This window comes from Rana temporaria (assembly GCF_905171775.1).
Source record: "Rana temporaria chromosome 1 unlocalized genomic scaffold, aRanTem1.1 chr1d, whole genome shotgun sequence".
Classification (NCBI taxonomy): Eukaryota; Metazoa; Chordata; class Amphibia; order Anura; family Ranidae; genus Rana; species Rana temporaria.
The window spans coordinates 369374-435748 of record NW_024404402.1 but is presented as its reverse complement, the minus strand read 5'-3'; the positions used below and the strand labels follow the sequence as shown (position 1 = coordinate 435748).

General features: G+C 48.3%; 2 protein-coding genes across 2 annotated transcripts; both read left to right on the top strand.

Moving 5' to 3' along the window:
* The first annotated feature begins 20562 nt into the window (after positions 1 to 20562).
* On the top strand, positions 20563 to 25110 carry LOC120921523 (pre-mRNA cleavage complex 2 protein Pcf11-like). Its single transcript, XM_040334012.1, has 2 exons — positions 20563 to 20619; positions 24301 to 25110. The coding sequence occupies exons 1-2, from the start codon at positions 20570 to 20572 to the stop codon at positions 25034 to 25036; spliced, it is 786 nt and encodes a 261-aa protein (XP_040189946.1). The 5' UTR covers positions 20563 to 20569; the 3' UTR covers positions 25037 to 25110.
* A 46-nt stretch (positions 25111 to 25156) lies between these two features.
* Positions 25157 to 54426, top strand: LOC120921522 (E3 ubiquitin-protein ligase RNF12-B-like). The gene is made up of 3 exons (XM_040334010.1): positions 25157 to 26964; positions 47716 to 48013; positions 52885 to 54426. Exons 1-3 carry the CDS (start codon positions 25410 to 25412, stop codon positions 52889 to 52891), a joined length of 1860 nt encoding a protein of 619 aa, XP_040189944.1. The 5' UTR covers positions 25157 to 25409; the 3' UTR covers positions 52892 to 54426.
* The last annotated feature ends 11949 nt before the right edge of the window (positions 54427 to 66375 follow it).

The following is a 66375-nucleotide window of genomic DNA, read 5'->3' as shown; positions in this document are numbered from 1 at the left end:
AGGAGAAGGTTGGGGTTTGTTGGTGACATTATTAGAAGGACGGAGAGGAGAAGGTTGGGGGTTTGTTGGTGACATTATTAGAAGGACGGAGAGGAGAAGGTTGGGGGTTTGTTGGTGACATTATTAGAAGGATGGAGAGGAGAAGGTTGGGGGTTTGTTGGTGACATTATTAGAAGGATGGAGAGGAGAAGGTTGGGGTTTGTTGGTGACATTATTAGAAGGACGGAGAGGAGAAGGTTGGGGTTTGTTGGTGACATTATTAGAAGGATGGAGAGGAGAAGGTTGGGGTTTGTTGGTGACATTATTAGAAGGATGGAGAGGAGAAGGTTGGGGTTTGTTGGTGACATTATTAGAAGGACGGAGAGGAGAAGGTTGGGTTTGTTGGTGACATTATTAGAAGGACGGAGAGGAGAAGGTTGGGGTTTGTTGGTGACATTATTAGAAGGACGGAGAGGAGAAGGTTGGGGGTTTGTTGGTGACATTATTAGAAGGACGGAGAGGAGAAGGTTGGGGGTTTGTTGGTGACATTATTATAAGGATGGAGAGGAGAAGGTTGGGGGTTGTTGGTGACATTATTAGAAGGATGGAGAGGAGAAGGTTGGGGTTTGTTGGTGACATTATTAGAAGGACGGAGAGGAGAACGTTGGGTTTGTTGGTGACATTATTAGAAGGATGGAGAGGAGAAGGTTGGGGTTTGTTGGTGACATTATTAGAAGGACGGAGAGGAGAAGGTTGGGGGTTTGTTGGTGAGATTATTAGAAGGACGGAGAGGAGAAGGTTGGGGGTTTGTTGGTGACATTATTAGAAGGATGGAGAGGAGAAGGTTGGGGTTTGTTGGTGACATTATTAGAAGGATGGAGAGGAGAAGGTTGGGGTTTGTTGGTGACATTATTAGAAGGATGGAGAGGAGAAGGTTGGGGTTTGTTGGTGACATTATTAGAAGGATGGAGAGGAGAAGGTTGGGGGTTTGTTGGTGACATTATTAGAAGGATGGAGAGGAGAAGGTTGGGGTTTGTTGGTGACATTATTAGAAGGACGGAGAGGAGAAGGTTGGGTTTGTTGGTGACATTATTAGAAGGATGGAGAGGAGAAGGTTGGGGGTTTGTTGGTGACATTATTAGAAGGACGAAGAGGAGAAGGTTGGGGTTTGTTGGTGACATTATTAGAAGGATGGAGAGGAGAAGGTTGGGGGTTTGTTGGTGACATTATTAGAAGGATGGAGAGGAGAAGGTTGGGGTTTGTTGGTGACATTATTAGAAGGACGGAGAGGAGAAGGTTGGGGTTTGTTGGTGACATTATTAGAAGGATGGAGAGGAGAAGGTTGGGGTTTGTTGGTGACATTATTAGAAGGACGGAGAGGAGAAGGTTGGGGGTTTGTTGGTGACATTATTAGAAGGACGGAGAGGAGAAGGTTGGGGTTTGTTGGTGACATTATTAGAAGGACGGAGAGGAGAAGGTTGGGGTTTGTTGGTGACATTATTAGAAGGACGGAGAGGAGAAGGTTGGGGTTGTTGGTGACATTATTAGAAGGACGGAGAGGAGAAGGTTGGGGGTTTGTTGGTGACATTATTAGAAGGATGGAGAGGAGAAGGTTGGGGGTTTGTTGGTGACATTATTTGGACGGAGAGGAGAAGGTTGGGGTTTGTTGGTGACATTATTAGAAGGACGGAGAGGAGAAGGTTGGGGGTTTGTTGGTGACATTATTAGAAGGACGGAGAGGAGAAGGTTGGGGGTTGTTGGTGACATTATTAGAAGGATGGAGAGGAGAAGGTTGGGGGTTTGTTGGTGACATTATTAGAAGGACGGAGAGGAGAAGGTTGGGGGTTTGTTGGTGACATTATTAGAAGGATGGAGAGGAGAAGGTTGGGGGTTTGTTGGTGACATTATTAGAAGGACGGAGAGGAGAAGGTTGGGGGTTGTTGGTGACATTATTAGAAGGACGGAGAGGAGAAGGTTGGGGGTTTGTTGGTGACATTATTAGAAGGACAGAGAGGAGAAGGTTGGGGGTTGTTGGTGACATTATTAGAAGGATGGAGAGGAGAAGGTTGGGTTTGTTGGTGACATTATTAGAAGGATGGAGAGGAGAAGGTTGGGGTTTGTTGGTGACATTATTAGAAGGATGGAGAGGAGAAGGTTGGGGTTTGTTGGTGACATTATTAGAAGGACGGAGAGGAGAAGGTTGGGGTTTGTTGGTGACATTATTAGAAGGACGGAGAGGAGAAGGTTGGGGTTTGTTGGTGACATTATTGGAAGGATGGAGAGGAGAAGGTTGGGGTTTGTTGGTGACATTATTAGAAGGACGGAGAGGAGAAGGTTGGGGTTTGTTGGTGACATTATTAGAAGGACGGAGAGGAGAAGGTTGGGGTTTGTTGGTGACATTATTAGAAGGACGGAGAGGAGAAGGTTGGGGTTTGTTGGTGACATTATTAGAAGGATGGAGAGGAGAAGGTTGGGGGTTTGTTGGTGACATTATTAGAAGGATGGAGAGGAGAAGGTTGGGTTTGTTGGTGACATTATTAGAAGGACGGAGAGGAGAAGGTTGGGGTTTTGTTGGTGACATTATTAGAAGGACGGAGAGGAGATGGTTGGGGTTTGTTGGTGACATTATTAGAAGGACGGAGAGGAGAAGGTTGGGGCTTTGTTGGTGACATTATTAGAAGGACGGAGAGGAGAAGGTTGGGTTTGTTGGTGACATTATTAGAAGGATGGAGAGGAGAATGTTGGGGGTTTGTTGGTGACATTATTAGAAGGACGGAGAGGAGAAGGTTGGGGGTTTGTTGGTGACATTATTAGAAGGATGGAGAGGAGAAGGTTGGGGGTTTGTTGGTGACATTATTAGAAGGATGGAGAGGAGAAGGTTGGGGTTTGTTGGTGACATTATTAGAAGGATGGAGAGGAGAAGGTTGGGTTTGTTGGTGACATTATTAGAAGGATGGAGAGGAGAAGGTTGGGGTTTGTTGGTGACATTATTAGAAGGATGGAGAGGAGAAGGTTGGGGTTTGTTGGTGACATTATTAGAAGGACGGAGAGGAGAAGGTTGGGGGTTTGTTGGTGACATTATTAGAAGGACGGAGAGGAGAAGGTTGGGGGTTTGTTGGTGACATTATTAGAAGGACGGAGAGGAGAAGGTTGGGGGTTGTTGGTGACATTATTAGAAGGACGGAGAGGAGAAGGTTGGGGGGTTTGTTGGTGACATTATTAGAAGGACGGAGAGGAGAAGGTTGGGGGTTTGTTGGTGACATTATTAGAAGGATGGAGAGGAGAAGGTTGGGGGTTGTTGGTGACATTATTAGAAGGATGGAGAGGAGAAGGTTGGGGGTTGTTGGTGACATTATTAGAAGGACGGAGAGGAGAAGGTTGGGGGTTTGTTGGTGACATTATTAGAAGGACGGAGAGGAGAAGGTTGGGGTTTGTTGGTGACATTATTAGAAGGACGGAGAGGAGAAGGTTGGGTTTGTTGGTGACATTATTGGAAGGATGGAGTGGAGAAGGTTGGGGTTTGTTGGTGACATTATTAGAAGGATGGAGAGGAGAAGGTTGGGGTTTGTTGGTGACATTATTAGAAGGACGGAGAGGAGAAGGTTGGGTTTGTTGGTGACATTATTAGAAGGACGGAGAGGAGAAGGTTGGGGTTTGTTGGTGACATTATTAGAAGGATGGAGAGGAGAAGGTTGGGGTTTGTTGGTGACATTATTAGAAGGACGGAGAGGAGAAGGTTGGGGTTTGTTGGTGACATTATTAGAAGGACGGAGAGGAGAAGGTTGGGGTTTGTTGGTGACATTATTAGAAGGACGGAGAGGAGAAGGTTTGGGGTTTGTTGGTGACATTATTAGAAGGACGGAGAGGAGAAGGTTGGGGGTTGTTGGTGACATTATTATAAGGATGGAGAGGAGAAGGTTGGGGGTTTGTTGGTGACATTATTAGAAGGACGGAGAGGAGAAGGTTGGGGGTTTTGTTGGTGACATTATTAGAAGGACGGAGAGGAGAAGGTTGGGGGTTTGTTGGTGACATTATTAGAAGGACGGAGAGGAGAAGGTTGGGGGTTGTTGGTGACATTATTAGAAGATCGGAGAGGAGAAGGTTGGGGGTTTGTTGGTGACATTATTAGAAGGACAGAGAGGAGAAGGTTGGGGGTTGTTGGTGACATTATTAGAAGGATGGAGAGGAGAAGGTTGGGTTGTTGGTGACATTATTAGAAGGATGGAGAGGAGAAGGTTGGGGTTTGTTGGTGACATTATTAGAAGGACGGAGAGGAGAAGGTTGGGGGTTTGTTGGTGACATTATTAGAAGGATGGAGAGGAGAAGGTTGGGGTTTGTTGGTGACATAATTAGAAGGATGGAGAGGAGAAGGTTGGGGTTTGTTGGTGACATTATTAGAAGGACGTAGAGGAGAAGGTTGGGGGTTTGTTGGTGACATTATTAGAAGGATGGAGAGGAGAAGGTTGGGGGTTGTTAGTGACATTATTAGAAGGACGGAGAGGAGAAGGTTGGGGGTTTGTTGGTGACATTATTAGAAGGATGGAGAGGAGAAGGTTGGGGGTTTGTTGGTGACATTATTAGAAGGATGGAGAGGAGAAGGTTGGGGTTTGTTGGTGACATTATTAGAAGGATGGAGAGGAGAAGGTTGGGTTTGTTGGTGACATTATTAGAAGGACGGAGAGGAGAAGGTTGGGGTTTGTTGGTGACATTATTAGAAGGACGGAGAGGAGAAGGTTGGGGTTTGTTGGTGACATTATTAGAAGGATGGAGAGGAGAAGGTTGGGGTTTGTTGGTGACATTATTAGAAGGACGGAGAGGAGAAGGTTGGGGTTTGTTGGTGACATTATTAGAAGGACGGAGAGGAGAAGGTTGGGGTTTGTTGGTGACATTATTAGAAGGACGGAGAGGAGAAGGTTGGGGTTTGTTGGTGACATTATTAGAAGGATGGAGAGGAGAAGGTTGGGGGTTTGTTGGTGACATTATTAGAAGGATGGAGAGGAGAAGGTTGGGGTTTGTTGGTGACATTATTAGAAGGACGGAGAGGAGAAGGTTGGGGTTTGTTGGTGACATTATTAGAAGGACGGAGAGGAGAAGGTTGGGGTTTGTTGGTGACATTATTAGAAGGACGGAGAGGAGAAGGTTGGGGCTTTGTTGGTGACATTATTAGAAGGACGGAGAGGAGAAGGTTGGGGTTTGTTGGTGACATTATTAGAAGGATGGAGAGGAGAAGGTTGGGGGTTTGTTGGTGACATTATTAGAAGGACGGAGAGGAGAAGGTTGGGGGTTTGTTGGTGACATTATTAGAAGGATGGAGAGGAGAAGGTTGGGGGTTTGTTGGTGACATTATTAGAAGGATGGAGAGGAGAAGGTTGGGGTTTGTTGGTGACATTATTAGAAGGATGGAGAGGAGAAGGTTGGGTTTGTTGGTGACATTATTAGAAGGATGGAGAGGAGAAGGTTGGGGTTTGTTGGTGACATTATTAGAAGGATGGAGAGGAGAAGGTTGGGGTTTGTTGGTGACATTATTAGAAGGACGGAGAGGAGAAGGTTGGGGGTTTGTTGGTGACATTATTAGAAGGACGGAGAGGAGAAGGTTGGGGGTTTGTTGGTGACATTATTAGAAGGACGGAGAGGAGAAGGTTGGGGGTTTGTTGGTGACATTATTAGAAGGACGGAGAGGAGAAGGTTGGGGTTTGTTGGTGACATTATTAGAAGGATGGAGAGGAGAAGGTTGGGGGTTTGTTGGTGACATTATTAGAAGGACGGAGAGGAGAAGGTTGGGGGTTTGTTGGTGACATTATTAGAAGGACGGAGAGGAGAAGGTTGGGGTTTGTTGGTGACATTATTAGAAGGACGGAGAGGAGAAGGTTGGGGTTTGTTGGTGACATTATTAGAAGGATGGAGAGGAGAAGGTTGGGGTTTGTTGGTGACATTATTAGAAGGATGGAGAGGAGAAGGTTGGGGTTTGTTGGTGACATTATTAGAAGGACGGAGAGGAGAAGGTTGGGGTTTGTTGGTGACATTATTAGAAGGACGGAGAGGAGAAGGTTGGGGTTTGTTGGTGACATTATTAGAAGGATGGAGAGGAGAAGGTTGGGGTTTGTTGGTGACATTATTAGAAGGACGGAGAGGAGAAGGTTGGGGTTTGTTGGTGACATTATTAGAAGGACGGAGAGGAGAAGGTTGGGGTTTGTTGGTGACATTATTAGAAGGACGGAGAGGAGAAGGTTGGGGTTTGTTGGTGACATTATTAGAAGGACGGAGAGGAGAAGGTTGGGGTTTGTTGGTGACATTATTAGAAGGACGGAGAGGAGAAGGTTGGGGGTTTGTTGGTGACATTATTAGAAGGACGGAGAGGAGAAGGTTGGGGGTTGTTGGTGACATTATTAGAAGGACGGAGAGGAGAAGGTTGGGGGTTGTTGGTGACATTATTAGAAGGATGGAGAGGAGAAGGTTGGGGTTTGTTGGTGACATTATTAGAAGGACGGAGAGGAGAAGGTTGGGGTTTGTTGGTGACATTATTAGAAGGATGGAGAGGAGAAGGTTGGGGTTTGTTGGTGACATTATTAGAAGGACGGAGAGGAGAAGGTTGGGGTTTGTTGGTGACATTATTAGAAGGACGGAGAGGAGAAGGTTGGGGTTTGTTGGTGACATTATTAGAAGGATGGAGAGGAGAAGGTTGGGGTTTGTTGGTGACATTATTAGAAGGATGGAGAGGAGAAGGTTGGGGGTTTGTTGGTGACATTATTAGAAGGATGGAGAGGAGAAGGTTGGGGTTTGTTGGTGACATTATTAGAAGGATGGAGAGGAGAAGGTTGGGGTTTGTTGGTGACATTATTAGAAGGATGGAGAGGAGAAGGTTGGGGTTTGTTGGTGACATTATTAGAAGGACGGAGAGGAGAAGGTTGGGGTTTGTTGGTGACATTATTAGAAGGATGGAGAGGAGAAGGTTGGGGTTTGTTGGTGACATTATTAGAAGGACGGAGAGGAGAAGGTTGGGGTTTGTTGGTGACATTATTAGAAGGACGGAGAGGAGAAGGTTGGGGGTTTGTTGGTGACATTATTAGAAGGATGGAGAGGAGAAGGTTGGGGTTTGTTGGTGACATTATTAGAAGGACGGAGAGGAGAAGGTTGGGGTTTGTTGGTGACATTATTAGAAGGATGGAGAGGAGAAGGTTGGGGTTTGTTGGTGACATTATTAGAAGGACGGAGAGGAGAAGGTTGGGGGTTTGTTGGTGACATTATTAGAAGGACGGAGAGGAGAAGGTTGGGGTTTGTTGGTGACATTATTAGAAGGACGGAGAGGAGAAGGTTGGGGGTTTGTTGGTGACATTATTAGAAGGATGGAGAGGAGAAGGTTGGGGTTTGTTGGTGACATTATTAGAAGGATGGAGAGGAGAAGGTTGGGGTTTGTTGGTGACATTATTAGAAGGACGGAGAGGAGAAGGTTGGGGGTTTGTTGGTGACATTATTAGAAGGATGGAGAGGAGAAGGTTGGGGGTTTGTTGGTGACATTATTAGAAGGACGGAGAGGAGAAGGTTGGGGTTTGTTGGTGACATTATTAGAAGGATGGAGAGGAGAAGGTTGGGGGTTTGTTGGTGACATTATTAGAAGGATGGAGAGGAGAAGGTTGGGGTTTGTTGGTGACATTATTAGAAGGATGGAGAGGAGAAGGTTGGGGTTTGTTGGTGACATTATTAGAAGGATGGAGAGGAGAAGGTTGGGTTTGTTGGTGACATTATTAGAAGGACGGAGAGGAGAAGGTTGGGGTTTGTTGGTGACATTATTAGAAGGACGGAGAGGAGAAGGTTGGGGTTTGTTGGTGACATTATTAGAAGGACGGAGAGGAGAAGGTTGGGGTTTGTTGGTGACATTATTAGAAGGACGGAGAGGAGAAGGTTGGGGTTTGTTGGTGACATTATTAGAAGGATGGAGAGGAGAAGGTTGGGGGTTTGTTGGTGACATTATTAGAAGGACGGAGAGGAGAAGGTTGGGGGTTTGTTGGTGACATTATTAGAAGGATGGAGAGGAGAAGGTTGGGGGTTTGTTGGTGACATTATTAGAAGGACGGAGAGGAGAAGGTTGGGGTTTGTTGGTGACATTATTAGAAGGATGGAGAGGAGAAGGTTGGGGTTTGTTGGTGACATTATTAGAAGGACGGAGAGGAGAAGGTTGGGGTTTGTTGGTGACATTATTAGAAGGACGGAGAGGAGAAGGTTGGGGTTTGTTGGTGACATTATTAGAAGGACGGAGAGGAGAAGGTTGGGGTTTGTTGGTGACATTATTAGAAGGATGGAGAGGAGAAGGTTGGGGTTTGTTGGTGACATTATTAGAAGGACGGAGAGGAGAAGGTTGGGGTTTGTTGGTGACATTATTAGAAGGACGGAGAGGAGAAGGTTGGGGGTTTGTTGGTGACATTATTAGAAGGACGGAGAGGAGAAGGTTGGGGTTTGTTGGTGACATTATTAGAAGGACGGAGAGGAGAAGGTTGGGGTTTGTTGGTGACATTATTAGAAGGACGGAGAGGAGAAGGTTGGGGTTTGTTGGTGACATTATTAGAAGGATGGAGAGGAGAAGGTTGGGGTTTGTTGGTGACATTATTAGAAGGACGGAGAGGAGAAGGTTGGGGTTTGTTGGTGACATTATTAGAAGGACGGAGAGGAGAAGGTTGGGGGTTTGTTGGTGACATTATTAGAAGGACGGAGAGGAGAAGGTTGGGGTTTGTTGGTGACATTATTAGAAGGATGGAGAGGAGAAGGTTGGGTTTGTTGGTGACATTATTAGAAGGACGGAGAGGAGAAGGTTGGGGTTTGTTGGTGACATTATTAGAAGGACGGAGAGGAGAAGGTTGGGGGTTTGTTGGTGACATTATTAGAAGGACGGAGAGGAGAAGGTTGGGGGTTTGTTGGTGACATTATTAGAAGGACGGAGAGGAGAAGGTTGGGGTTTGTTGGTGACATTATTAGAAGGACGGAGAGGAGAAGGTTGGGGTTTGTTGGTGACATTATTAGAAGGATGGAGAGGAGAAGGTTGGGGTTTGTTGGTGACATTATTAGAAGGATGGAGAGGAGAAGGTTGGGGTTTGTTGGTGACATTATTAGAAGGACGGAGAGGAGAAGGTTGGGGTTGTTGGTGACATTATTAGAAGGACGGAGAGGAGAAGGTTGGGGTTTGTTGGTGACATTATTAGGAAGGATGGAGAGGAGAAGGTTGGGTTTGTTGGTGACATTATTAGAAGGACGGAGAGGAGAAGGTTGGGGTTTGTTGGTGACATTATTAGAAGGACGGAGAGGAGAAGGTTGGGTTTGTTGGTGACATTATTAGAAGGATGGAGAGGAGAAGGTTGGGGGTTTGTTGGTGACATTATTAGAAGGACGGAGAGGAGAAGGTTGGGGTGTGTTGGTGACATTATTAGAAGGACGGAGAGGAGAAGGTTGGGGTTTGTTGGTGACATTATTAGAAGGACGGAGAGGAGAAGGTTGGGGGTTTGTTGGTGACATTATTAGAAGGATGGAGAGGAGAAGGTTGGGGGTTTGTTGGTGACATTATTAGAAGGACGGAGAGGAGAAGGTTGGGGGTTGTTGGTGACATTATTTGGACGGAGAGGAGAAGGTTGGGTTTGTTGGTGACATTATTAGAAGGATGGAGAGGAGAAGGTTGGGGTTTGTTGGTGACATTATTAGAAGGACGGAGAGGAGAAGGTTGGGTTTGTTGGTGACATTATTAGAAGGACGGAGAGGAGAAGGTTGGGGGTTGTTGGTGACATTATTAGAAGGATGGAGAGGAGAAGGTTGGGTTGTTGGTGACATTATTAGAAGGATGGAGAGGAGAAGGTTGGGGTTTGTTGGTGACATTATTAGAAGGACGGAGAGGAGAAGGTTGGGGGTTTGTTGGTGACATTATTAGAAGGATGGAGAGGAGAAGGTTGGGGTTTGTTGGTGACATTATTAGAAGGATGGAGAGGAGAAGGTTGGGGTTTGTTGGTGACATTATTAGAAGGACGGAGAGGAGAAGGTTGGGGGTTTGTTGGTGACATTATTAGAAGGATGGAGAGGAGAAGGTTGGGGGTTGTTGGTGACATTATTAGAAGGACGGAGAGGAGAAGGTTGGGGGTTTGTTGGTGACATTATTAGAAGGATGGAGAGGAGAAGGTTGGGGGTTTGTTGGTGACATTATTAGAAGGATGGAGAGGAGAAGGTTGGGGTTTGTTGGTGACATTATTAGAAGGATGGAGAGGAGAAGGTTGGGGTTTGTTGGTGACATTATTAGAAGGATGGAGAGGAGAAGGTTGGGTTTGTTGGTGACATTATTAGAAGGACGGAGAGGAGAAGGTTGGGGTTTGTTGGTGACATTATTAGAAGGAAGGAGAGGAGAAGGTTGGGGTTTGTTGGTGACATTATTGGAAGGATGGAGAGGAGAAGGTTGGGTTTGTTGGTGACATTATTAGAAGGACGGAGAGGAGAAGGTTGGGGTTTGTTGGTGACATTATTAGAAGGACGGAGAGGAGAAGGTTGGGGTTTGTTGGTGACATTATTGGAAGGATGGAGAGGAGAAGGTTGGGTTTGTTGGTGACATTATTAGAAGGACGGAGAGGAGAAGGTTGGGGGTTGTTGGTGACATTATTAGAAGGATGGAGAGGAGAAGGTTGGGGTTTGTTGGTGACATTATTAGAAGGACGGAGAGGAGAAGGTTGGGTTTGTTGGTGACATTATTAGAAGGATGGAGAGGAGAAGGTTGGGGTTTGTTGGTGACATTATTAGAAGGACGGAGAGGAAAAGGTTGGGGGTTTGTTGGTGAGATTATTAGAAGGACGGAGAGGAGAAGGTTGGGGGTTTGTTGGTGACATTATTAGAAGGATGGAGAGGAGAAGGTTGGGGTTTGTTGGTGACATTATTAGAAGGATGGAGAGGAGAAGGTTGGGGGTTTGTTGGTGACATTATTAGAAGGATGGAGAGGAGAAGGTTGGGGTTTGTTGGTGACATTATTAGAAGGATGGAGAGGAGAAGGTTGGGGGTTTGTTGGTGACATTATTAGAAGGATGGAGAGGAGAAGGTTGGGGTTTGTTGGTGACATTATTAGAAGGACGGAGAGGAGAATGTTGGGTTTGTTGGTGACATTATTAGAAGGATGGAGAGGAGAAGGTTGGGGGTTTGTTGGTGACATTATTAGAAGGACGGAGAGGAGAAGGTTGGGGTTTGTTGGTGACATTATTAGAAGGATGGAGAGGAGAAGGTTGGGGGTTTGTTGGTGACATTATTAGAAGGATGGAGAGGAGAAGGTTGGGGTTTGTTGGTGACATTATTAGAAGGACGGAGAGGAGAAGGTTGGGGGTTTGTTGGTGAGATTATTAGAAGGATGGAGAGGAGAAGGTTGGGGGGTTTGTTGGTGACATTATTAGAAGGACGGAGAGGAGAAGGTTGGGGGTTTGTTGGTGACATTATTAGAAGGACGGAGAGGAGAAGGTTGGGGTTTGTTGGTGACATTATTAGAAGGACGGAGAGGAGAAGGTTGGGGTTTGTTGGTGACATTATTAGAAGGACGGAGAGGAGAAGGTTGGGGGTTTGTTGGTGACATTATTAGAAGGATGGAGAGGAGAAGGTTGGGGGTTGTTGGTGACATTATTAGAAGGACGGAGAGGAGAAGGTTGGGGGTTTGTTGGTGACATTATTAGAAGGATGGAGAGGAGAAGGTTGGGGGTTTGTTGGTGACATTATTAGAAGGATGGAGAGGAGAAGGTTGGGGTTTGTTGGTGACATTATTAGAAGGATGGAGAGGAGAAGGTTGGGGTTTGTTGGTGACATTATTAGAAGGATGGAGAGGAGAAGGTTGGGTTTGTTGGTGACATTATTAGAAGGACGGAGAGGAGAAGGTTGGGGTTTGTTGGTGACATTATTAGAAGGACGGAGAGGAGAAGGTTGGGGTTTGTTGGTGACATTATTAGAAGGACGGAGAGGAGAAGGTTGGGGTTTGTTGGTGACATTATTAGAAAGACGGAGAGGAGAAGGTTGGGTTTGTTGGTGACATTATTAGAAGGACGGAGAGGAGAAGGTTGGGGGTTTGTTGGTGACATTATTAGAAGGACGGAGAGGAGAAGGTTGGGGGTTGTTGGTGACATTATTAGAAGGACGGAGAGGAGAAGGTTGGGGGTTTGTTGGTGACATTATTAGAAGGATGGAGAGGAGAAGGTTGGGGGTTTGTTGGTGACATTATTTGGACGGAGAGGAGAAGGTTGGGGGTTGTTGGTGACATTATTAGAAGGACGGAGAGGAGAAGGTTGGGTTTGTTGGTGACATTATTAGAAGGACGGAGAGGAGAAGGTTGGGGTTTGTTAGTGACATTATTAGAAGGACGGAGAGGAGAAGGTTGGGTTTGTTGGTGACATTATTAGAAGGACGGAGAGGAGAAGGTTGGGGGTTTGTTGGTGACATTATTAGAAGGATGGAGAGGAGAAGGTTGGGGTTTGTTGGTGACATTATTAGAAGGACGGAGAGGAGAAGGTTGGGTTTGTTGGTGACATTATTAGAAGGATGGAGAGGAGAAGGTTGGGGGGTTTGTTGGTGACATTATTAGAAGGATGGAGAGGAGAAGGTTGGGGGTTTGTTGGTGACATTATTAGAAGGATGGAGAGGAGAAGGTTGGGGGTTTGTTGGTGACATTATTTGGACGGAGAGGAGAAGGTTGGGGGTTGTTGGTGACATTATTAGAAGGATGGAGAGGAGAAGGTTGGGTTTGTTGGTGACATTATTAGAAGGACGGAGAGGAGAAGGTTGGGGTTTGTTGGTGACATTATTGGAACGATGGAGAGGAGAAGGTTGGGTTTGTTGGTGACATTATTAGAAGGATGGAGAGGAGAAGGTTGGGGTTTGTTGGTGACATTATTAGAAGGACGGAGAGGAGAAGGTTGGGGTTTGTTGGTGACATTATTAGAAGGACGGAGAGGAGAAGGTTGGGGGTTTGTTGGTGACATTATTAGAAGGATGGAGAGGAGAAGGTTGGGGGTTGTTGGTGACATTATTAGAAGGATGGAGAGGAGAAGGTTGGGGGTTTGTTGGTGACATTATTAGAAGGACGGAGAGGAGAAGGTTGGGGGTTTGTTGGTGACATTATTAGAAGGACGGAGAGGAGAAGGTTGGGGTTTGTTGGTGACATTATTAGAAGGACGGAGAGGAGAAGGTTGGGGTTTGTTGGTGACATTATTGGAAGGATGGAGTGGAGAAGGTTGGGGTTTGTTGGTGACATTATTAGAAGGATGGAGAGGAGAAGGTTGGGGTTTGTTGGTGACATTATTAGAAGGACGGAGAGGAGAAGGTTGGGTTTGTTGGTGACATTATTAGAAGGACGGAGAGGAGAAGGTTGGGGTTTGTTGGTGACATTATTAGAAGGATGGAGAGGAGAAGGTTGGGGTTTGTTGGTGACATTATTAGAAGGATGGAGATGAGAAGGTTGGGGGTTTGTTGGTGACATTATTAGAAGGATGGAGAGGAGAAGGTTGGGGTTTGTTGGTGACATTATTAGAAGGATGGAGAGGAGAAGGTTGGGGGTTTGTTGGTGACATTATTAGAAGGATGGAGAGGAGAAGGTTGGGGTTTGTTGGTGACATTATTAGAAGGACGGAGAGGAGAAGGTTGGGGTGTGTTGGTGACATTATTAGAAGGATGGAGAGGAGAAGGTTGGGGTTTGTTGGTGACATTATTAGAAGGATGGAGAGGAGAAGGTTGGGGTTTGTTGGTGACATTATTAGAAGGACGGAGAGGAGAAGGTTGGGGTTTGTTGGTGACATTATTAGAAAGACGGAGAGGAGAAGGTTGGGGTTTGTTGGTGACATTATTAGAAGGACGGAGAGGAGAAGGTTGGGGGTTTGTTGGTGACATTATTAGAAGGACGGAGAGGAGAAGGTTGGGGGTTGTTGGTGACATTATTATAAGGATGGAGAGGAGAAAGTTGGGGGTTTGTTGGTGACATTATTAGAAGGACGGAGAGGAGAAGGTTGGGGGTTTTGTTGGTGACATTATTAGAAGGACGGAGAGGAGAAGGTTGGGGGTTTGTTGGTGACATTATTAGAAGGACGGAGAGGAGAAGGTTGGGGGTTTGTTGGTGACATTATTAGAAGGACGGAGAGGAGAAGGTTGGGGGTTTGTTGGTGCCATTATTAGAAGGATGGAGAGGAGAAGGTTGGGGGTTTGTTGGTGACATTATTAGAAGGATGGAGAGGAGAAGGTTGGGGTTTGTTGGTGACATTATTAGAAGGACGGAGAGGAGAAGGTTGGGTTTGTTGGTGACATTATTAGAAGGATGGAGAGGAGAAGGTTGGGGTTTGTTGGTGACATTATTAGAAGGACGGAGAGGAGAAGGTTGGGGGTTTGTTGGTGAGATTATTAGAAGGACGGAGAGGAGAAGGTTGGGGTTTGTTGGTGACATTATTAGAAGGACGGAGAGGAGAAGGTTGGGGGTTTGTTGGTGACATTATTAGAAGGATGGAGAGCAGAAGGTTGGGGGTTGTTGGTGACATTATTATAAGGATGGAGAGGAGAAGGTTGGGGGTTGTTGGTGACATTATTAGAAGGACGGAGAGGAGAAGGTTGGGGTTTGTTGGTGACATTATTAGAAAGACGGAGAGGAGAAGGTTGGGGTTTGTTGGTGACATTATTAGAAGGACGGAGAGGAGAAGGTTGGGGGTTTGTTGGTGAGATTATTAGAAGGATGGAGAGGAGAAGGTTGGGGGGTTTGTTGGTGACATTATTATAAGGATGGAGAGGAGAAGGTTGGGGGTTTTGTTGGTGACATTATTAGAAGGATGGAGAGGAGAAGGTTGGGGGGTTTGTTGGTGACATTATTATAAGGATGGAGAGGAGAAGGTTGGGGGTTTTGTTGGTGACATTATTAGAAGGACGGAGAGGAGAAGGTTGGGGGTTTGTTGGTGACATTATTAGAAGGACGGAGAGGAGAAGGTTGGGGGTTTGTTGGTGACATTATTAGAAGGACGGAGAGGAGAAGGTTGGGGGTTTGTTGGTGACATTATTAGAAGGACGGAGAGGAGAAGGTTGGGGGTTTTGTTGGTGACATTATTAGAAGGACGGAGAGGAGAAGGTTGGGGGTTTGTTGGTGACATTATTAGAAGGATGGAGAGGAGAAGATTGGGTTTGTTGGTGACATTATTAGAAGGACGGAGAGGAGAAGGTTGGGGTTTTGTTGGTGACATTATTAGAAGGACGGAGAGGAGAAGGTTGGGGGTTGTTGGTGACATTATTAGAAGGACGGAGAGGAGAAGGTTGGGGGTTTGTTGGTGACATTATTAGAAGGATGGAGAGGAGAAGGTTGGGTTTGATAAGCCTATCACGCCTCCAACAAATCTTTTACCCCTTCCATCAGCTCATTCCCCCCAGTTATAACCCTCTGTGCCACTTGCCCCACCCTATTAGATTGTCAGCTCTTCTGAGCGCTCCTAACCCGCTTGCATTTTATGGTATTGTAACTGTAATGTTTCTCTTTGGTATTGTACAGCGCTGCATATCCTGTTGGCGCCATATAAATCCTGTATAATATTAATAATAATCAGCACAAAATATTCCCAGAGGATTCTGGGGGTTCAGAGATGAGGCAGATTATTATGGGAACCCCAAGTTCCCAATCCAGTTGTACAATGGCACACACCCCCTAAAATCCCACCGCTGCCACCCGATGTCTAGAATGCAAGCCCATGGCGGCTGCCTGACCAAGGCGAGGACATTGATTGGTGTAGAAGGGAATGAGGGCAGAACGTGGGGCAGGTAACTCCATCTGTAATACACTTGTCACAACCTGCAATACCTCAGCCCACCACCAGAGAGACCCACACACACAAGCAGATCAAAATCCTACATACAATCCGGAGGGTTGGGGAGCAGGCCAGCAATCGGCATCCTAACCAGCGGCACCAAATGTTATGGCTGATTGGTGTGTATAGAGGGGGAGGGGTATATATATATATATGCATATATACCACTATTGGAGTTAATGGTATTCAGTGTAGTGTGTATAGCCTCATGCGCTCCACCCTGGCAGCTGGTGTGTGTTGTGCTGAAAGGACCTCGCCCCTCGTCCCCGGGTGAACGCTCCTCGCCCCTCGGTGAACGCCCCTCGCCCGGCTCACGTCTGTCACCTGGCTTCACTTATAGTAGCTGGAAGCAGAGAGAAATGTGAGATGTCGGATTACTGCGACACGGGGGACTCCGCTCCGCCAGCAGCCCAGAAATTAACCCCGAATCACACAATCACAGGGGCCACAGCCCACCGTATCCAATTTCTAATGTTTTCTGGAATAAAGTTCTCTCTTCACAGAACACAATTCCGTCAGCAGGGCCAAAAAAAAATTATTTATTCTGTCTTCCATTAGAGACAGAAAATTTGCCCCCCAACTTCCGTTATTGTCAGAGAATTGGTCCCCATCAAAGCCAGACAATTGGCCCCCATGTTCCATAAATGCCAGACAATTGGCCCCCATGTTCCATAAATGCCAGACAATTGGCCCCCATGTTCCATAAATGCCAGACAACTGGCCCTCATGTTCCATAAATGCCAGACAATTGGCCCCCATGTTCCATAAATGCCAGACAATTGGCCCCCATGTTCCATAAATACCAGACAATTGGCCCCCATGTTCCATAAATGCCAGACAACTGGCCCTCATGTTCCATAAATGCCAGACAATTGGCCCCCATGTTCCATAAATGCCAGACAACTGGCCCTCATGTTCCATAAATACCAGACAATTGGCCCCCATGTTCCATAAATGCCAGACAACTGGCCCTCATGTTCCCATTAATGTCAGAGAACTGGCCCCCATGTTCCATCATACACAGCAGTTTCCCTTACAGAGCTCCTTCATACACAGCAGTTTCCCTACAGGGCCCCCATCATACACAGCATATTCCCTACGGGGCCCTATCATACACATTAGTTTCCCTATGGGGCCCATCATACACAGTAATTTCCCTACGGGGGCCCATCATACACAGCAATTTCCCTATGGGGCCCCATCATACACATTAGTTTCCCTATGGGGCCCATCATACACAGCAATTTCCCTATGGGGCCCCATCATACACATTAGTTTCCCTATGGCCCCATCATACACATTAGATTCCCTACGGGTCCCCATCATACACAGCAGTTTCTCCTATGGGCCCATCATACACATTAGTTTCCCTATGGGGCTCATCATACACAGCAGTTTCCATATGGGGCCCCATCATACACATTAGTTTCCCTATGGGGCCCATCATACACAGCAGTTTCCCTATGGGGCCCCATCATACACATTAGTTTCCCTATGGGGCCCTTCATACACAGCAGTTTCCCTACAGGGCCCCCATCATACACAGAATATTCCCTACGGGGCCCTATCATACACATTAGTTTCCCTATGGGGCCCTTCATACACAGCAGTTTCCCTACAGGGCCCCCATCATACACAGAATATTCCCTACGGGGCCCTATCATACACATTAGTTTCCCTATGGGGCCCATCATACACAGTAATTTCCCTACGGGGGCCCATCATACACAGCAATTTCCCTATGGGGCCCCATCATACACATTAGTTTCCCTATGGGGCCCATCATACACAGCAGTTTCCCTACGGGGCCCCATCATACACATTAGGTTCCCTACGGGGCCTAGGGTGACCACATTTCCAAAATGCCATTCAGGGACACACCCCGTCTTTCACCTTCCCCAAAAAAAGATGAGGGGGGGGGGCGCGGGGAAATGTAGTCTCGGGGGTTGATGGGGAATTTGCTGGGTGAATGTGCCACTTGCCACCATATGCAGTGTCGCTCGCCAGCCATAGCCTGCCATCAGATGCAGTGCTGCTGTCACTCCCCCTCTGCATGAGCCACGTGCGTAGAAGGAAAGGAGTGACATCACTATCTGGAGAGTGAAGACCACACCAGTCCCTACTGCTTGTCGCTGGGTGCTGGAGAAGGAGGAGGTGCCGAGGTGGGTGGGGACAGCATCGCTGCACTAGGCGCAGGCCTCGGTCCTGGTCTCACTGTCTGAGAGTAAATTGTCACTGGTTGCAAGATGCCAGGCAGAACCAGTTCCGGAAATGTAGTTATTAGTTAGTAGGGGGTGGCTATGTCCTCTATTTCATTCCGGGACATTGTATTGTCCCAGAATGAGGTTGCCCGGGACCCGGGACAGACATGTCAATTGCGGGACAGTCCCGGGCAATCCGGGACACGTGGGCACCCTAACGGGGCCCCATCATACACAGCAGTTTCTCCTATGGGCCCATCATACACAGCAGTTTCTCCTATGGGCCCATCATACACATTAGTTTCCCTATGGGGCCCATCATACACATTAGTTTCCCTATGGGGCTCATCATACACAGCAGTTTCCCTATGGGGCCCCATCATACAAAGCAGTTTTCCTATGGGGCCCCATCATACACATTAGGTTTCCTACGGGGCCCCATCATACACAGTAGTTTCTCCTATGGGCCCATCATACACAGCAGTTTCCCTATGGGGCCCCATCATACACAGCAGTTTCCCTATGGGGCCCCATCATACACAGCAGTTTCCCTATGGGGCCCCATCATACACAGCAGTTTCCCTACGGGCCCCTGGTTGGAGCTCCATGATGGTCTCCTCAGCATTCTGGTAGATAAATCTGATCTGAATGATTCTTCATACCAGGAATGGAATAATGATGGAACTTTCTCTCCTCCTCACAGAGGGAACTTCCAGGGTCAGAAGCCGTTTATGGTGGGGGCCCCGTGTTCGGCCTGCCCGGAAACACATACCTGTAAGGAGTCTCTGTGTGGAGGTAAGTACTGCCGGTCATACAATGCTACAAATGAAATCCAACAATTTTGATACCATTCAGATAAATCCACTTCATGTATCAATCCCTAAAACAAGAATCCAGACCAGTGATGACCAGACCGGTGATGACCAGACCGGTGATGACCAGACTAGTGATGACCAGACCAGTGATGACCAGACCGGTGATGACCAGACCAGTGATGACCAGACCAGTGATGACCAGACTGGTGATGACCAGACCAGTGATGACCAGACCGGTGATGACCAGATTGGTGATGACCAGACTAGTGATGACCAGATTGGTGATGACCAGACTAGTGATGGCCAGACTAGTGATGGCCAGACTAGTGATGACCAGACCAGTGATGACCAGACCAGTGATGACCAGACCGGTGATGACCAGACCGGTGATGACCAGACCGGTGATGACCAGACCAGTGATGACCAGACCAGTGATGACCAGACCAGTGATGACCAGACCGGTGATGACCAGACCGGTGATGACCAGACCGGTGATGACCAGACTAGTGATGACCAGCCCAGTGATGACCAGCCCAGTGATGACCAGACCGGCGATGACCAGACTAGCGATGACCAGATTGGTGATGACCAGACTGGTGATGACCAGACTAGTGATGACCAGACTAGTGATGACCAGACCGGTGATGACCAGACTGGTGATGACCAGACTAGTGATGACCAGACTGGTGATGACCAGACTAGTGATGGCCAGACTAGTGATGACCAGCCCAGTGATGACCAGACCGGCGATGACCAGACTAGCGATGACCAGATTGGTGATGACCAGACTGGTGATGACCAGACTAGTGATGACCAGACCAGTGATGGCCAGACTAGTGATGGCCAGACTAGTGATGGCCAGACTAGTGATGACCAGCCCAGTGATGACCAGCCCAGTGATGACCAGACTAGTGATGACCAGACTAGTGATGACCAGACCAGTGATGACCAGACCAGTGATGACCAGACCAATCAAAGTTCGATTTGCTGGACATTTTTCAAGCACAATCCTATAAATAGCATTCTTGGGGCGAGACTTAAAGTGGTTGTAAGGTCAGAAGATGTATTCTACGCATGAAGATAAAAAGCTCTCTGTGTGCCCCACCCCCTAATACTTACATGAGCCCAATCACTGTCTAGTCTCAGCTGTCTGGGGTGTCCACACAGGGCACAGATGGCCATAGGGAAGTATGAGGGTCCACACAGGGCACAGATGGCCATATGGAAGTATGAGGGTCCACACAGGGCACAGATGGCCATATGGAAGTATGAGGGTCCACACAGGGCACAGATGGCCATATGGAAGTATGAGGGTCCACACAGGGCACAGATGGCCATATGGAAGTATGAGGGTCCACACAGGGCACAGATGGTCATAGGGAAGTATGAGGGTCCACACAGGGCACAGATGGCCATAGGGAAGTATGAGGGTCCACACAGGGCACAGATGGCCATAGGGAAGTATGAGGGTCCACACAGGGCACAGATGGCCATATGGAAGTATGAGGGTCCACACAGGGCACAGATGGCCATATGGAAGTATGAGGGTCCACACAGGGCACAGATGGCCATAGGGAAGTATGAGGGTTCACACAGGGCACAGATGGCCATAGGGAAGTATGAGGGTCCACACAGGGCACAGATGGCCATAGGGAAGTATGAGGGTCCACACAGGGCACAGATGGCCATAGGGAAGTATGAGGGTCCACACAGGGCACAGATGGCCATAGGGAAGTATGAGGGTTGACACAGGGCACAGATGGTCATAGGGAAGTATGAGGGTCCACACAGGGCACAGATGGCCATAGGGAAGTGTGATACATTTGCCTATATGTCTCAGTTTAATTCTCCCTGCTTGCCCTGTGTGATTCAGTCCTGGCTAACAGGTTATTGACGTGCTAATGTCCCCTCACTATTTCTAAAGGTTAATTGATCTATTGTGTTGTGTGAAGGAGATCTGTGTTTAAGTGGCTTGTGTTAATTATTCTGATTGCTTCATTGTGGTAATTATCTCTCTATATGCAGGGTCGAGCTGTCTAGTTAATGTATTCAGTACAACTAGTACTCAGCGTCACTGATGTCATTGTCTAAAGGAAATGTGTTTTCAGACTCGGCTCCGTCGTGTCTGCCTAATCATCTGTATGGAAGCCCCAGTGTGAGGGGGGCGGAGATTTGTCATTGTAACAGTTTTGGAAATGACATATAAGCTCTGTGTTATACCATTAAAGTGTGTCTTGTTCTAGCAGTAAGCCTGGACTCATGTGTGGCTTAATGGGCGATCTCAGGAATATTCCTCCTAGTGGAATATTGGGTGATGTTCTTATGGAAGAAGGGAATGTTTGACGGGGATATCATACCAATACCGTCACAAATGGTTGGCAGCAGCGGGATTTTCCCTTCTACTCTCCTTTACACCCGGATTCCAAGCAGACACTGGAAGAACTACTGGAAGTTCGTGGAAGGATTGCTAGCAACAAAACCAAGCGGGTCATCATAGCAGAATCAATGGAGCTAGACCAGGAGAACGGGATTGCAGCAACGCCAGCAGTACAAGAGATGGAGACACCAGTGATTCAGGAAGAGGAATCGCCAGCCAACAAGCTAATGAGAGAGAAGCTAGCATGGTTCGGCCCGAACCCAACGCCGGATGTGGTGCTGAAAGTGATGGACCTGTTAGCGAAGGAGGCTAAACAAATAAGAGACGCAGAACTACAGAAGGATAAACAAATAAGAGACGCAGAACTACAGAAGGATAAACAAATAAGAGACGCAGAACTACAGAAGGATAAACAAATAAGAGACGCAGAACTACAGGAGGATAAAGAAATAAGAGACGCAGAGCTACAGGAGGATAAACAAATAAGAGACGCAGAACTACAGGAGGATAAACAAATAAGAGACGCAGAGCTACAGGAGGATAAACAAATAAGAGACGCAGAGCTACAGGAGGATAAACAAATAAGAGACGCAGAACTACAGGAGGCTAAACAAATAAGAGACGCAGAACTACAGAAGGATAAACAAATAAGAGACGCAGAACTACAGAAGGATAAACAAATAAGAGACGCAGAACTACAGGAGGATAAACAAATAAGGGACGCAGAACTACAGAAGGATAAACAAATAAGAGATGCAGAGCTACAGTTAAAACTGGCAGAAGTCCAACAAGCAGCCGCACATTCTCCGAACAGTGAGTACAGCACAGCAGACACAAGGAAGATTCCGTTTAGCGCTTTTAAAGCTTTTGATGAAAAGGACTGTGAAATTGATAACTACCTGGCAGACTTTGAGCGACAATGTAACCTGCACCGAATAGCTAGAAGAGAGTGGGTTGCAATATTGTCAGGCAAACTGTCAGGCAAAGCTTCTGATGCTTTCCGGACCGTGCCAGATCAGGATATCCATAGCTACGCCCAGGTTAAAGAATCGCTCCTGGCTCGTTATGCAGTAACCCCAGAGTCCCACCGACAGAAGTTCAGGGACTCACGCAAAACCACGAAAGACTCTTACGCGGAATGGGCATGCCAGTTGTCCCGGGCGGCCTCTAACTGGGTTAACAGCAGCCAGGCCACCACCGCAGAGGACATTTTGCAACTAATGCTCCTGGAGCAATTTTACAATCACATCCAGACGGATGTCAAAGATTGGGTGAGAGATCGCAGGCCCATAACTCTACCAGAGGCCGCGAAGTTGGCGGATGAATATGCGGATACTCGCAAGACAAACCAGGTCACACCACGGGTACAACCTCCACGACCAACGGCGCCCTCACACCCACCAGCCGCTAGATACCAACCTCCTAACAGACCGATGACATGTAGCCCTCGCTATCCACGCCAGGAGGACAACGAACAACGCTGCTTCCGGTGCAAACAGCTGGATCACTTCAAGCAGAATTGCCCCATGAATGACAACACCAGGTCAAATTGGTCTCAACCTGGGTACCGCCCACCAGCAGCAGCCCATTGTGTAGACTCGGCTTGGGATCTCCAGGAGCTGGGTCCGGAAGAACCATTGGACACCATTTACGAAGTCCTCATGGTACAATCTGGTATTACGGACAACAGGGAACACCATTGTCAGCTGGTCATGGGCGACAGCCATGAGCCGGAGGGGCCCTGGAGGGAGCTGGGCAGAAAGAGGCACCGCCGGCTACCCCCCAAGAAGAAGAGGTCCTGGAAGCCGTATAACAAGCTGACCTGGGAGGATAAGAAGCGACTGGAGGAGAGGGAGTCACAGCGGGCGTCCCAGATGCGGGCCGAGATGTTCACCAAGGGCCCACCGGTGGCCCCTTACACCACCACCCAGTTCCTGATGATGAAGGACCACGTGGAGAGCCTGCAGGACATGAGCAAGCAGGATCTGATCCGTGAGTACATGGAGCTGGAGGAGTGCATAAGCCGCATGGAGGAGGAGAACAACCACCTGAGGTCACAGCGGGCTAACCCCCCCAGGCTCCATGAACTGGAGATGGAGCTGGAGAAGCTCAAAGAGGAGAACTGGCGGCTGCGGAGGGAGCAGAGGGTGGATGACCCTATGGGGCCCTGATTCCCCCCCCCCGAACTCTGAGCACCGGTGCTACAGCATTTCAACAAATATAACTTTTTCTTTTTATGAATCTCCTGTGATTGTCACTTCAGAGCCATAACCTGCCCCTCCCATAGCGGGACACCTAGATGGCGGCGCACAGACCCATTCGCCGTCTTCACACTGACTTCTGGTGACTCTGCAGATCGCACAAAGACTTGGGGACTAAACGGCGTGCGATCTGACGACCCGGTGGCATACCTGAGTCGGAAGCAGTTGCCAAGGGAGGTCAGTCACGCCAAACGTAGTTAACCTCGGACTAAAAGCTCTGAACCCGTCAACCCTACTGGACCAGGGAAGGTCCAACCGGGTTTGCCAGGGCAGGGAGAAAAAGGGGGGCCATTGTGATACATTTGCCTATATGTCTCAGTGTAATTCTCCCTGCTTGCCCTGTGTGATTCCGTCCTCGGCTAACAGGTTATTGACGTGCTAATGTCCCCTCACTATTTCTAAAGGTTAATTGATCTATTGTGTTGTGTGAAGGAGATCTGTGTTTAAGTGGCTTGTGTTAATTATTCTGATTGCTTCATTGTGGTAATTATCTCTCTATATGCGGGGTCGAGCGGTCTAGTTAATGTATTCAGTACAACTAGTACTCAGCGTCACTGATGTCATTGTCTAAAGGAAATGTGTTTTCAGACTCGGCTCCGTCGTGTCTGCCTAATCATCTGTATGGAAGCCCCAGTGTGAGGGGGGCGGAGATTTGTCATTGTAACAGTTTTGGAAATGACATATAAGCTGTGTGATATAACATTAAAGTCTGTGTTGTTCAAGCAGTAAGCCTGGACTCATGTGTGGCTTAATGGGCGATCTCAGGAATATTCCTCCTAGTGGAATATTGGGGTGATGTTCTTATGGAAGAAGGGAATCTTTGACGGGGATATCATACCAATACTGTCACAGGAAGTATGAGGGTCCACACAGGGCACAGATGGCCATAGGGAAGTATGAGGGTCCACACAGGGCACAGATGGCCATAGGGAAGTATGAGGGTCCACACAGGGCACAGATGGCCATAGGGAAGTATGAGGGTCCACACAGGGCACAGATGGCCATATGGAAGTATGAGGGTCCACACAGGGCACAGATGGCCATAGGGAAGTATGAGGGTCCACACAGGGCACAGATGGCCATAGGGAAGTATGAGGGTCCACACAGGGCACAGATGGCCATAGGGAAGTATGAGGGTCCACACAGGGCACAGATGGCCATAGGGAAGTATGAGGGTCCACACAGGGCACAGATGGCCATAGGGAAGTATGAGGGTCCACACAGGGCACAGATGGCCATAGGGAAGTATGAGGGTCCACACAGGGCACAGATGGCCATAGGGAAGTATGAGGGTCCACACAGGGCACAGATGGCCATAGGGAAGTATGAGGGTCCACACAGGGCACAGATGGCCATAGGGAAGTATGAGGGTCCACACAGGGCACAGATGGCCATAGGGAAGTATGAGGGTCCACACAGGGCACAGATGGCCATAGGGAAGTATGAGGGTCCACACAGGGCACAGATGGCCATAGGGAAGTATGAGGGTCCACACAGGGCACAGATGGCCATAGGGAAGTATGATGGTCCACACAGGGCACAGATGGCCATAGGGAAGTATGATGGTCCACACAGGGCACAGACATGAATGTAACAATTGTATATTCCTTATTATTATTTTTTCATACAAAAGTGGAATTATTAATAACAAAGGAAAACTGTTCATACGATTGTTAGACATTCTTCTGACATGGGGCCGTGAGACTCAGGCCTGACCAGAGATGTATGTGCTAGACCCCCTGGACATGTTTATCACCCGCTCTCCTGTTTAGATCCACATCATGTATGATTGTATCACATCTGCTGATATGTTGCCTGTAATGGAAAAATCTTTCTATCTATAATCAGATGTAGACATAGAGCAGAAAGAAAACGGCACAGATCTGCCAGACCCAACGTCTGAGCTGCCCCCCGATGCAGAGCTGGCACCGTATACAATAGAGCTGGCACCATATACAATAATGATGGAACCGTATACAATAACGATGGCACCAGATACAATAACGATGGCACCAGATACAATAACGATGGCACCAGATACACAATCTGAATTGGTACCAGACCCACAATCAGAATCGGTACCAGACCCACAATCTGAATTGGTACCAGACCCACAATCTGAATTGGTACCAGACCCACAATCTGAATTGGTACCAGACCCACAATCAGAATCGGCACCAGACCCACAATCTGAATTGGTACCAGACCCACAATCTGAATTGGTACCAGACCCACAATCTGAATTGGTACCAGGCACACAATCTGAATTGGTACCAGACCCACAATCTGAATTGGTACCAGACCCACAATCTGAATTGGTACCAGACCCACAATCTGAATTGGTACCAGACCCACAATCTGAATTGGTACCAGACCCACAATCTGAATTGGTACCAGACACACAATCTGAATTGGTACCAGACCCACAATCTGAATTGGTACCAGACCCACAATCTGAATTGGTACCAGACCCACAATCTGAATTGGTACCAGACCCACAATCTGAATTGGTACCAGACCCACAATCTGAATCGGTACCAGACCCACAATCTGAATTGGTACCAGGCACAACTTTACAGCTGATATCAGAGAAACAACCAGAAATTTCTTCGGACCCAACAACAGTATTAGAAGCCGACATTACGACAGCAAAGACTGAGTCAGACCCAACACCACCGCCTTTGCCAACCAAATCATCACCACCTGTGCCAACTACAACATTATCACCCATCATGCCAACCACCATATCATCAACCACAACCTCTGAGCAGATACTGGACTTAACTCCGCCCAGTCCTGAGGATTCCTCCATTGGCTCCCCGCAGACACCTCGAGATTCAAGTCCACAGATAGGACTTGGCACGACTGATAATAGCCGATCCATATTGCTTGCTACAACTATGGAGCACACCAGCTTGGATCAAAGTGCCGACCATTCAAATGTCAATACTCAGCCCACCGAGACCCAGAATGACGACAAGATAACCGAGGAACCAGGAAGGCAAAGTAACACGGATCCTCCCCTCACCACTCCCAAGAGTCCTGGTGATTATACAGTTTCTGCAAAGACAGATAAGATTCTGGAAAGAATTGTCCAACCGACACCAGAGCGCCCTTCCAACCCATTGGGGTCCCCGTCACCCCTTCAGGCCACAAGTGACCAAACGTTTTACAAAGATGGGCCAAACACAGGAGAAGTACCAACAATGGCGACATCATCTTCCAAGAGACGGTTAGATGAAGGTGTCTCTGTATTAGTGGACAAGGACCACCCAAGGGACAGCCCAGTCCCCCCAAAACCTCTTCACTTGCTGATATCATCATCTAAAGATCTAAGAAAAGGCCAAAAAGACACAAAGAATCCAAATTCAGAGCCAAAAACAACCCAAAAACTAAACAAGGAGAAAGAGAAGAGCAAACAAAAGTCAAACTTGACTTTTATCCCTAAAAAGGATCGTCAGAAAGCCAAATTCTTCTCTAAAGGTGTGAAATGGGCCTTCAAATCCGGCCTTTCAGGTAAGAGGGACGTGGATGGAGATGGTGATGAAGCTCATGTGATTTCTTGTATCAAACGCACTTCAGCAGCCGCAGATTGTGATCACCTAGAAAGTCCATATCCATCATCCATATACTCCATCCATCATCCATATACTCCATCCATCATCCATATACTCCATCCATCATCCATATACTCCATCCATCATCCATATACTCCATCCATCATCTATATACTCCATCCATCATCCATATATTCCATCCTTCATCCATATACTCCATCCATCATCCATATACTCCATCCATCATCCATATACTCCATCCTTCATCCATATACTCCATCCATCATCCATATATTCCATCCTTCATCCATATACTCCATCCATCATCCATATACTCCATCCATCATCCATATACTCCATCCATCATCCATATACTCCATCCTTCATCCATATACTCCATCCATCATCCATATATTCCATCCTTCATCCATATACTCCATCCATCATCCATATACTCCATCCATCATCCATATACTCCATCCATCATCCATATACTCCATCCATCATCCATATACTCCATCCTTCATCCATATACTCCATCCATCATCCATATACTCCATCCTTCATCCATATACTCCATCCTTCATCCATATACTCCATCCATCATCCATATACTCCATCCATCATCCATATACTCCATCCTTCATCCATATACTCCATCCATCATCCATATACTCCATCCATCATCCATATACTCCATCCTTCATCCATATACTCCATCCATCATCCATATATTCCATCCATCATCCATATACTCCATCCATCATCCATATACTCCACCCATCATCCATATACTCCATCCTTCATCCATATACTCCATCCATCATCCATATACTCCATCCATCATCCATCATCCATATACTCCATCCATCATCCATATACTCCATCCATCATCCATATACTCCATCCTTCATCCATATACTCCATCCATCATCCATATACTCCATCCATCATCCATATACTCCATCCTTCATCCATATACTCCATCCATCATCCATATACTCCATCCTTCATCCATATACTCCATCCATCATCCATGTACTCCATCCATCATCCATATACTCCATCCATCATCCATATACTCCATCCATCATCCATATACTCCATCCTTCATCCATATATTCCATCCATCATCCATATACTCCATCCTTCATCCATATACTCCATCCATCATCCATGTACTCCATCCATCATCCATATACTCCATCCATCATCCATATACTCCATCCATCATCCATATACTCCATCCATCATCCATATACTCCATCCATCATCCATATACTCCATCCATCATCCATATACTCCATCCATCATCCATATACTCCATCCATCATCCATATACTCCATCCTTCATCCATATACTCCATCCATCATCCATCATCCATATACTCCATCCATCATCCATATACTCCATCCATCATCCATCATCCATATATTCCATCCATCATCCATATACTCCATCCATCATCCATATACTCCATCCATCATCCATATACTCCATCCATCATCCATATACTCCATCCATCATCCATGTACTCCATCCATCATCCATGTACTCCATCCTTCATCCATGTACTCCATCCATCATCCATATACTCCATCCATCATCCATATACTCCATCCATCATCCATATACTCCATCCATCATCCATATACTCCATCCATCATCCATATACTCCATCCTTCATCCATATACTCCATCCATCATCCATATATTCCATCCATCATCCATATACTCCATCCATCATCCATATACTCCATCCATCATCCATATACTCCATCCTTCATCCATATACTCCATCCATCATCCATATACTCCATCCTTCATCCATATACTCCATCCATCATCCATATACTCCATCCATCATCCATATATTCCATCCATCATCCATATACTCCATCCTTCATCCATATATTCCATCCTTCATCCATGTACTCCATCCTTCATCCATGTACTCCATCCATCATCCATATATTCCATCCATCATCCATATACTCCATCCATCATCCATATACTCCATCCATCATCCATATACTCCATCCTTCATCCATATACTCCATCCATCATCCATATACTCCATCCTTCATCCATATACTCCATCCATCATCCATATACTCCATCCATCATCCATATACTCCATCCTTCATCCATATACTCCATCCATCATCCATATACTCCATCCTTCATCCATATACTCCATCCATCATCCATATACTCCATCCATCATCCATATATTCCATCCATCATCCATATACTCCATCCTTCATCCATATACTCCATCCATCATCCATATACTCCATCCATCATCCATCATCCATATACTCCATCCATCATCCATATACTCCATCCATCATCCATATACTCCATCCTTCATCCATATACTCCATCCATCATCCATATACTCCATCCATCATCCATATACTCCATCCATCATCCATATACTCCATCCATCATCCATATACTCCATCCATCATCCATATACTCCATCCATCATCCATCATCCATGTACTCCATCCATCATCCATATACTCCATCCATCATCCATATATTCCATCCATCATCCATGTACTCCATCCATCATCCATATACTCCATCCATCATCCATATACTCCATCCATCATCCATATACTCCATCCATCATCCATATACTCCATCCATCATCCATATACTCCATCCTTCATCCATATACTCCATCCATCATCCATATACTCCATCCATCATCCATATACTCCATCCATCATCTATATACTCCATCCATCATCCATATACTCCATCCATCATCCATATACTCCATCCATCATCCATATACTCCATCCTTCATCCATATACTCCATCCATCATCCATATACTCCATCCATCATCCATATACTCCATCCATCATCCATATACTCCATCCATCATCCATATACTCCATCCTTCATCCATATACTCCATCCTTCATCCATATACTCCATCCATCATCCATATACTCCATCCATCATCCATGTACTCCATCCTTCATCCATATACTCCATCCATCATCCATATACTCCATCCATCATCCATATACTCCATCCATCATCCATATACTCCATCCATCATCCATATACTCCATCCATCATCCATATACTCCATCCTTCATCCATATACTCCATCCTTCATCCATATACTCCATCCTTCATCCATATACTCCATCCATCATCCATATACTCCATCCATCATCCATCATCCATATATTCCATCCATCATCCATATACTCCATCCATCATCCATATACTCCATCCTTCATCCATATACTCCATCCATCATCCATATACTCCATCCTTCATCCATATACTCCATCCTTCATCCATATACTCCATCCATCATCCATATACTCCATCCATCATCCATATACTCCATCCATCATCCATATACTCCATCCTTCATCCATGTACTCCATCCATCATCCATATACTCCATCCATCATCCATATATTCCATCCATCATCCATATACTCCATCCATCATCCATATACTCCATCCATCATCCATATACTCCATCCTTCATCCATATACTCCATCCTTCATCCATATACTCCATCCATCATCCATATACTCCATCCATCATCCATATACTCCATCCTTCATCCATATACTCCATCCATCATCCATATACTCCATCCTTCATCCATATACTCCATCCTTCATCCATATACTCCATCCATCATCCATATACTCCATCCATCATCCATATACTCCATCCTTCATCCATATACTCCATCCATCATCCATATACTCCATCCATCATCCATATACTCCATCCATCATCCATATACTCCATCCTTCATCCATGTACTCCATCCATCATCCATATACTCCATCCATCATCCATATACTCCATCCATCATCCATATACTCCATCCATCATCCATATACTCCATCCATCATCCATATACTCCATCCATCATCCATATACTCCATCCATCATCCATATACTCCATCCATCATCCATATACTCCATCCTTCATCCATATACTCCATATACTCCATCCATCATCCATATACTCCATCCATCATCCATGTACTCCATCCTTCATCCATATACTCCATCCATCATCCATATACTCCATCCATCATCCATATACTCCATCCATCATCCATATACTCCATCCATCATCCATATACTCCATCCATCATCCATATACTCCATCCTTCATCCATATACTCCATCCTTCATCCATATACTCCATCCTTCATCCATATACTCCATCCATCATCCATATACTCCATCCATCATCCATCATCCATATATTCCATCCATCATCCATATACTCCATCCATCATCCATATACTCCATCCTTCATCCATATACTCCATCCATCATCCATATACTCCATCCTTCATCCATATACTCCATCCTTCATCCATATACTCCATCCATCATCCATATACTCCATCCATCATCCATATACTCCATCCATCATCCATATACTCCATCCTTCATCCATGTACTCCATCCATCATCCATATACTCCATCCATCATCCATATATTCCATCCATCATCCATATACTCCATCCATCATCCATATACTCCATCCATCATCCATATACTCCATCCTTCATCCATATACTCCATCCTTCATCCATATACTCCATCCATCATCCATATACTCCATCCATCATCCATATACTCCATCCTTCATCCATATACTCCATCCATCATCCATATACTCCATCCTTCATCATATACTCCATCCTTCATCCATATACTCCATCCATCATCCATATACTCCATCCATCATCCATATACTCCATCCTTCATCCATATACTCCATCCATCATCCATATACTCCATCCATCATCATATACTCCATCCATCATCCATATACTCCATCCTTCATCCATGTACTCCATCCATCATCCATATACTCCATCCATCATCCATATACTCCATCCATCATCCATATACTCCATCCATCATCCATATACTCCATCCATCATCCATATACTCCATCCATCATCCATCATCCATGTACTCCATCCATCATCCATATACTCCATCCATCATCCATATACTCCATCCATCATCCATATACTCCATCCATCATCCATATACTCCATCCATCATCCATATACTCCATCCTTCATCCATATACTCCATCCTTCATCCATATACTCCATCCATCATCCATATACTCCATCCATCATCTATATACTCCATCCATCATCCATATACTCCATCCTTCATCCATATATTCCATCCTTCATCCATATACTCCATCCTTCATCCATATACTCCATCCATCATCCATATATTCCATCCATCATCCATATACTCCATCCATCATCCATATACTCCATCCATCATCCATATACTCCATCCATCATCCATATACTCCATCCATCATCCATATACTCCATCCATCATCCATATATTCCATCCATCATCCATATATTCCATCCATCATCCATATACTCCATCCTTCATCCATATACTCCATCCTTCATCCATATACTCCATCCTTCATCCATATATTCCATCCATCATCCATATACTCCATCCATCATCCATATACTCCATCCATCATCCATATACTCCATCCATCATCCATATACTCCATCCATCATCCATCATCCATATACTCCATCCATCATCCATATACTCCATCCATCATCCATATATTCCATCCATCATCCATATACTCCATCCATCATCCATATACTCCATCCATCATCCATATACTCCATCCATCATCCATATACTCCATCCATCATCCATATACTCCATCCATCATCCATATACTCCATCCATCATCCATATACTCCATCCTTCATCCATATACTCCATCCATCATCCATATACTCCATCCATCATCCATATACTCCATCCTTCATCCATATACTCCATCCATCATCCATATATTCCATCCATCATCCATATACTCCATCCTTCATCCATATACTCCATCCATCATCCATATACTCCATCCATCATCCATATATTCCATCCATCATCCATATACTCCATCCTTCATCCATATACTCCATCCATCATCCATATACTCCATCCTTCATCCATATACTCCATCCATCATCCATATACTCCATCCTTCATCCATATACTCCATCCTTCATCCATATACTCCATCCATCATCCATATACTCCATCCATCATCCATATACTCCATCCATCATCCATATACTCCATCCATCATCCATATATTCCATCCATCATCCATATACTCCATCCTTCATCCATATACTCCATCCATCATCCATATACTCCATCCATCATCCATATACTCCACCCATCATCCATATACTCCATCCATCATCCATATACTCCATCCATCATCCATATACTCCATCCATCATCCATATACTCCATCCTTCATCCATATACTCCATCCATCATCCATATACTCCATCCATCATCCATATACTCCATCCTTCATCCATATATTCCATCCATCATCCATATACTCCATCCTTCATCCATATACTCCATCCATCATCCATATACTCCATCCATCATCCATATACTCCATCCATCATCCATATACTCCATCCATCATCCATATACTCCATCCATCATCCATATACTCCATCCATCATCCATATACTCCATCCTTCATCCATATATTCCATCCATCATCCATATACTCCATCCTTCATCCATATACTCCATCCATCATCCATATACTCCATCCATCATCCATATACTCCATCCTTCATCCATATATTCCATCCATCATCCATATACTCCATCCTTCATCCATATACTCCATCCATCATCCATATACTCCATCCATCATCCATATACTCCACCCATCATCCATATACTCCATCCATCATCCATATACTCCATCCATCATCCATATACTCCATCCATCATCCATATACTCCATCCTTCATCCATATACTCCATCCATCATCCATATACTCCATCCATCATCCATATACTCCATCCATCATCCATATACTCCATCCTTCATCCATATACTCCATCCATCATCCATATACTCCATCCATCATCCATATACTCCACCCATCATCCATATACTCCATCCATCATCCATATACTCCATCCATCATCCATATACTCCATCCATCATCCATATACTCCATCCTTCATCCATATACTCCATCCATCATCCATATACTCCATCCATCATCCATATACTCCATCCTTCATCCATATATTCCATCCATCATCCATATACTCCATCCTTCATCCATATACTCCATCCATCATCCATATACTCCATCCATCATCCATATACTCCATCCATCATCCATATACTCCATCCATCATCCATATACTCCATCCATCATCCATATACTCCATCCATCATCCATATACTCCATCCTTCATCCATATATTCCATCCATCATCCATATACTCCATCCTTCATCCATATACTCCATCCTTCATCCATATACTCCATCCATCATCCATATACTCCATCCATCATCCATATATTCCATCCATCATCCATATACTCCATCCTTCATCCATATACTCCATCCATCATCCATATACTCCATCCATCATCCATATACTCCACCCATCATCCATATACTCCATCCATCATCCATATACTCCATCCATCATCCATATACTCCATCCATCATCCATATACTCCATCCTTCATCCATATACTCCATCCATCATCCATATACTCCATCCATCATCCATATACTCCATCCTTCATCCATATATTCCATCCATCATCCATATACTCCATCCTTCATCCATATACTCCATCCATCATCCATATACTCCATCCATCATCCATATACTCCATCCATCATCCATATACTCCATCCTTCATCCATATACTCCATCCTTCATCCATATACTCCATCCTTCATCCATATACTCCATCCATCATCCATATACTCCATCCTTCATCCATATACTCCATCCATCATCCATATACTCCATCCATCATCCATATACTCCATCCATCATCCATATACTCCATCCATCATCCATATACTCCATCCATCATCCATATAGTCCATCCATCATCCATATACTCCATCCATCATCCATATACTCCATCCATCATCCATATACTCCATCCTTCATCCATATACTCCATCCATCATCCATCATCCATGTACTCCATCCATCATCCATATACTCCATCCATCATCCATATACTCCATCCATCATCCATATACTCCATCCATCATCCATATACTCCATCCATCATCCATATACTCCATCCTTCATCCATATACTCCATCCATCATCCATATACTCCATCCTTCATCCATATACTCCATCCTTCATCCATATACTCCATCCTTCATCCATATATTCCATCCATCATCCATATACTCCATCCATCATCCATATACTCCATCCATCATCCATATACTCCATCCATCATCCATATACTCCATCCATCATCCATATACTCCATCCTTCATCCATATACTCCATCCATCATCCATATACTCCATCCATCATCCATATACTCCATCCATCATCCATATACTCCATCCATCATCCATATACTCCATCCATCATCCATATACTCCATCCATCATCCATATACTCCATCCATCATCCATATACTCCATCCATCATCCATATACTCCATCCATCATCCATATACTCCATCCATCATCCATATACTCCATCCATCATCCATATACTCCATCCATCATCCATATACTCCATCCATCATCCATATACTCCATCCATCATCCATATACTCCATCCATCATCCATATACTCCATCCATCATCCATATACTCCATCCATCATCCATATACTCCATCCATCATCCATATACTCCATCCATCATCCATATACTCCATCCTTCATCCATATACTCCATCCATCATCCATATACTCCATCCATCATCCATATACTCCATCCTTCATCCATATACTCCATCCATCATCCATATACTCCATCCTTCATCCATATACTCCATCCATCATCCATATATTCCATCCATCATCCATATACTCCATCCTTCATCCATATACTCCATCCATCATCCATATACTCCATCCATCATCCATATACTCCATCCATCATCCATATACTCCATCCATCATCCATATACTCCATCCATCATCCATATACTCCATCCATCATCCATATACTCCATCCATCATCCATATACTCCATCCATCATCCATATACTCCATCCTTCATCCATATACTGCATAGATTGTGATCACCTAGAAAGTTGTCTTCTATGATCTCTACAAATACCATACAATTCATCCAGCCATCCGTCTACAGATCCATTCTGGTCTCCATCCATCATCTATATACTTATTGGTTGGGATCATAAAGGAGGACCTACCGTACTAGTTCATCTACCAATCTGCTTCCATCAATCAATCTACAGATCCATCATCCATATCCTCGTCCATAATGATTGTGATCACCCAGAAAGTCACCTCATTCTGTATCTCTACAAATACAATTCATTCATGTCTCCATTCATCCATGCCTCCATTCATCCATGTCTCCATTCATCCATGTCTCCATTCATCCATGCCTCCATTCATCCATGTCTCCATTCATCCATGTCTCCATTCATCCATGCCTCCATTCATCCATGTCTCCATTCATCCATGTCTCCATTCATCCATGTCTCCATTCATCCATGTCTCCATTCATCCATGTCTCCATTCATCCATGTCTCCATTCATCCATGTCTCCATTCATCCATGCCTCCATTCATCCATGTCTCCATTCATCCATGTCTCCATTCATCCATGCCTCCATTCATCCATGCCTCCATTCATCCATGTCTCCATTCATCCATGTCTCCATTCATCCGTGTCTCCATTCATCCGTGTCTCCATTCATCCATGCCTCCATTCATCCATGCCTCCATTCATCCATGTCTCCATTCATCCATGTCTCCATTCATCCATGCCTCCATTCATCCATGCCTCCATTCATCCATGCCTCCATTCATCCATGTCTCCATTCATCCATGTCTCCATTCATCCATGTCTCCATTCATCCATGTCTCCATTCATCCATGCCTCCATTCATCCATGTCTCCATTCATCCATGCCTCCATTCATCCATGCCTCCATTCATCCATGTCTCCATTCATCCATGTCTCCATTCATCCGTGTCTCCATTCATCCGTGTCTCCATTCATCCATGCCTCCATTCATCCATGCCTCCATTCATCCATGTCTCCATTCATCCATGTCTCCATTCATCCATGTCTCCATTCATCCGTGTCTCCATTCATCCATGCCTCCATTCATCCATGCCTCCATTCATCCATGTCTCCATTCATCCATGTCTCCATTCATCCATGTCTCCATTCATCCATGTCTCCATTCATCCATGCCTCCATTCATCCATGTCTCCATTCATCCATGTCTCCATTCATCCATGTCTCCATTCATCCATGTCTCCATTCATCCATGTCTCCATTCATCCGTGTCTCCATTCATCCATGCCTCCATTCATCCATGCCTCCATTCATCCATGTCTCCATTCATCCATGTCTCCATTCATCCATGTCTCCATTCATCCGTGTCTCCATTCATCCATGCCTCCATTCATCCATGCCTCCATTCATCCATGTCTCCATTCATCCATGTCTCCATTCATCCATGTCTCCATTCATCCATGTCTCCATTCATCCATGCCTCCATTCATCCATGTCTCCATCCATCCAGCCATCCATCTACAGATCCATTGTGATCTCTATCCATCATCCATCTACTCATCCATCAACCATATGATCAAATACTACCAATTCACCAATCAATCTACAGCCGTCCATATACTCCACTGATTGGGATCCACTCATACCTCTAATATTACCAGATCCTTCCATCTATTCATCTACAGATCATCCTGATGTCCAGCCATCCATACGGTTGTATTGTGATGGAACTAGAACAGGGGTGGCCAACCAGTGGCCCAGGGGCGACATGTGGCCCGCGGAGCCCTCTGTTGTGGCCTGCGACCTCCCGCTCTGGAATGGCGGGTTGGCATGCAAAGATCGCAGGTTGCCGACCCGCCATACCACAGCATCAGTGGTGTGAATGAAGCTGGTGGTAGAGGAAGAAAGGGGCCCCATAAGCCAATGCTTCCTCTACAGCGCCGGCTTTTGCCACAGGCGGAGTCAAAGTTCAGCTAACCCCCGGGATAGACACGTGTGGGTAATCCGCATCACATCAGTGTGAAAGCAGTCTTAGGCCCTTTTCACACGATTAACCCAACCAAATGGGACCCTCAATTCACCTCAACAGAGCGACAGATGTCCGTTTTACGCCTGCCTATCTCCAATCCGAAAAACATTTGTCCTCTTCCATCTGGCCGGATCGAAGGGCCTATAGAGTAGCCGTGACCTGTCATCCGTCCGCTCCGCTCATTGTGGCCCGAGATTGGTTACCAAGTTGCTTAAGTGGCCCTCGCTCTTGGGGAACCCCTGGTCTAGAACAACCTTTCTCCACCTGGGTGCCTTCTGGGTTCTTCAGGGGGCCTTGGGAAAATGCCTAAAAAATTGACCCAAATCGCCCAAGAGTGAGGAGGGCAGATGGAAACCAATGGTGTCCTTGCCCCTGGAAGGGTGATACTGGGGGCCGGCCAATGGTTGGGTCTGAACCATCCTGAGAGGGCAGATGGAAACCAGTGGTGTCCTTGCCCCTGGAAGGGTGATACTGGGGGCCGGCCAATGGTTGGGTCTGAACCATCCTGAGAGGGCAGATGGAAACCAATGGTGTCCTTGCCCCTGGAAGGGTGATACTGGGGGCCGGCCAATGGTTGGGTCTGAGCCATCCGGAGAGGGCAGATGGAAACCAATGGTGTCATTGCCCCTGGAAGGGTGATACTGGGGGCCGGCCAATGGTTGGGTCTGAGCCATCCGGAGAGGGCAGATGGAATCCAATGGTGTCCTTGCCCCTGGAAGGGTGACACTGGGGGCCGGCCAATGGTTGGGTCTGAGCCATCCGGAGAGGGCAGATGGAATCCAATGGTGTCCTTGCCCCTGGAAGGGTGACACTGGGGGCCGGCCAATGGTTGGGTCTGAGCCATCCGGAAGGCTGCTCCTGGTGAGGATGGGTGCTGCATCGGGTATGGCCTTCTGGTTGGCTCTTTTTCCATCCTTCTGGCTGGTGTTGGTGTGGTCGCTGTTCCTGTCAGCGTCTGGTGTCACCCTGTAGCTGGGTGGTGCCATGCAAATCTGCCAGAATGATGGGGGCCTGGAAGGGCTAGTACCGGTGGAGGCTGCTTAACCACTTAAGCCCCGGAACAAAATGCAGGTAAAGGACCCCGCCCCTTTTTGCGATTCTGCCCTGCGTCGTTTTAACAGACAATTGCGTGATCGTGCGACGTGGCTCCCAAACAAAATTGGCGTCCTTTTTTTCCCACAAATAGAGCTTTCTTTTGGTGGTATTTGATCACCTCTGCGGTTTTTATTTTTTGCGCTATAAACAAAAATAGAGCGACAATTTAAAAAAATGCAATATTTTTTACTTTTTGCTATAATAAAAATCCCCAAAAATATATAACAAAAACATTCCTCAGTTTAGGCCGATACGTATTCTTCTACATATTATTGGTAAAAAAAAAATCGCAATAAGCGTTTATCGGTTGGTTTGCGCAAAATTTATAGCATTTACAAAATAGGGGATAGTTTTATTGCATTTTTATAAAAAAAAAATGTTTTCTACTAATGATCAGCGATTTTTTTCGTGACTGCGACATTATGGCGGACACTTCGGACAATTTTGACACATTTTTGGGACCACTGTCATTTTCACAGCAAAAAATGCATTTAAATTGCATTGTTTATTGTGAAAATGACAGCTGCAGTTTGGAAGTTAACCACAGGGGGCGCTGTAGGAGTTAGTGTTCACCTAGTGTGTGTTTACAACTGTAGGGGGGTGTGGCTGTAGGTCTGACGTCATCGATTGTGTCTCAAAGGGGATCACTCGATTGATGCAGCCGCCACAGTGAAGCACAGGGAAGCCGTGTTTACACGCGGCTCTCCCTGTTCTTCAGCTCCGGGGAGCGATCGCGGGACCCCAGCGGCGATCGGGTCCCAGGGCTTCGGACCGGGTCGCGGGGCGCGCGCCCGCGACCCACAGCTGGGTAGATGTACAGGACGTGCCGGTACGTCCATCTGCCCAGCCGTGCCATTCTGCCGACGTATATTTACAGGTGGCGGTCCTTAAAGCGGTAGTTCACCCTCCTTTCCATCATTAGACCATTAAATTCGGCATCGTAGCGCGAGCTACGGTATGCCGGTCTTAAATTTTTAATCCCCGTACTCACTGTGCTATCGATGATTGAAGAATCCGACTCCCGCGGGGAATGGGCGTGCCTATGGAGAGGGAGGATGATTGACGGCCGGCTCTGGCACGTCACGCTCCCCGAAGACAGCCGGAGTAGGTCTCGGCTATTCACGACGCCTGCGCACAGGCTATGCGCAGGCGCCGTGAAGAGCCAAGCCTATTTCGGCTATTTCCGGAGAAGCGTGACGTGCCAGGGCCGGCCGTCAATCACCTTCTCTCACCATAGGAACGCCCATTCCCCGGATTCTTCAATCATCGATAGCGCAGTGAGTACGGCGATAAAAAATGTAAGACCGGCATACCGTAGCTCGCGCTACGATGCCGAATTTAATGGTCTAATAAAAAAAAACTTTTTTTTTTTTTTTAACAGGGTGAACCCCCGCTTTAAGTGGTTAAGTGTCTGGTGGCTCTCCCTGAGAAAACCTAGAAGGGCTCTCTATCTGGCGGGACAGAGGGCTGCACTGATCCGCTCGGGGGGTCAGATAGGAACTAGAAAGCCTATAATGCATGTGCCCCTGGCGTGGCAGTCTAGGGGTGCCGTACCGTGTGAGAGGGTCACTTTGATTTATGGCGCCCCGGTCACTGCACCAGATACACGCCTTTTGTTTAGCACCCGCCTCCTGGGCCGGGCCTTTTGTTTAGCACCCGCCTCCTGGGCCGGGCCTTTTGTTTAGCACCGCCTCCTGGGCCGGGCCTTTTGTTTAGCACCCGCCTCCTGGGCCGGGCCTTTTGTTTAGCACCCGCCTCCTGGGCCGGGCCTTTTGTTTATCACCCGCCTCCTGGGCCGGGCCTTTTGTTTAGCAGCCGCCTCCTGGGCCGGGACTTTTGTTTAGCACCTGCCTCCTGGGCCAGGCCTTTTGTTTAGCACCTGCCTCCTGGGCCGGGCCTTTTGTTTAGCACCCGCCTCCTGGGCCGGGCCTTTTGTTTAGCAGCCGCCTCCTGGGCCGGCCCTTTTGTTTAGCACCCGCCTCCTGGGCCAGGCCTTTTGTTTAGCACCCACCTCCTGGGCCGGGCCTTTTGTTTAGCACCCGCCTCCTGGGCCGGGCCTTCTGGCTGGGACCGGGGGAATTTTTTTATTCCTGGCCATTGCACAATGACCACTTTTCACTCCCCTCCTCTCCACTTTCTTTTATTTATTCATTTGCTTGTCACATCTTTGTATTTTTATGTTTTGCACTGTGTAACAGTTGTAACCAGATATAAGCAGGTGAAATATGCCAAATAAAGTCAGTCTGCTTGACCCTCCAAACGTAGCCCGTCTCGTTTCTTGAAAGGGCGTTCGATGGGATATACCGGCGGTACCTGCATATCGCAGCTTGCCAGGGAAAAGGACTTCTCCAATGGCTGAGACCCTCGCCAGCAACAGACCACGGAGGGAGCTGATAGCTGACCTGCTGGAGCTGGACGAAATGGATGGATCCATGGAAGGAACTGAGCCCCTTGCACCGGTCAGCGAGGAAGATGTAATTACTGGGATTGTACAGCGGAGATTATCCTTGTATCCAGAAACGTCCGTGGAACTAATAAACCAGCTGTTCCGGGAAGCAAGGGAGGAGATACAAACGAAGAGGGGACAAGAACTGGAACTGGTAAGAGCGAGACAGCCCATTACACCTGCAGTTCCTACCCCCCCACCTGCTGCTACAGGAAAGAAAATACCGTTCACTGCATTTAAAGCTTTTGTAGAAAGTGAGGAGGAAATAGATGGATATTTGGCGGACTTTGAGAGGCAGTGCTCACTACACCAGGTACCACCAGACCAATGGGTCACTATTTTGTCGGGGAAATTGTCGGGCAAAGCCAATGAAGCCTTTCGGGCTCTTGCTCCAGAGGATATTTTACAATACCAGCAAGTTAAAAAGGCGCTGCTAACCCGATACGCCGTAACGCCAGAAGCCTACCGCCGGCGCTTCCGGGAGTCCAAGAAGAAGGCTGTGGACTCCCACATGGAATGGGCCAACCAGTTACAAAGGGTGGCATCCCATTGGGTCCAAGGGTGCAAGGCCAACACCTGGGAGGAAGTATTGCAGCTGTTCCTAATGGAACATTTCTTCCAAGACCTGGCCGCAGACATACAAGACTGGGTACGAGATCGCCGGCCCGCTAACCTAAACGTCCTCGGATCTGCCCTGAAAGTCTTGGGAGGGGGGGTGGGGACACGGCCTTCTGGCTTAGTTCTCCCTCTCTCATGGGGTCTCCATTTGGGGAGCCCCGCCTATCCCTTCGGGGAGCCCCGCCTAGTACTTGGGTCCGTCTGTTTCGGCCTGATGGACCAAGTGCAAAGTACCCCAGTCCTCGTCTGGAGCCCCCCCCCGGGGGATCAGGGCGGGACCCTCTGATTGTAGAGTGCTGTGTACACCGTTGCACGTTTTTGTGTCACCTCTTTATGTGCGGCACATTTTCTTGGCACTGGGTGAAGTTTTTGAGTGTTTCACACGCCATGGGCTTTGGGTGTCCTATGTGTGTGTGGGTGGCACTGTCATATGTAAAACTATACGTGGGTGTGGCCTAGAGAGGGCGCCGTGTGACCGATACCAGATCGAGAATCTCTGGTCTAGAAATTCCTCTAATATGAGGTTACCAATATATCCATCCATCCATCCATCTGTAGGTCCCATCCCTCTATCCATCTGTAGGTCCCATCCCTCTATCCATCTGTAGGTCCCATCCCTCTATCCATCCATCTGTAGGTCCGGTCCCATCCCTCTATCCTTCCATCTATCTGTAGGTCCGGTCCCATCCCTCTATCCATCCATCCATCCATCTGTAGGTCCCATCCCTCTATCCATCCATCCATCTGTAGGTCCGGTCCCATCCCTCTATCCATCCATCCATCCATCTGTAGGTTCGGTCCCATCCCTCCATCCATCCATCCATCTGTAGGTCCGGTCCCATCCCTCTATCCATCCATCTGTAGGTTCGGTCCCATCCATCCATCCATCCATCTGTAGGTCCGGTCCTGTAACGGCTACCCACTGGTAGTGAGGGGTATCGGCCGTTGGAGACGTCCTTTTCCCTGGCAAGCTGCGATATGCAGGTACCGCCGGTATATCCCATCGAACGCCCTTCCAAGAAACGAGACGGGCTACGTTTGCAGAGTCAAGCAGACTGACTTTATTTGGCATATTTCACCTGCTTATATCTGCTTACAACTGTTACAAGAACAATGACAGTTTCCGCCCCCCCTTCACCCAGTAGGGGGCTTCAACACAGACCCCCTGAAACAATGACATCTCCTTGAATTAATCACTTGACCAGTCTCTAGCCGATTCGGCACCGCAAACCACTTAACATTTTCTGGCCAGGCACATTCCTTTCTCAATAGAATTCAATTAACCTTTAAAACAATTATCACTCACACATAATCCCCATCAGCATACACCTCACAGGGGGGCTGTTACCCCCACAAGAGAGAGTTCATTAGCTATGCGAAGGGAACATTAGCATTCAGCAATGAAAGAGACTTGTCCAATTAACCCTTTGAGCTCAGAATACAATGTGGTACATCCAATTGTGACAAGCCATGCAGTTCCTTGTAGTCCTTCCTGCATGAAGCTTATAACTGTCTCGGCAGCAGGCATATGTCCGTTACACTGCCCCCCTTTTGTGGAACACTCCGGCAGACCCGGATTGATCCTTTTCGGATCAACTTGGGGATGTCCGGTCTGCTGTTAGGGTAAAAGTTCCGTTTGCCTGGACAGTCCGTCGGCCTTCCTATTGGCTTACCAGGTCGGTAGCTGATGGTGACGGTGAATAATAGAATTCAGTACTGGAACAGTCACTTGCTTTGCTCTCTCAATGGCTCCCAAAACCTGTTGCTGATGCTCTTGGGACAGATACGGCACCACCTGGATGCAAATCCCATTTAATCTTTTGACAATTTCCGCCTGTTTGTGCATTTCAATGTTCAAGCCACGGGACATCTCATAATACATGACATAGTGTCGTTGCATCTCTGATTTCTCACTGGCCAACTTGTCACATTCCCATTTTAGACTGTGATATTGTGCCGGATCTACAGTACATGTCGGGGAAGATAGTCTTACCCGGGTCTCAGCAGCAAGCGGGTTGATTCCAGCAACGCGGGTGGTCACGGCACAAGCAGCAGGTGTAGGTAAATAAGCCGAAGTCAGAGGGCCAATGTCGTTGCCCAGCACCACCTCGGCAGGTAGGTTGTCCATGATACCAACTGTGGTCTTTCCTGACCCGGCTCCCCAGTCTAAGTGCACCCGGGTGGTGGGTACGCGAAATACAGCACGCCCTGCGACCCGGACGGCAACTGTGCGAGTGGACACGTTCTCTGGCTTTACCAGATGTTTTTGAATCAGAGTGATAGTAGTCCCGGAATCTCTTAGGCCTTGTGCTACTTGTCCATTCACTCGTACCTCCTGACGGTGATGCTGACGGTTATCCGGAGAGGCCGCTTGTATTGGGTCTGCCTCATACCAAATTCCCAGACATTCCTCAGGGCCCCCCTCGGTCTCCAGGCAGTGGGACGCAGAGGGACGTGATGGAGTGACCTCTGTGTTGGGTGTTGTGCGTCTCCAATTGTTATTTGTAGCTCTCAAAGGGCAATAACGAGCAATATGTCCCGTGTCGCTGCAGTGATGGCACGTCACCCTAGGCGAATCCCGGGGGTAGTTGCTAGGCCCCTGAGGACGTGGTGGGACTGGAGCCCGAAACTCTGGGCGTGGGGTGACGGTTGGAGTACGCGGTTCCACCTTATGAGCCAGCCGCATAGTACCCTGGCTTACTTTCCTTGTCTCCGCGTACTCATCTGCTAGCCGAGCCGCCTTGTTTAAGTTAGCGGGACGGCGATCTCGTACCCAGTCTTGTATGTCTGCGGCCAGGTCTTGGAAGAAATGTTCCATTAGGAACAGCTGCAATACTTCCTCCCCGGTGTTGGCCTTGCACCCTTGGACCCAAAGCGATGCCACCCTTTGTAACTGGTTGGCCCATTCCATGTGGGAGTCCACAGCCATCTTCTTGGAATCCCGGAAGCGCCGGCGGTAGGCTTCTGGCATTACGGCATATCGGGTTAGCAGCGCCTTTTTAACTTGCTGATATTGTAAAATATCCTCTGGAGCGAGAGCCCGAAAGGCTGCATTGGCTTTGCCCGACAATTTCCCCGACAAAATAGTGACCCATTGGTCTGGTGGTACCTGGTGTAGTGAGCACTGTGAAGCATGTAATTCTCCCTGCTTGTTTTAGAGATATTGTGTGTGTTAGAGGTAAAAAGGGTTCATGTGTTACAGGCTGATTGATATGTTAATGACCCTTCCTCAGCCAGCTCCCTAGTTCAAATGGTAATTGATTTATTGTGTGTGTGAAGGAGACCGGCCTTACTGTTTACAATGATTAGATAAGTGGCTCATGTTAATTATTCTGATTGCTTCATTGTGGTCAGGCTGTTACACCTAGTATTTAACTCCACTGATGTCCTTATCTAAAGAAAATGTGTTTTCAGGTCGGCTCCGAATTGTCTGGCTATATTCTGTATGAGAACTCCAGAGTGGGTGAAAAGGGGGTGGAGCTCCCATTGTTCCTTGATTAAGGATTTAGCTTGTAAAACTGTATTTATAACCAGCAGCAAGCTGCCAATAAATCAGTCTTGGTTCCAGCATCCAGTCTTGACTCATGTGTGGATGATCCTGTGATGTTCTTGTATGGAGAGGAGGGAATGCTTGACGGGGATATCATACCGATACCGTCACAAGCACTGCCTCTCAAAGTCCGCCAAATATCCATCTATTTCCTCCTCACTTTCTACAAAAGCTTTAAATGCAGTGAACGGTATTTTCTTTCCTGTAGCAGCAGGTGGGGGGGTAGGAACTGCAGGTGTAATGGGCTGTCTCGCTCTTACCAGTTCCAGTTCTTGTCCCCTCTTCGTTTGTATTTCTTCCCTTGCTTCCCGGAACAGCTGGTTGATAAGTTCCACGGACGTTTCTGGATACAAGGATAATCTCCGCTGTACAATCCCAGTAATTACATCTTCTTCGCTGACCGGTGCAAGGGGCTCAGTTCCTTCCATAGATCCATCCATTTCGTCCAGCTCCAGCAGTTCAGCTATCAGCTCCCTCCGTGGTCTGTTGCTGGCGCTCCTACCACGACTCTCCAATAGATCTTTTAGTGTGGATCTTTTCAGCCTGGTGTACTGCGACTCCATTCAGAACTTGCTCTTTGGATAAAAGGACCATCCCACCGCTGCCAACCAATGTAACGGCTACCCACTGGTAGTGAGGGGTCTCAGCCGTTGGAGACGTCCTTTTCCCTGGCAAGCTGCGATATGCAGGTACCGCCGGTATATCCCATCGAACGCCCTTCCAAGAAACGAGACGGGCTACGTTTGAAGGGTCAAGTAGACTGACTTTATTTGGCATATTTCACCTGCTTATATCTGCTTACAACTGTTACAAGAACAATGACAGTTTCCGCCCTCCCCTTTTCCCAGTAGGGGGCTTCAACACAGACCCCCTGAAACAATGACATCTCCTTGAATTAATCACTTGACCAGTCTCTAGACGCTTCGGCACCGCAAACCACTTAACATTTTCTGGCCAGGCACATTCCTTTCTCAATAGAATTCAATTAACCTTTAAAACAATTATCACTCACACATAATCCCCATCAGCATACACCTCACAGGAGGCTGTTACCTACACAAAAGAGGGTTCATTAGCTATGCGAAGGGAACATTAGCATTCAGCAATGAAAGAGACTTGTCCAATTAACCCTTTGAGCTCAGAATACAATGTGGTACATCCAATTGTGACAAGCCATGCAGTTCCTTGTAGTCCTCCCTGCATGAGATTATAACTGTCCCGGCAGCATGCATATGTCCGTTACAGGTCCCATCCCTCTATCCATCCATCTGTAGGTCCGGTCCCATCCCTCTATCCATCCATCCATCCATCCGTCCATCTGTAGGTCCGGTCCCATCCCTCTATCCATCCATCCATCCATCCATCTGTAGGTCCGGTCCCATCCCTCTATCCATCCATCTGTAGGTCCGGTCCCATCCCTCTATCCATCCCTCTATCCATCCATCTGTAGGTCCGGTCCCATCCCTCTATCCATCCATCCATCCGTCCATCTGTAGGTCCGGTCCCATCCCTCTATCCATCCATCCATCCATCCATCTGTAGGTCCGGTCCCATCCCTCTATCCATCCATCTGTAGGTCCGGTCCCATCCCTCTATCCATCCATCCATCCATCCCTTCCTCTGTGGATCCTTTCATCCATTCATCAGTCTTTAGATTTCATCCCTCTATCCATCCCCCACTCTCTCCCTGTCCATCCATCCATCCATCCATCCATCCGTGTCAGCCTGTCATTACATTAATGAAAAGTAACATTGTAACAGATGGAATCTTCTAGAAAGGTTGTGATTTCCTCGGTCGGGGTTTTCACGCCGGTTTCCATCATTTCTTCCATGTAGAACGCTCATATTTGGGTAATCACGTCTCCAGCCCAGGCCTCGGCCAGGCTCATCGATCGGCGGCCTGTCCTTACCCTTGTCTCCAGCAAGCGGCCACGTTTCCTCTCTATCAGACAAACGTTGTGTCCCCCTGGGGGGGCCAACTCCACCACGACCGCTCATCCGTCAAGGCCAAAAAGCCTTGTAAACCCTTCGGATACAAGAGAGGGGTCTACAGCTTGTACCTGCCGTCCAATACCATGGAGGAGAATCTGACTCCGCCCAGAAGAGACAACGCCGGGGAGAAGCCCCTCCAATGGTAAGAGGTGAGGCCGCCATGTTTGTCCAGCCGCGGTCCGTTCCCTACTCCATTTCCTGCTCCATGTCTGTGGACTAATGACATTGTTCTGTCCTGTATGTGAATTCCTATGGGAATGGTGCATGTTGGGGTCCTACATTCACACGGCATGTCACAGGGCATGTCACAGGGCATGTCACAGGGCATGTCACACAGCATGTCACACGTCATGTCACACGTCATGTCACACGTCATGTCACACGGCATGTCACACGGCATGTCACAGGGCATGTCACACGGCTTGTCACAGGGCATGTCACACGGCGTGTCACAGGGCGTGTCACAGGGCGTGTCACAGGGCATGTCACAGGGCGTGTCACAGGGCGTGTCACAGGACATGTCACAGGGCGTGTCACAGGGCATGTCACACGGCTTGTCACAGGGCGTGTCACAGGGCATGTCACAGGGCGTGTCACACGGCGTGTCACAGGGCGTGTCACAGGGCATGTCACACGGCGTGTCACAGGGCGTGTCACAGGGCGTGTCACAGGGCGTGTCACACGGCATGTCACACGGCATGTCACACGGCATGTCACAGGGCATGTCACAGGGCATGTCACACGGCATGTCACACGGCATGTCACAGGGCATGTCACACGGCTTGTCACAGGGCATGTCACACGGCGTGTCACAGGGCGTGTCACAGGGCGTGTCACAGGGCATGTCACACGGCATGTCACACGGCATGTCACACGGCATGTCACACGGCATTTCACACGGCATGTCACAGGGCATGTCACACGGCTTGTCACAGGGCATGTCACACGGCGTGTCACAGGGCGTGTCACAGGGCGTGTCACAGGGCATGTCACAGGGCATGTCACAGGGCGTGTCACAGGGCGTGTCACAGGGCGTGTCACAGGGCATGTCACAGGGCGTGTTACAGGGCATGTCACACGGCGTGTCACAGGGCGTGTCACAGGGCATGTCACAGGGCGTGTCACACGGCATGTCACACGGCATGTCACACGGCATGTCACAGGGCGTGTCACAGGGCGTGTCACAGGGCGTGTCACACGGTGTGTCACAGGGCATGTCACACGGCATGACACACATGTCACAGGGCGTGTCACAGGGCGTGTCACAGGGCATGTCACAGGGCATGTCACACGGCATGTCACACGGCATGTCACAGGGCATGTCACAGGGCATGTCACAGGGCATGTCACAGGGCATGTCACACGGCGTGTCACAGGGCATGTCACACGGCATGACACACATGTCACAGGGCATGTCACAGGGCATGTCACAGGGCATGTCACACGGCATGTCACAGGGCATGTCACAGGGCATGTCACAGGGCATGTCACAGGGCATGTCACACGGCGTGTCACAGGGCATGTCACACGGCGTGTCACAGGGCATGTCACACGGCATGACACACATGTCACAGGGCATGTCACAGGGCATGTCACACGGCGTGTCACAGGGCATGTCACACAGCATGACACACATGTCACAGGGCATGTCACAGGGCGTGTCACAGGGCATGTCACAGGGCATGTCACAGGGCATGTCACAGGGTATGTCACAGGGCATGTCACACGGCGTGTCACAGGGCGTGTCACACGGCGTGTCACAGGGCGTGTCACAGGGCGTGTCACACGGCATGTCACAGGGCATGTCACACAGCATGACACACATGTCACAGGGCATGTCACAGGGCATGTCACAGGGCATGTCACACAGCATGTCACAGGGCATGTCACAGGGCGTGTCACACGGCATGTCACAGGGCATGTCACAGGGCATGTCACACGGCATGTCACAGGGCATGTCACAGGGCATGTCACAGGGCATGTCACACAGCATGTCACACGGCATGTTACAGGGCATGTCACGCGGCATGTCACACGGCATGTCACAGGGCATGTCACACGGCATGTCACAGGGCATGTCACAGGGCATGTCACACGGCATGTCACAGGGCATGTCACACGGCATGTCACGCGGCATGTCACACGGCATGTCACACGGCACATCCTACCTGTATCTGTATTCATACTACCTGCCTAGAACTAAGACCTTGTAACGTCTGTGTATAAAACGTCTTCCTGCCATGACTAACAACACTAACAGCTCCATGTACTTTGCATGCCTAGCTGATGAAGCAAAGAAAAAACATTCCACTACTACCACAGCAAGACCGACCCTCCCAATACGTACCGTCATCTTCACCGTCCAACCGGCCGGCCAACCCCAAGATCTCTTCTCCAACATTGCTTCATTTTTCTGGCCAAAATGGTTGAAGTAAGTCTTGTCTTTTATTCCCTTCTAATGGCTGAACCCCAAAAGCTGCATCTCTTCATATCAGATGGATAACTGAGCATCCAACCCAAGTCTGGATTCTGATACAGAGGGGGGGGGTATATATACACAGAGGGGGAGGGGAAAATACCGATCGGCTCCCCTGCAGATTGTTACATAGAAATGAAGGGTCTATCATTTCTCTCATAGGTGTATTTTATATGATAGAGACAGAATATCAACCAAAACCCCAGAGAGATCACATGATACAAATGTTATAAAGGGAGGAAAATAAGTATTTGATCCCCTTAGTAGTCGGGGGAGGTCCCTTAGTAGTTGGGGGAGGTTCCTTGGTAGTTGGGGAGGTTCCTTGGTAGTTGGGGGAGGTTCCTTAGTAGTTGGGGGAGGTTCCTTAGTAGTTGGGGGAGGTTCCTTAGTATTCGAGGGAGGTTCCTTAGTAGTTGGGGGTGGTTCCTTAGTAGTTGGGGGAGGTTCCTTGTTGGGAAGCACAGAGGTCGGACGTTTCTTGTAGTTGGGGGAGGTTCCTTAGTAGTTGGGGGAGGTTCCTTAGTAGTCGGGGGAGGTTCCTTAGTAGTCGGGGGAGGTCCCTTAGTAGTTGGGGGAGGTCCCTTAGTAGTTGGGGGAGGTTCCTTAGTAGTCGGGGGAGGTCCCTTAGTAGTTGGGGGAGGTTCCTTGTTGGGAAGCACAGAGGTCAGAGGTTTCTTGTAGTTGGTGATCAGGTCTCCACACATGTCAGGAGGGATTTTCTCTTCTTTACAGATCTTCTCTAAATCCTCGAAGTCTCAGCTCCTCCATACATTTTCTATGGGATTAAGGTCTGGAGACCGGCTAGGCCACTCCATCACCTTCATGTGCTTCTTATAGAGCACCTCCTTTGTTGCCTTGGCGATATGTTTTGGGTCATTGTTATGCTGGAAGACCCGTCCATGACCCATCTTCAGGGTTCTGTCTGAGGGAAGGAGGTTCTCCTCCAAGATCTTACAATACGTGACCCCGCCCATTGGCCCCCTAAATCCTCATGTTTCCCCTCCCCCGTGTGACTGTAGGGATAAAATACACCTATGATAAAAATTATAGACCCTTCATTTCTATGTAAGAGGGAGAACTTACACCATCTGCAGGGGAGACGATCGGTATTCCCCCTCCCCCTCTGTATATGGTGGGAATGAAGTAGAGGGGTGCTGATAGATTGGGGACCCTAATGGAACCCCCTGATAAACACCTTCTAGTCCTGAAATGCGGTCCTATCACCCATTATATGTGTCTCTACAGCATGTGTAGATTAGGTCAGGGTCACCGGGTGGCAGATGAAGTGTACCTGTCAATGTCCCAGTCACCAGATCCCCGATGGTTCATTCAGGCCCCTCAGATAACCTGCCTCTGGGTTTTCCTTGAGCCAATCCCCACCGCACAGCACATAGCTTGGGATCTCTTCAATAGAGCCGGGGACCCAGCAAGTCACTGGGGCCCCTTTCAGCAACATGAAGCTCCACGTAGCATGCGACCCCTGGTAGGCCATATCGCCGGGGTCTGTTGGATGCGCACACTCTGAAGGTGGGTGCCGCACCTGGAACCTGGAACCAGTGAAGAACCAACAAAAATGGCGTCTTCCACAGATATACTCTCCCCCAGCATGCCCCGCGAGGGAAAACTCCTCTAATTGGCTGCTGGGGAAAAGTGGCTCTGCCAGAACCCCTCTAGCGCCAACTGTCGCTCAGGGGTGGGATCGGCACCCCTGGAACGCAGACTGACCTACAGGACAGTTCAGGAATGACAGCAGCCCAGATTTAACAAATTATGAATGGGAGCAAAATAACTCTCCCATCCCCCACTAACTTTAGCGTAGTGCCCATACTGAAAGTAAGGGGGCGCTACACTCTATATACCGCTTCCTCTATATACCGCTTCCTCTATATACCTCTATATACCGCTTCCTCTATATACCTCTATATTCCGCTTCCTCTATATACCTCTATATTCCCCTTCCTCTATATACCTCTATATACCGCTTCCTTCCAGTCCAAATATAGATATCAGATATTCCAACCCCTATAAACAAGACGATACTCGTGTGATTGCTGAACATGGACTGTGTATTAGAACCAGAATACAAGTCTTATATACAGTAGAAGAGGAGGTTCCCCCCTCCTGCTCATATTACTCTAACAATACACCTGTAACCAGAAACATAAATTTACATGAGCTAATTAACTAATCCTTTAAAGCAGACGATGTGACTCCCTATCTACAATACACGTTATCATACATATCAACACAGAACTCCTTCATACAATTCCCAGGGTCCCCAGGCATACAGCTCACAAAGAGCACCATTCCCCCCAAATGCCAGGGCCCATGATCGGTAGGCAAGAGGCGAGCATTCAGTCCCCTCCAAAAGCCTCCGTCCCGGGGGAGTCTGTCACACCAACTATTAATAATACTAAACCTGGGACTTCTGTCCCTTCCATCCCTCCTTCTGCTGCACTCAGTACACTCCCAGGGAAAGCACCTCGGTGGAAATCATTGTCTCAGACATGGATGATAATTACTTTTTCTTTTCTCAGGTTTTGAAGAGAGAGATCCCCTCACACACCGTGTTCAAACAATCTTCATCCCAATCAATGAGCAATCATCAAATCCCTGTTCTCACCACACAATGCCATTCCAGATCTGGGACCCGGAGGACAGATTGTCTCAGACAGTCCTAAAAGATGACCCACAACCCAAAGACTTTGATACAGAAATGAAGTGTGTAGTCAGAATTACATTCTAGAATAGTAAATATGGGGAGGAAGTCTTCATCATTAGAAGGCCAGGAGCACATGAAGACTACGTGACGTTCCCACCACACAATGTCTGGATAGAGCCTTCCCCCCCACCACACAATGTCTGGATAGAGCCTTCCCCCCCACCACACAATGTCTGGGTAGAGCCTTCCCCCCACCACACAATGTCTGGATAGAGCCTTCCCCCCCACCACACAATGTCTGGATAGAGCCTTCCCCCCCACCACACAATGTCTGGATAGAGCCTTCCCCCCACCACACAATGTCTGGGTAGAGCCTTCACCCCACCACACAATGTCTGGATAGAGCCTTCCCCCCACCACACAATGTCTGGATAGAGCCTTCCCCCCCCACCACACAATGTCTGGATAGAGCCTTCCCCCCCACCACACAATGTCTGGGTAGAGCCTTCCCCCCCCACCACACAATGTCTGGATAGAGCCTTCCCCCCACCACACAATGTCTGGGTAGAGCCTTCACCCCACCACACAATGTCTGGATAGAGCCTTCCCCCCCACCACACAATGTCTGGATAGAGCCTTCCCCCCCACCACACAATGTCTGGATAGAGCCTTCCCCCCCACCACACAATGTCTGGATAGAGCCTTCCCCCCCACCACACAATGTCTGGATAGAGCCTTCCCCCCCACCACACAATGTCTGGATGGAGCCTTCCCCCCCACCACACAATGTCTGGATAGAGCCTTCCCCCCACCGCACAATGTCTGGATAGAACCTTCCCCCCCACCACACAATGTCTGGATAGAGCCTTCCCCCCCACCACACAATGTCTGGATGGAGCCTTCCCCCCCACCACACAATGTCTGGATAGAGCCTTCCCCCCCACCACACAATGTCTGGATAGAGCCTTCCCCCACCACACAATGTCTGGATAGAGCCTTCCCCCCCACCACACAATGTCTGGATAGAGCCTTCCCCCCACCACACAATGTCTGGGTAGAGCCTTCACCCCCACCACACAATGTCTGGATAGAGCCTTCCCCCCACCACACAATGTCTGGGTAGAGCCTTCCCCCCCCACCACACAATGTCTGGATAGAGCCTTCCCCCCCACCACACAATGTCTGGATAGAGCCTTCCCCCCCACCACACAATGTCTGGATAGAGCCTTCCCCCCACCACACAATGTCTGGGTAGAGCCTTCCCCCCCCCACCACACAATGTCTGGATAGAGCCTTCCCCCCCACCACACAATGTCTGGATAGAGCCTTCCCCCCCACCACACAATGTCTGGATAGAGCCTTCCCCCCACCACACAATGTCTGGATAGAGCCTTCCCCCCACCACACAATGTCTGGATAGAGCTGTAACGGTCACCACCGTTTACGACCTTCCATCCACGACAACAGCTCATCTGACACACAGACAGAACAGCAGGCATCCCATTTTCCCAGAATCAAGACGAGACACGCAGCTCTGTACTTGTTCCAAATGTAATGATACTTTAATGATTTCTTCTCAGCTTTTTATATAGTACAACAGGTCACAGAATTTACAGGAACAATCAAACTGTCCCCCCCCCCCCCTCATCACACACTAAGGCTAATTACTAAACATTCTTTAATTAATAACAACAAAACCTTCACCCACTCCGTCTCCTAGGCAGACGTTTCGTCTCCGCATACAGAGACAGTGTTATCACACATAACAGTTTTTAGCATGCATAATTATAGGTCTGGGAGCAGACCTGGGATTAACACCTGTCCGTTACAACACCTTTACACAAGGACAATGGACTGCCTCCCAGGCCCTGATTCAATTAGCATGTCACTAGAAATCATAGAATATTCTTTGCAGGCATTTTAAGGAATATACTGTAAAACACTATCCATGCCAGAACAATCCAACATCTTGCAGTGTCTCAAAATCCTGCAATACGAACTGTCAGTGATGTCCCATCTCATGTAATACATGAGTTATGATTCACTTGCCACTCCATGCCCAAAGGGCACAGAGTGGACTCAGACCCAAGACTTATCAGGGACGCTGACACAGGAGTATCCCCCATCCTCACAAAGTCTCTGGATGTCCCGGGTCATTCCTTTACATCTCTCCCCTTTCGGTGGGAGACTGACACAGGAGGAGACCCCGAACGGGTTGACTCCGAAGTTAGTCAGTAGATCCAGTCCTCCAATGCTGGTATCCATACCGTACCCCAAATAAATTGCTCCAAACAGAGCATTACTCACCCAGCCAACCTCTGTCTCTCTAAGAGAATCTGCCTGCCGCTGGAGAGAGGCCTGGACTGGCCCTTCTCCCTGGAGTCCTTTCAGCCGCTGGAGAGAAGACAGGATGACTGGGCTCAGTCCATCATGTGGTTGGGGATCTGGGCCAACTGGCCACCATTCCTGGGGTATTCCAGTGGAGACTGAAGTCCCATCCACTGGTAGTAGAAAATCCCCTGATGCTTGCAAAGCAAAGCCGACATCCCCCTGTCTCTGTGACGCACCATTTTCTGGGGTTGTGTCAGTGGAGACCACAGTCCCATCCACTGCCCCAGGAACCCCCTCTTCTGCTAGGTGAGAGCAGAGGCTTGTGGCACTCTGCTCCGTTGCCAGCCCTTCTGCTGGGTCGCTTTGAGTGGAGACCACAGTCTCATCCACTCCCACAGGAACTCCCTCTCCTGCTAGGTGAGAACAGAGGCTGGTGGCGCTCTGCTCTGTTGCCAGCTCTTCTGCTGGGTCGCTTTGGGGGGAGACCACAGTCCCATCCCCCGATGTCAGCTCAAGCTGCAGCCATGTGCCGCAGCCAGTATCATCCTGCCCTGCTGCCAGGGATTCAGCTGGGGGTAAATGCTTTACCACCACAGCTTGTTGCTGGGGAGAGGGGCCAATTGCCCCGGCTCCCTGGAACTCCACTTCCATGGTGACTGGCATCTGTACCTCTCCCCTCTCTTCAGTTGGTGCTGCTGTGACTTCTGCTGCTGCAGCACCTCTTTGCTCTAGCCAAGTGGCATCCACAGCCGCTATAACCCGGTCTATGATCTCCGGTGGAGGATTAGGTCCATACTGTGCCAGTCCACGTCTAACAGCCCGGTCCCAAAACTCTTCATCAGGTGTCCTGTCTGTTATGCTGGGCCTCTCAGCTCTATCCATTTCGACAAGTTGTGCGATAATGTCCCTTCTCTTACGGTTGCTGGCCGATCTGCCCCGGCTCTCCACTAAATCCTTGAGGGAAGAGAGCTTCAGCCGTTCATACAGCGTCTCCATCGTCCTGTGTCCTTGTCGCCGTCCTTTAAGCGATGGAATTATCCCACTGCTGTGCCACCACTGTAACGGTCACCACCGTTTACGACCTTCCATCCACGACAACAGCTCATCTGACACACAGACAGAACAGCAGGCATCCCATTTTCCCAGAATCAAGACGAGACACGCAGCTCTGTACTTGTTCCAAATGTAATGACACTTTAATGATTTCTTCTCAGCTTTTTATATAGTACAACAGGTCACAGAATTTACAGGAACAATCAAACTGTCCCCCCCCCCCCTCATCACACACTAAGGCTAATTACTAAACATTCTTTAATTAATAACAACAAAACCTTCACCCACTCCGTCTCCTAGGCAGACGTTTCGTCTCCGCATACAGAGACAGTGTTATCACACATAACAGTTTTTAGCATGCATAATTATAGGTCTGGGAGCAGACCTGGGATTAACACCTGTCCGTTACAACACCTTTACACAAGGACAATGGACTGCCTCCCAGGCCCTGATTCAATTAGCATGTCACTAGAAATCATAGAATATTCTTTGCAGGCATTTTAAGGAATATACTGTAAAACACTATCCATGCCAGAACAATCCAACATCTTGCAGTGTCTCAAAATCCTGCAATACGAACTGTCAGTGATGTCCCATCTCATGTAATACATGAGTTATGATTCACTTGCCACTCCATGCCCAAAGGGCACAGAGTGGACTCAGACCCAAGACTTATCAGGGACGCTGACACAGGAGTATCCCCCATCCTCACAAAGTCTATGGATGTCCCGGGTCATTCCTTTACAAGAGCCTTCCCCCCCACCACACAATGTCTGGATGGAGTCCTCCCACCCACCACACAATGTCTGGGTAGAGCCTTCACCCCACCACACAATGTCTGGATAGAGCCTTCCCCCCCCCACCACACAATGTCTGGATAGAGCCTCCCCCCAGCACACAATGTCTGGATAGAGCCTTCCCCCCCACCACACAATGTCTGGATAGAGCCTTTCTCCCACCACACAATGTCTGGATGGAGCCTTCCCCCCACCACACAATATCTGGATAGAGCCTTCCCCCCCACCACACAATGTCTGGATGGAGTCTTCCCCCCCACCACACAATGTCTGGATGGAGCCCTCCCACCCACCACACAATGTCTGGATAGAGCCTTCCCCCCACCACACAATGTCTGGATGGAGTCCTCCCCCCCACCACACAATGTCTGGATGGAGCCCTCCCACCCACCACACAATGTCTGGATGGAGCCTTCCCCCCACCACACAATATCTGGATGGAGCCTTCCCCCCACCACACAATGTCTGGATGGAGTCTTCCCCCCCACCACACAATGTCTGGATAGAGCCTTCCCCCCACCGCACAATGTCTGGATAGAGCCTTCCCCCCACCACACAATGTCTGGATAGAGCCTTCCCCCCCACCACACAATGTCTGGATAGAGCCTTCCCCCCACCACACAATGTCTGGATGGAGTCTTCCCCCCCACCACACAATGTCTGGATAGAGCCTTCCCCCCACCGCACAATGTCTGGATAGAGCCTTCCCCCCCACCACACAATGTCTGGATAGAGCCTTCCCCCCCACCACACAATGTCTGGATAGAGCCTTCCCCCCCACCACACAATGTCTGGATAGAGCCTTCCCCCCCACCACACAATGTCCGGATGGAGCCTTCCCACCCACCACACAATGTCCGGATGGAGCCTTCCCAGTCACCACACAATGTCCGGATGGAGCCTCCCCCCCACCACACAATGTCTGGATGGAGCCTTCCCCCCACCACACAATGTCCGGATGGAGCCTTCCCACCCACCACACAATGTCCGGATGGAGCCAGGGGTCCTCTCACCTGTGTCCTCTCACCTGTGTGCTCTCGCCATGTGTCCTCTCACATGTGTCCTCTCACCTGTGTCTTCTCACCATGTGTCCTCTCACCTGTGTCTTCTCACCTGTGTCCTCTCACCTGTGTCTTCTCACCATGTGTCTTCTCACCTGTGTCCTCTCACCTTGTATCCTCTCACCATGTGTCCTCTCACCGTGTGTTCTCTCACCTGTGTCTTCTCACCTGTATCTTCTCACCTTGTATCCTCTCACCATGTGTCCTCTCACCTGTGTCCTCTCACCTGTGTCCTCTCACCATGTGTTTTCTCAGCTGTGTCTTCTCACCTGTGTGTTCTCACCTTGTATCCTCTCACCATGTGTCCTCTCACCTGTGTCCTCTCACCTGTGTCCTCTCACCATGTGTTTTCTCACCTGTGTCTTCTCACCTGTGTCCTCTCACCTGTGTCCTCTCACCGTGTGTTCTCTCACCTGTGTCCTCTCACCTGTATCCTCTTACCTGTGTCTTCTCACCTGTGTCTTCTCACCTGTATCCTCTCACCTGTGTCTTCTCACCTGTGTCTTCTCACCTTGTATCCTCTCACCATGTGTCCTCTCACCTTGTGTCCTCTCACCTGTGTCTTCTCACCTGTGTCCTCTCACCTGTGTCTTCTCACCTGTGTCCTCTCACCTGTGTCCTCTCACCATGTGTTCTCTCACCTGTGTCCTCTCACCTGTATCCTCTCACCTGTGTCTTCTCACCTGTGTCTTCTCACCTGTGTCCTCTCACCTGTGTCCTCTCACCTTGTATCCTCTCACATGTATCCTCTCACCTGTGTCCTCTCACCTGTGTCTTCTCACCTTGTGTCTTCTCACCTTGTATCCTCTCACCTGTGTCCTCTCACCTGTGTCCTCTCACCTATGTCTTCTCACCTGTGTCCTCTCACCTGTGTCTTCTTACCTGTATCCTCTCACCTGTGTCCTCTCACCTGTGTCCTCTCACCTTGTATCCTCTCACCTGTGTCCTCTCACCTGTGTCCACTCGCCTTTTATTGGTGATATTTAGATTAACAGTATTTTAACTTTCAATCCTTAGTTTTGATTGTGATTAAACCCTAAAGAGGCCGTTATCGATACAGCAAGTGGCAGCCCTGGCACAGGTGATGGCAGGTGTGGTGCAGGTGAGGGCCCCAGGCCAACAGGACATTTGCTCTTCCCTGTTATCACTTGGACCCCCCAGCTTGCCTCTAGATCCGGACAGCAGTGACACCTCGCCACAGACAAAAGCTGTCTTCTGATTGGTCGGAACTCGGGAAGAATTAGGGAATTACGTCTTGTATGTTCTATAAATGTCTGTTATTATTTTGTAGCCGTATTTCAGGATTATTATTATTATTATTATTATTATTATTATTATTGGCAGCGGATTCAGCTGGGTTATGAGTCTGCAGTAATAAAGCGAATCTCACCAATCTGTGTCGCCTCCTTTCTATCCTCCAATAAAATCCTCCGCCATTCCTGTGGGTGTGAAATGAGACATCGGGGGGAGGGGGGGGGACTCCGAATAAAAAATGATTTGTATCATATGGAGAAATCTAACGACTGACTCCAGGTATTAGGGCTCATTCATCCCCAGTATTAGGGCCCATTCACCCCCGGGTATTAGGGCCCATTCACCCCCGGGTATTAGGGCCCATTCACCCCCGGGTATTAGGGCCCATTCACTCCCAGTATTAGGGCCCATTCACCCCCGGGTATTAGGGCCCATTCACACCCAGTATTAGGGCCCATTCACCCCCGGGTATTAGGGCCCATTCACCCCCGGGTATTAGGGCCCATTCACCCCCGGGTATTAGGGCCCATTCACAGCCTTGCATTACACTTCCAGACAGACCACACCTCCTGTAACAAGCCCTCTTATCCACCCTGCTTCACAGTTGTTGACTTTAACGGCATGGCTGTTAATACCCAGGCCCTGAAGGAAGGGGCATTACTGATTCTGTCATACCCCCTTTCATCAAAGCCCAAATTCCTATAAAATCTACCATTGCACTTGGAAGGCCTATATGGCTGCTGGGAAAGCACTCGGGAATATTCCTCACATCCTGAACTTCCTCCAGTCTGGTCCAGGCCAGCATTTGGCTCTTAAAGGGACAGATTTCTGTCCTATTTATTCTGTTTGAAAGACCTTCGGCTTGGAAAATGTAAGACCTTCATACAGGGATGTAAATCTGGTACTTTTGGTCCTTCAAATTTGCCTTTTTGGTGGCTATTACCTCCGTTGGGGGTGTCTTTGAGTTGGCGGCTGTTCTTGTAAAAAAGCCCCTTTTCGGGGGCGTGGCCAGCATGGCAGACTGAACGGACGTGTTTGCTGAGCTCTGCTGGGGAAAATCCGAAAATCTATCCGTATATTGGGGGAAACGCCAAATATCCAAGCTCATAGGCTTCATATGCCTTCCAAGTCTTCTGGGGGCCCGAAAAGGGGCAAGAGACTGAAGTTCCCGGTGGTGATTGAGGCACTAGAAAGCCCGATTCCAGAGATCTGGGGCACGCCAGCGCGCCTTCACAATATGGCGTCGCAAACGGACCAGGCCGAAAGTGCCTCCTCGCCTGGGATGCCAGAAGTGATGGCAGCCATTTCATCCTGCCAGGCAGCTGTTGCGACCTGCCAGACCATGCTTACCTCCAAGATCGAGGCCGTGCAGATGGATGTGGGGTTGCAGCGCCAGGATCTGGACAAGATACGGTCGAGAGTTACCGCGACCGAACAGCGTGTCAGCGATGTGGAAGACACGGTCTCCAGCCACGAATCCTCGATCCGGTCGCTCACTACCAAGGTGAGGGCGCTCGAATACCGTGCGGAAGACGCCGAAAACCGGAGCAGACGTAATAACATCCGCATCGTCGGTCTGCCGGAGGGAGTGGAGGGCCGCAACTCGGCGGCCTTCAATGAGGATCTATTCCGCTCCTTACTACCGGCTGCGCGGCTGTCCCCCTACTTTGCAGTGGAGAGGGCCCATCGGGTGCCGCCGAGGCCTGGACCGGAGGGGGCTACCCCCCGCACCTTCATACTCCGCCTGATGAATTTCAGGGATCGGGACGAGATTCTCCGGGCGGCGCGGCAGGCTTCCATACCGCAACACCAACCTGATGATGTTCCTGAATTATACTGTGGAGACCCAGCGGCAACGGAGATCCTTTGATGGTGTTAAGGCGGCACTCTGGGCAAAGGGAATCATCTACAGCATCCTGTTCCCAGCTAAGCTGCGGGTGGTAGACGGGGAGACCGTCCGGATCTTCACCAGCCCCAAAGATGCCAGCGGGTGGCTGGAGACTCTTCCTCCGTAGGATTGCACGTTTGGATGTTGTGACGAGATCCTTGCTCGCCCAGGTCCTGCTCTCCCGACACTCCTCTGCTACCAGTGAGTCAGCTTGCAGATTGCAACGTCTGATGGTCCAGTCATCCAAGGTTCCGGGGTCCGAACTACAGCTATGTGCCATTCAGACCCATTAAGAACACACACCAGGCAGGCTGTATGTAAGTTCCAACAGGACTCTTTATTACAGAATTTGGAACATCCCACTCCCAACAACCGCTTTCCTATTGGTCAATTGTAAAGTATATGCAGTCTTCACTCAAGTCCTCCTTGACCATGCAAATGAGGACTTGAAATTGTCAACAGGGATTGGTCCAATAGTTTGGATAGAAAGACTTGTGTATTGAGACAGAAGCCCCAGGGGGCAATCAATGTACACAATAACCCGGTCTACTTAATTACTACCTCTGAGAGGTTACATTGCTTTAGACAATAGAATGCTAATTCAATACAGCTGACAGGAGGCTTCTGACCTTTAGAACAATACAAAGTCCCTTAGCATAAACACATACATCTTCAAACATACATAATAGATTCAATTAACCTTCAAGCCCCGATTCTAGCTAGACGGACTGTCTCCGACACCCGCTCTTAACCTGCAGAACACAATAAAAGGTATTTCGCAAGCTGGTTCCACTTAGCATTTCACAAGCCTTGCATTGAATGTCCCTCTCCTGTGTAACAGATGCCAAGTAGAAACACTTTAATATCTCAAGGTCCATGACATTACTTCCCCTGGGAAACAGTCCAACAGCCGCAGTGGGGCCCAAACGGGTCAACTCGAGGATGTTGGAAAAGTAGTCTTAAGGTTCCAGGACTGTCTGCTGGGATGACCCATCTGCCTTCCTGTTTTGAGGTCCTGGCCCATAATCGGACGGCAAGAGGCTCACATTCAGTCCTCTCCAAAAGCCCCTGTCCCGGCTAGGCCTGTCATACATCTCCCCCTTTGGCAGGAGACTAACACTGGGAGAGACCCCAATTCCGGTACCCACCCAGTACCCCAGATAACTTGTCCCAAACAGAGCATTACTCACCCAGCCAATCTCTGCCTCTCTCAGAGAACACGCCTGCCGCTGGGGAGAGGCCTGGACTGGCCCTTCTCCCTGGAGTCCTTTCAGCCGCTGGAGAGAAGACATGGTGGCTGGGCTCAGTTCATCATGCCGTTGGGAATCTGGGCCAACTGGCCACCATTCCTGGGGTATACCAGTGGAGACTGCAGTCCCATCCACTGATGCTAGGTAAAAATCCCCCGGTGCTTGCAAAGCCGACATCCTCCTGTCTCAGTGCCGCACCATGTTCTGGGGTTGTGTCCGTGGAGATCGGAGTCCCATCCACTACCACAGGAACCCCCTCTTCTGTTAGTTGAGAGCAGAGGCCCGGGGCACTCTGCTCTGTTGCCAGCTCTTCCGCTGGGTTGCTGTGAGTGGGGACAACAGTCCCATCCACCGATATCCGCTCAAGCTGTAGTTGTGTGCAGCCGCCAGTAGCATCCTGTCCTGCTGCCAGTGATTCAGCTGGGAGTACGAGCTTTACCACCTCAGCTTGTTGCTGGGGAGGGGGGCCAACCGCCCCGGCTCCCTGGAACTCCACAGTTGGTCCCGGTGCTGGGCAGAGATGGCTAGCACTCTGCCCTGTTGCCAGCACTTCTGCTGGGGGGATGAACATTGGGGTAGTGTCCAATTGCTGGGGAGGGAGAATTGCTTCCTCTACTCCCGGTGGGGATATCTGCTGTTGGGGCAACAGCTCACACAGATCCTCTCTCAGACTCTCCGGATCCACCTCTTTTTCTGATGCTGGGCAGATGCCAGAGGCACTCTGCCCTGTAGCGAGCGCTTCTGCTGGGGCACCCGATGAGATACTCTGGACTTGCTGCTGATCACCATTTCCCAGCCTTCCAGCGCCTGTCTCAACTCTCCTTTCTGAGACCTTCATGCTATTAGCTTGTCTCGCTGCCTGGGGGACCTCCGGTGCGTTCCGGAATTCTAGAGCTCGCAGTGCCCTCTGTATCATCGCTGCTTCTTCCAGTGCGGTTAGAAAGGGAAAACGTAGGGTCACCCCTGGCCCCATTTTCTCCTCATCTTTTTGACTGTCTGCTATTTCTCCCGGACAGTCCCAGGCAACGGGAGCCCCACCCTGCTGCTGAGCAGAGTCTAGCAGCTGTCTGTAGGCGGTCTCCATCTCCTCTTGCCGCTCTCGTTCTCTCTGTTGCCGCTTATCCTGCAGCTGGATGTCTCTAATGGCCTCCTGTATGACGGTCTCTAACGGGTTAGTACCATATAATGCCAACCGTTGTCGAACTCGTTGCTGGAACAAGTCTTCAACTGACCGGGGTCCTGCATCACCATCCCTCTGATCCATCTCGGCTAGCGCAATGATCAGGGTGGCCTTGTTCTTCCCACTGGTCCCTCCACGGCTCTCAAGCAAGTCTTTTAGCATGGTTCTCCTCCAGGCTGCATAGCTGGTCATTCATGGTGGTGGTTTGGAGTTGTCCCAGTAACTGGAGAGCAAATCCCACCGCTGCCAACCAATGTGAAGAGATCCTTTCTCGCCCGGTTCTGCTCTCCCGACACTCCTCTGCTACCAGTGAGTCAGCTTGCAGATTGCAGCGTCTGATGGTCCAGTCATCCAAGTTTCCGGGATCCGAATTACAGCTATGTGCCATTCGGACCCATTAAGACCAAACACCAGGCAGGCTGTATGTAAGTTCAAACAGGACTCCTTATTTTCAATTACACAGCACACTTTTATACAGAATTTTGGAACATCCCACTCCCAACAACCGCTTTCCTATTGGTCAATTGTAAAGTATATGCAGTCTTCACTCAAGTCCTCCTTGACCATGCAAATGAGGACTTGAAATTGTCAACAGGGATTGGTCCAATAGTTTGGATAGAAAGACTTGTGTATTGAGACAGAAGCCCCAGGGGGTAATCAATGTACACAATAACCCGGTCTACTTAATTACTACCTCTGAGAGGTTACATTTCTTTAGACAATAGAATGCTAATTCAATACAGCTGACAGGCTTCTGACATTTAGAACAATACAAAGTCCCTTAGCGTAAACACATACATCTTCAAACATACATAATAGATTCAATTAACCTTCCATCCCTAATTCTAGCCAGACGGACTGACTCCGACACCCGCTCTTAACCTGCAGAACACAATAAAAGGTATTTCGCAAGCTGGTTCCACTTAGCATTTCAAAAGCCTTGCATTGAATGTCCCTCTCCTGTGTAACAGATGTCAAGTAGAAACACTTTAATATCTCAAGGTCCATGACAGATGTGTCATGGCTTCGCTGACAACCTGGTGCTCAGCTTATTTTGACTACCGTGGTAGGGTGAGTGATTTACGGCTGTACCTGGAAGATTTGTCTCATAGGCAGACATGTCATCATACTTTCAGCTGCTCTAGGCCTTAGTGTAGCCTGTGATGTGAAGCCCCTACCTCACACTACCGGGTCCCCTTCCGTATTGACTAGATGCCCCGTATGATTTTGGATGTTTATTTACCCCCTTTTTGACATTTTTATTTTTGTTTGCTGTTACCCAGCAGGGATGCTTCCCCTGTTTTTGTTCACTCTCAAGTTCACCGTCGCACCCCGTGGGGTTGCGACGCAGCTTCCCGCACCAAGGATCTACAGGTCAAGTGGTGGACTTCTTTTGCCTTGTGCTTCCACATTTTGGCGGGGTTTGGCGGACTGCTCTGAAGAGGTCCACGCCTCCGTCACTGTGTGACTCTCAGTTGGTTACTGTTTAGGGATCATGTGCTCTTCTCGGTTGGGAGGGCATGGGGTGGGGGGAGGGGGTTGGAGGGCCGTTGCCTTCAGGGGTTTGGTTCAATGTTTTGCATTATGGTATAGCTCTGGGAGTGCCCTCGCAGGTGGCAGAGGGACAAAGTCTGTTGTCCGTTTTTCCAATTATACAATCTGAAGTATGGCTGATTTTACAGTAATGTCGTGGAATGTTAGGGGCTTAAACTCTGACGTTAAGAGATCCTTAGTTTTTAAGTTCATACAGTGCCATGGGCCTAAGATCTGTATATTGCAGGAGACTCACCTGGTGGGATCCAGGGTGCTGGGTCTGCGGAGGGCTTGGGTGGCTGCTCACTACCATTCATCCTACTCCACTTATGCTAGGGGTGTGAGTATCCTGGTTCATAGGACCCTGCCCTTCCAGCTCCAGGCAGTTAGAACTGACCCTGGGGGTAGTGTCATGTTACATGATATTATTTTTATTATGTACTGTCTCTTTAATTCCTATCTAGTTTGACTCTTGTGGCATTCCTTAGTTTGCATGCTGCTCAGTCTCCTCCCCCTCTTTGCTGTATCAGTCATTTTAATGCTGTAATTCATCTGACCTGTGTCTTTTCTCTATACCTGCATGGAAGAATCGTTCTTTTACCTGTTGTAACTTGCATTCTACGGATCATACGACGAATAAACATCGCCAGATCTTCTTTCATGTGAGTTGTGACTGAGTAAGCTATCTGGAAAGGTGATTTGGGATGGATAATCTCTTCAGGGCAATGAGCTCCATGTGTTACTGAAACCCACATTCATAGCCTTAGCAGCCGATTCAGAATAGTAAAAGAACGTATCCAGCAGCGTGCACAGAGATAACTGCGTCACAGGACAGATCATAGTGAAGTGTAACTGTGTGTATTGCATGAGAATTCTGCATACAACCCCAGCACAGCTTGTTACAGCTCCTCACAGTATACAGACACTCTTCACTGCTACAGTCAAGCCTGTGTACTGCAGGCCATCATGAGTGGAAAGGGCTCAGTGTGTGATGAAACACCACAGCATGCACCACACAG

What these genes read in the sequence shown, in the direction of transcription:
- LOC120921523 (XM_040334012.1), top strand. Translation starts at nt 20,570, where the DNA reads ATGGTCATAGGGAAGTATGAGGGTCCACACAGGGCACAGATGGCCATA. An exon ending in AGGGCACAGATGGCCATAGG is followed by an intron (nt 20,620 to 24,300) that starts GAAGTGTGATAC and finishes ATACTGTCACAG; the next exon opens with GAAGTATGAGGGTCCACACA.
- LOC120921522 (XM_040334010.1), top strand. Translation starts at nt 25,410, where the DNA reads ATGATGGAACCGTATACAATAACGATGGCACCAGATACAATAACGATG. An exon ending in CTTCAAATCCGGCCTTTCAG is followed by an intron (nt 26,965 to 47,715) that starts GTAAGAGGGACG and finishes TCTTCCATGTAG; the next exon opens with AACGCTCATATTTGGGTAAT.